Raw genomic sequence first — 72,089 nt, 5'->3', positions numbered from 1 at the left:
AAGTCACCTCTAGCACTCCTAGGGGTGGGTGCGGGAAGGAGTGGTGGATTAAAAAAAATAGAAAATAGTGTCGAATCCATAGTTTTCGAGGTTGCTGAGATGAACAGCGAGCGACACTCTGGATGCCGTTTATGTTAAAGTTCAGCCCCCATCAGCATAAGGGGTGAAAAGAAAATGTCCAAAGATGACCGATATTATGGATGTATGTGTGTAAGGTCCAACATAGCACTCAACCAAACTTGTTTCAAATAATGTTTAATATCTGACAGAAAGAAAAGTGCTGTGGAGACAAGACACCCCTAGCATCCCTAAGGGGAGAGGGTGAACTGTAAACATAATCGGAAACGCCCGATAATAGTGTCGAATCCATAGTTTTCTGGGTCGTTAAGATGAAATGTGACACTCTGGACGCCGTGCAAGTCAAAATTCAGTCCCAATAGAAATGGGGGTTTGAAGGGATGAAAAAGAAAATGTCCAAAATGACTGAAATTACGGATGAATATGTGTATGTTCCAACACAGCTCTCAACCAAAATTAGTACAAGTATGACTTACTGTCTGGAAAAATTACTGTGGGGGTAAGGTACCCCTAGGAATGCGGGATGGAAAGGGGTGAAATAAAAAATAATAGAAAACGACCAATATAAATGTAGAATCCATAGTTATCGGGGTCGCTGATATGAATAGTGAAACTCTGGAAGTCGTTTAAGTCAATGTTCAGCCCCAATCTGCATGGGGGCGAGAAGAGGCGAAAGAAATTATCCAAAATTACCGAGATTACGGATTAATGTGTGTATGTTCCAGCATAACTCTTAACTAAACTTAGTGAACAGATGACTCATTATATGAAGAAAATACTGTAGGGGTAAGACACCACTAGCAGCCCTAGGGGCCTGGGGTGGACAGGGTTGAAGTATACAAATAATAGAAAATGGCCAATATTAATGCATAGTCCATAGTTTACGGGATCGCTGAGATGAATAGTGACACTCTGGATGTCGTTTAAGTCCAAGTTCATCTACCGTCGGCATGGAGGTTGAGAAGGGGTGAAAAAACGAAATGTCCAAAATGACCGAGATTATGGATGTATGTGTGTATGTTCCAGCATAGCTCTCAACCAAACTTGGTACAAGCGACTATCTGGAAAAATAGCGTAGAAGAGCGGTTGATATGTAAAAAATAAGCGAGAACGACCGATAATAGTGCCGAATTCATCATCTAATTCTGCCCAAACATCGACCCACCCAGTATTCATACGTGAGCCAAATTCTATGTTTGTAGCTGTCATATTAGTACCCGAGAGTAATGCACTGTGAGAAAACCTTACCGAAATTTCACCCTATTCAACGTTTTTAACTCAATTTTACCCATCAATATAAGAGAGAGGAGGAAATATCTTAACACCAGCCATTTAGACCGCTCAATGAGGCGTCTTATGGTACAATCTGTTTGTCGATATTGCAACCTTTCCACCCCACGCCATTTGCCGGACAGAACCAAATGACTGCATGATAATCCCTAAAAAAAATCGGGATACCGCCATATAGCACCATACGCCAAAGCGCCTGATGGAAAGGGACCTTTTTAGTCTAGAGTCAAATGCCACCTCATCAGGAAAGAACAAAAAAAATTCAGAATGATGGGTGAGCAAATGCTCTTCCGACCGTGCAAGGGTCTACTGCACCCTTCCGTTCCAAAGAATCAAACCACCGACCTCCCAAGGCCATGGTACGTTCGCGGCAGAAGATCAAAGAAAATAACACATAACTAGCTTAAAGGCATAAATGAACGGAAGGAAACCTGGGATACAATGTTATTCGGCAAAATGACAGGCAGACAAAAATTTAAATACCTATTTATTGAGCCTTGATAAATCAAATTAATTAAAGGTTGATCCTGAATATTTATAGCATATCAATGTTGAATATGCAATGTCCAACGGACTAAATACAAATTGTAAAGTGTCAAAAAAAATTTATTTCTCCTTTACCTCTTTCTTCTTCCCGACATGATGATAAATATTACATCATAATTTGTATAACATACTTTTCAAATACAAAAATTCAGAAATATCCTTATAAATGCGATGGTTATCATTAATAACCTTCTTCACTATCAGAAGAAGCAATTATTTATACAACAAAATAAATTGAAGATAACTTGAAGTGGTCACCTAGCTAAATTAATTATATTACAAAATAAACAAAGAATAAAATGAATGCTAGTCGATATAATCCTCATCAAAATAAAATGACTGATGTCGGGTCCAGAAATCGAACCCACATCCCAATGAATCCAATGACAAAAATTACGAAAATAAAACTCGATTTTTTATCCACATAAAGTGTGAAACACGACTAAAAGAATGTATAAAAAGGAAAATATATACACAATATGAAAATAATCAATAACAATATACACATGCAATTGGCTGTATATATATAAAAAAAATGTGACAACAAAAATCCATGGTTGCCTCAGAACTCGAACCAATGATATCCAAGATAGCATCGACAAACGGGACTAAAAAAACTGCCTTTCTTAATTAATCATATGGTCAACAAATAAATGAAAATACTGGCGTTCCAGTTAGTTAAATATTATTATAAGATCATACATAAAAAAGTCAAAGAACCCTTTAAACAATAATCGGTGTCGCACGGCCTTCATTCTAAATGGAATAGCTCGAACAATACAGCATACGGTAATCCTTTAAAAGGGACAAACCTTCTTCACTCTCCCCTCATCGTAAATCTCTGGACGTCAAAGCCCGGCTAATAATGGCTCGGTGTGGCAGAAATATCCTTTCAACATCTCAAGGTGAAAGCAAATCGTATCCCTTGGAACACATATTTGTTAAATAATCTTATTTCATTATATATTCTCATATCATATTTCCAAAGCTCCACTGGCTTATAAATTCACTGTCCTGCCACTATTATATAATACAATATCAATCCACTGTTCATTGTCTCATATTCACATCCATCAACTCAGAATGACCAGCTTCGATTCCATCCGATTACAGAATACAGCCTAGGTTTTTCCTACATTTTAAAATCAAATCAATAAAATCAAATATGGATTTTAAACATATCCATAACGTTTTTCGCATATATAGAAAGGGAAAATATTTCACATAAAAGGAAAACGCTGATCTCAATAGGAGGGCGTCTGTTCGATGTCTAGGCATGTCACAAGTTACGCATATAATTAATACAGCCATCTACAAATATATCATCATGCGAATTACATGAAAATAAGAGTGCCTTGCTATCCTAATGTTAACAGTCGATAATCCATTTTTTACAAGCATAATCACCATGCATTATCATAATAAGCTTGGATATCGCGTAAATAAATTATACAAAATTACGGCTCGGCTCAGTGCCAAAAACAAATCCACTATCTATTACATTTACCTAATCTAAGCACTCTGACTAACTAATATTTTATCATCACGTCAAATACATGCATTACGTTAATTATATATATATTTAAGCCCATGGAGTAGACTATAAATTCCATGAAATGAACATAAATGAATATGAAGACCACTCACAAGTTCTCTTTCTAATTAAAAAAATACGTGCAATTTACATGTCTAACCTAATTTACGTGATCTGCATAATGAATAACCGCGCATTTATTAAAAAATTATTTCATTTTAGTACTTATCATCATGTCGTAACAATCCAAGGTTCGGGTCCCGGGTAAGACCCTCATCTTCATCTTCTAAGCTTCCATGGTGTTGACGTTGGTCACGGGTTCATGTCCGTTGCTACTCCCGCTGAGCACGTTCATAATCCAATGGTTATCTTCTACACTTATAACAGTTTTTATGAGATTAAGACTTGTTGCGTCACTTTAACACAAAACATACAATTATTTCACTATAATGAAAATACTCGTTGCATCACTTAAAAAGTTAAAATTATACCGTTCTTGCGATCACATAACTTCAACCTTTTTTTAAATACTATTGTTTGTAGACAATTACAATATTCTCGAAGATATAAACTGTACATTTACAGTCTGAAACACTAAATAGATCAGAACACCATCAAACCGTGGTTCTGCTTTGGATCCTTCGCGTGAAGTGGATACTGTTGTCATCATCTGATTCCTTTTATAAACTTTCCCCCTTCCATGCAAGAGACAATGGATAGTCCCCACTACTTTTTTTTAATTAATAGTTCCACGTGTCGTATGACATCGATAATACACTCAAACGTGTGACTCAGATTCTTAAGTAGTCTGGTTATGTGCGGAACCTGAAATGTTCGGCCATTTATTCAAAATTAATTATCAAAATAATGCCCCAACAATGTCTTCCATGAAGGTGCTGCGTACAAGGGACGCTTAGCTTGTTATATAATGCAACGATTGCGTATTCTTCCACACGTTAATATATTATAAAGAATTAGAATTTTGGCAGATGTCTATAATTAAATCATATAACATCCCGAGGTTTCTCATATTAAATATTATGCATGTCTCGAAATCTCATCATAATAATGCGATTCGCGAGCTGGCAACATCGTGTTCGGCCATTTTTTCAACGGGTGACGGTATCATTATCGATTTTTCTGGCTTGAGATTTTCTTCCCTCTCTCTCTATCTGTGTATCCTTTTAGTTAAGACGGAGTGGTGTTTAGCAGTTTACAAAGGTTGTGTAAGCATGTGCAACCTAATGCAACTTTTTGTAACAAGTACGAGGGAGCTTTACAAAGGTTTTTCACTGCCAAATAATTAATAAATAAATATGTACATGACCGATAAGGTCACATCTGCCTTTCCGTCGGACTCAAGAAATTTGGAAAGGGATACAAACTTCTTGACTGATTTCAATTTATTGAAGAGACTCTCATTTACATATTTAATTGTGGTCTCTTCGGCAGTGTATTGTTCTCAAGAGCTCTCGGTTTTCAACCCTAAACCTTTGGTTATCCCGTTCGAGTATAAAAGCAAGTTGACCCAATATTTCTCGACGTTGTTCTAATTCTTCACAATTTTGACACGATGGGATATCCTCGTCTTCCTGGTTTTCAATCCTTGTCATCTGGACTTCAGCTTCCTCAAGATTCTCATCTTCTTCATCCTGTGGAATGTTGTCATCATCTTCACCTTGATCCTCTCCTTCCTCCTCGGAGTTCTGGCCTGGCTGGTCCAAATTTGCTCTAATGCTTCCTGGTGGATAATATGATTTTTGATTTTATTGTATCAAGTACAGTTTCCTTCAATCTGAGATCACAATCTGAAATATAGGTATTTACTTTAATGTCCCTTATACTACTACTCTGTAGATAGAGTTTGACACTTTAATCTTTCTTCTCTCTCTTCCTGCCAGAATGTCCTAATGATGTCGCTGCTTTTCCTCGTTAGCCTGATATTCAGGGGCACGAGGATTTAACCTGTTCTGGTTAGCTTTATGATTCTGTAAAGCGAGACTTTCGGCTCCTTGGCATTCCGCTGTTTCCGTCAGCCGCCGTATGGGTTGTTCCCATATGTCTTTCCCTTGTCTAGACCCATTTAAGTTTCTAACATATTGCTGAGATTCCCTCTTTCTGTTTTCGAGATCTCCTTGGTAGTACTCTTTCTGCTGCCTGAAATTCTGATCGTTCCGACGTGGCCATCTAGAATAGGGCCGACGATCTCTGTTAATGCCCCTTTGCCTGTACTGCTGTTCGACATATTGTCGTCTAGGTTCTCCCCAAGAACGAAAATTCCATCGGGTGTCCCTAATATTTGGATTACCAACATATCCCTGAGTGGTATTCGTGCCTTGATCTTTGACTACTATTGTACTTTGTTTCTCTTGACAATCCAATGTATTCACCATTTCTGATTGTCTGGCCCTAATTTGATGTCCACTCGATGTTTGGTCGAGGTGTCGTAAGATCTGTTCTGCTTCTACAGCCGTCTTTGCATTCGCAGCAATCAAGATTCGTTGAACATCAGCTGGGAACTGTTTGGTAATGGCCGATAGAAGTTCCACTTCAGCCGGAGGGTTATCCAGCTCCCTCATTTTCACTAATTGCCCAGTGAAAAATTCACAAAATCGTGTCGGGCCCGTCATGGAATAACGACGTGAATACAGCTCCAAACGCAATCCTAAATGCGTTTCCATTCCCCAGTATTTATCGAGAAACATTCTCTTAAAGGTATCGTAGCTATCAAAACAATATTTGAAAGCTTGAAACCATACCAAGGCTTGGTCCTCTAAGAATTTCTCCACGACCCTTAATCTACGTTCCGGAGCTACCTGATGGTCAACCATGTAACCGTCCATCTCAGCCAAAAATTTCTTTGGTGTTACAGTACCTCCTGGTTTGAATCGCTTCGGTTTATCTTCATTCATCCGAATTACATTATAAAACGGTATGGATTCAATCGGCAATGTTGTAGAATTATGCAACTGTGCCGCCGATATCTGATCTGCACTATTATTCACACCCTTGAATAAACCCATTCCTTCTCCTTCTATCTTAAGATCATAAGGATTAACGTATTTTTTATTGGATCTGTTTTTATTCCTAAATCCTGAAAGTCATCCTGTAATTCCAGTTTCACAATCTTTTCTCTCAACTCATGTATAAGGTCGTCATGTATATCTACTTTTATCTTCGTCTTTTGCATCTTATGCGACCATTCCTCGATCCTATCTGACGTCCTATCCTCATTCCTCCGTACCTCCTCTTGGACCGTGACTATTCCATCGAATGCCTGTTTTCTGACCTCAGATATTCGCTTATCCACGTTGGTAACAATTTCCTGTTTCAACGCATTGGTTTGGTTCCGAATGTCGTGCATATCGACCTGAGTCTGATGGACCTCCTTCTTAACATCTTCTATTATTCTATCTGTACGTTCCTGGTGATCTGTCACCGTTTGAATATGAACATCGATTTGTTCCGCCATACTTAATGTCTGAGCCTCAACACGTTCGACGCGCTCAATTACCGTGCCTAACGAGTTTTCTAGCCGTTCCTGTTTTTCGTGCGTATTATCCAGTCGTTTTTCTAACTGTGCTGTGTTCCTTTCACATTGTGTCTGGTACCCCGTTATCTGTCCTACCAGTTTATCATAACGTTCAATTGTTTCCTCCAACCGTACGTTAAAGTTCCCCATCTGTTTATTAATTTCATCTCTCCCTTCCTTACACTCCTTCTGTATTCTCTCCATATGTTCATTAACCTGATCTAATTTCTGATCAATCATGTCCTTAACTGTTTCATTACTCTGATCTATCTTCTGATCAATCACTTTCATATTTTTATTAATGTCCTCTTTCATGTCCTCAACTTTTTCCCTACTCACTTTAATGTCTTCACTATTCTGACCTATCATATTTTTAACTTCCTCTATCAGAGCCCTCATGGCTTCCATATCCATTTTACACAATATTTCAATAAAATGGGCCCCCCTTAACTCGAACCTCGGATTAGGAGAAATCAAATTGAAAATGAATCCAATTCAAGGTCAACTTAATCCAAAATCATAAAATTTTTACAACAATGTGACTTGAATTAATTATATAGCCTGAATACAGCTATCTCAAAATTATTCAACAGTATAATTTATCAAGGGTACTTTTCATCACAATATTTTAAATATGTAGCCTATCATTATTATATTTATTATTATTATTATTATTATTATTATTATTATTATTATTATTACTAATTTTGAATAAGTTAGTATAATAAAAATATCGCAAGTTAAATACCAACACAGGTGGTATATGCCAATAAATTAGGCCATCCTTCCAGTATTGAGGCAGATACACCTAATACACTGGGTAATATCGTCCCAAAACTTTCCACATGAATCCTAACTTACTGCCACTTAACAACAAAGACTAAAGGCCTGAGGTAACCTTTACCTACCGCGAAACACTAACACAAATTTAATAAATGATTCACTATGAGTAATAAGGCCTGTTACAACCAGTACCTCCTGACAAGTACCCATGAATACGATTACCTGAAGGGTATCGATATTCATTTTTCCTCAGATTTGGGAAAACCATTTTATTGTTTCCCGGGATTTAATTAAATCCCTACATGATTTTGGGTACCTCAATTACTATGAATGACTGTCCTGGTTATCGTCACTTAGACTATAACCACGACTATGTTTTCATTTTGCCATAAATATCACATTAATTTTAATCTGTCATTCACTTCTCATACTGATCCAATTATCAGCATCCCATAAATTGAACAACCATCGTGTTCCTTCATATAATAATTGGTCAGTCCTATATTCCTAAATATGGCATTACCATGCCTGACGCCCATTTTCGCAAAAGTTATCATTTGAAATTATCTCTATCGAAAACATCGAAAAATTCCGAAAATGCCGAAAAATTCAAAAATGCCGAAAATGCCGAAAATACCTAACATTGTAAATGCCTAAAAATGCCGAAAATGCCTAAACGCTGGGCGCCAAATGCTACCTTTCCACCCCACGCCATTTGCCGGACAGAACCAAATGACTGCATGATAATCCCTAAAAAAAATCGGGATACCGCCATATAGCACCATACGCCAAAGCGCCTGATGGAAAGGGACCTCTTTAGTCTAGAGTCAAATGCCACCTCATCAGGAAGGAACAAAAAAAATTCAGAATGATGGGTGAGCAAATGCTCTTCCGACCGTGCAAGGGTCTACTGCACCCTTCCGTTCCAAAGAATCAAACCGCCGACCTCCCAAGGCCATGGTACGTTCGCGGCAGAAGATCAAAGAAAATAACACATAACTAGCTTAAAGGCATAAATGAACGGAAGGAAACCTGGGATACAATGTTATTCGGCAAAATGACAGGCAGACAAAAATTTAAATACCTATTTATTGAGCCTTGATAAATCAAATTAATTAAAGGTTGATCCTGAATATTTATAGCATATCAATGTTGAATATGCAATGTCCAACGGACTAAATACAAATTGTAAAGTGTCAAAAAAAATTTATTTCTCCTTTACCTCTTTCTTCCTCCCGACATGATGATAAATATTACATCATAATTTGTATAACATACTTTTCAAATAAAAAAATTTCAGAAATATCCTTATAAATGCGACGGTTATCATTAATAACTTTCTTCACTATCAGAAGAAGCAATTATTTATACAACAAAATAAATTGAAGATAACTTGAAGTGGTCACCTAGCTAAATTAATTATATTACAAAATAAACAAAGAATAAAATGAATGCTAGTCGATATAATCCTCATCAAAATAAAATGACTGATGTCGGGTCCAGAAATCGAACCCACATCCCAATGAATCCAATGACAAAAATTACGAAAATAAAACTCGATTTTTTATCCACATAAAGTGTGAAACACGACTAAAAGAATGTATAAAAAGGAAAATATATACACAATATGAAAATAATCAATAACAATATACACATGCAATTGGCTGTATATATATATAAAAAATGTGACAACAAAAATCCATGGTTGCCTCAGAACTCGAACCAATGATATCCAAGATAGCATCGACAAACGGGACTAAAAAAACTGCCTTTCTTAATTAATCATATGGTCAACAAATAAATGAAAATACTGGCGTTCCAGTTAGTTAAATATTATTATAAGATCATACATAAAAAAGTCAAAGAACCCTTTAAACAATAATCGGTGTCGCACGGCCTTCATTCTAAATGGAATAGCTCGAACAATACAGCATACGGTAATCCTTTAAAAGGGACAAACCTTCTTCACTCTCCCCTCATCGTAAATCTCTGGACGTCAAAGCCCGGCTAATAATGGCTCGGTGTGGCAGAAATATCCTTTCAACATCTCAAGGTGAAAGCAAATCGTTTCCCTTGGAACACATATTTGTTAAATAATCTTATTTCATTATATATTCTCATATCATATTTCCAAAGCTCCACTGGCTTATAAATTCACTGTCCTGCCACAATTATATAATACAATATCAATCCACTGTTCATTGTCTCATATTCACATCCATCAACTCAGAATGACCAGCTTCGATTCCATCCGATTACAGAATACAGCCTAGGTTTTTCCTACATTTTAAAATCAAATCAATAAAATCAAATATGGATTTTAAACATATCCATAACGTTTTTCGCATATATAGAAAGGGAAAATATTTCACATAAAAGGAAAACGCTGATCTCAATAGGAGGGCGTCTGTTCGATGTCTAGGCATGTCACAAGTTACGCATATAATTAATACAGCCATCTACAAATATATCATCATGCGAATTACATGAAAATAAGAGTGCCTTGCTATCCTAATGTTAACAGTCGATAATCCATTTTTTACAAGCATAATCACCATGCATTATCATAATAAGCTTGGATATCGCGTAAATAAATTATACAAAATTACGGCTCGGCTCAGTGCCAAAAACAAATCCACTATCTATTACATTTACCTAATCTAAGCACTCTGACTAACTAATATTTTATCATCACGTCAAATACATGCATTACGTTAATTATATATATATTTAAGCCCATGGAGTAGACTATAAATTCCATGAAATGAACATAAATGAATATGAAGACCACTCACAAGTTCTCTTTCTAATTAAAAAAATACGTGCAATTTACATGTCTAACCTAATTTACGTGATCTGCATAATGAATAACCGCGCATTTATTAAAAAATTATTTCATTTTAGTACTTATCATCATGTCGTAACAATCCAAGGTTCGGGTCCCGGGTAAGACCCTCATCTTCATCTTCTAAGCTTCCATGGTGTTGACGTTGGTCACGGGTTCATGTCCGTTGCTACTCCCGCTGAGCACGTTCATAATCCAATGGTTATCTTCTACACTTATAACAGTTTTTATGAGATTAAGACTTGTTGCGTCACTTTAACACAAAACATACAATTATTTCACTATAATGAAAATACTCGTTGCATCACTTAAAAAGTTACAATTATACCGTTCTTGCGATCACATAACTTCAACCTTTTTTTAAATACTATTGTTTGTAGACAATTACAATATTCTCGAAGATATAAACTGTACATTTACAGTCTGAAACACTAAATAGATCAGAACACCATCAAACCGTGGTTCTGCTTTGGATCCTTCGCGTGAAGTGGATACTGTTGTCATCATCTGATTCCTTTTATAAACTTTCCCCCTTCCATGCAAGAGACAATGGATAGTCCCCACTACTTTTTTTTAATTAATAGTTCCACGTGTCGTATGACATCGGTAATACACTCAAACGTGTGACTCAGATTCTTAAGTAGTCTGGTTATGTGCGGAACCTGAAATGTTCGGCCATTTATTCAAAATTAATTATCAAAATAATGCCCCAACAATGTCTTCCATGAAGGTGCTGCGTACAAGGGACGCTTAGCTTGTTATATAATGCAACGATTGCGTATTCTTCCACACGTTAATATATTATAAAGAATTAGAATTTTGGCAGATGTCTATAATTAAATCATATAACATCCCGAGGTTTCTCATATTAAATATTATGCATGTCTCGAAATCTCATCATAATAATGCGATTCGCGAGCTGGCAACATCGTGTTCGGCCATTTTTTCAACGGGTGACGGTATCATTATCGATTTTTCTGGCTTGAGATTTTCTTCCCTCTCTCTCTATCTGTGTATCCTTTTAGTTAAGACGGAGTGGTGTTTAGCAGTTTACAAAGGTTGTGTAAGCATGTGCAACCTAATGCAACTTTTTGTAACAAGTACGAGGGAGCTTTACAAAGGTTTTTCACTGCCAAATAATTAATAAATAAATATGTACATGACCGATAAGGTCACAATATGATGTATCGTTTAGCAGCAGTTAATCTGTAAATGAAGGTTTGCAATATTGTAAACATACATCAATACTTCGTATGTCGATCTATATATATTCACTGAAATCGATTTGTAGCGATGTAGAGAGGGGGTGTTTGCCATTATACTGTAATTAATATTTTACATCGATAGTGACTCTCAGCAGGAGGGCGTCTGCTGTTGTAATCATTACTCCCCACATCGACTTCGACTGGCAGTAGGAGTGGGATCCTTCTCCAACTCCTTTGTTACTAGCGTTAGTAAGGAGGAACTGCCATTGTAATTAACAATTCCCTTCTCGATTTGGCTTGGCAGAAGTCAAGGGAGCATGCAATTTTGTTCAAACCTCCCCTAACCGATTGTGTTTGGGAGTAGGCATGTGTGCCCGCCATTATAAACAAATTTACCCATCTAAAATGTGACTGGCATTAGGCATAGTGGCTTTGCTATTATAATGCAAACTCACCAACTCGGTGTGACTGTCATTAAGAAAAGGGGTCTGTCATTATAATGATAACAGCACAACTCAATTTCGACTGGCAGTAGGGAAGGTGCCTGCTATTATAATAACAACTCCTAAACTTTAGTCTGTCTGGAAGTAGGAAAAGGGCACCTGCCATTGTAACGAAAACTCCCCAAACTCGACTGTGGCAGCGCATTAGGTAATTGGGCCTCCCATTATAATGAGAATTTACCTACTCGATTGTGAATGGTAGTAGGCAAATGAGCCTGCCGTTATCATCACAACTCCGCAACTCGCACTTTACATTGGAAACAATGTAAGCGAACCTCCCCCTGCTGTTTCTAGATAACGCTAAGTGACATGCAATTTAAAAAATCTTATTCACTGCATGCACAGTGATTTACTAGATAACCGTATCCAATTTAGAATACCGTACCGAAGCACGGGTGCATTTGCTAGTCTCAAACTAAAACTTAAACACATAGCAATAACTCTAAATTTACAAAAGAGCTCGTAAACTATCAGTCAACGTCACAAGTATTCCATGAGAATGCAAAATTTTATAACACGACTGCCGAAGGTTTATTTGGAAGCTATGCGTTGATAAAGTGGATATACATTAGCGTGGATGAAGGTTGAAGACAAAGTAGCATAGTCTGTGTTCTTAAACGCGCTTAATTTGTTAATACAATTGTGAAAGGTTCTTACAAACTGTTTCAAGAGTATAATGTTTGAATTGTGGTAGTAACATACGGCACTCCAAGGAATAAAGAATACCATTTATGTCATATGACACTTCAAAGAATAAAAACACCATTAGTGTTGTCTTTTGTAAATAACTTCCTAGTTCTTTTTCTAAAGGAGGTTTATTGGCGCATCTGGTTACATCTATAAATGTTGTTATTGATCTTTGTAACACTGGTGACTCGGTGATGTGATTTTTAAATTAAAGTACGTATTCTTGTGCATGTGCAAAATTAAACAATAATAATAGATTTCCACCATACAGAATAATGATGTGCCGGCAAGCCACGCGGACACGCGCCAGGTATGTGTACAAACAATGAACAGCAATTCTCACGTGTGGCCGTCAAAATTTCTCCCATCGGCGTAAGGATATTCAAATCTGGCTCGTTCGGATTGAAGCACAGTTTGCCATGGCCTGTACAACGGCAGAACTCACTCAATTTGATAATTCTGTAATCGGATTATTAGAGCTTGATATTGCGGACCAGCTAAGTGACTTTTTAACCAATCCCCTATCCAGCACACCATACAACGAAGATAAGGCGTGTTTAATCGCACAGTTTGAGGAACCTGAGATCCGTAAAGTCACCAAACTCTTGACGGAGCTTGAACTGAGTGATAAAAGACCAAACCAACTTCTGAGAGAAATGCGTGCTCTCACCGGTACTCAAGTTATGGATGATTTTTCGCACAGCATATTTATGCAGAAATTACCAGTAAATTTTCGATCTCTACTGGATTCTTGCACTGGTACATTGGACAATCTCGCAATTTGGGCAGTCCGAATTTTAGATTATTCCAATCCACTTCAGTCTATATCCTTCCTGCAAGGTCGACAACTGAGTGCCGAATCGTTGCGTCGAAGCACAAATAGAGCAAATAACATTGTCAATCAACAGCGTACATTCAACACAACGTAGATCTCGTTCGAAGATCTCGCTCATCATAACGCCAGCAATTTCGACGAAATGACACATTGCTGGTCATTACACATGCAATGAAAAGGCAATTAAATGTGTTCCATCATATTCATATAGCACCTTGATTTCTACTTCATCTGATTCGGGAAATGCACAGGCCCCTCGCTAAAAGCAGCGCACAGCGTAGAGGGCCAAGTGAATTTACACCGTTTATTGATCGCGGATAACTCCTCCGTATATGATTTCTGGTAGGAACAGGAGTGGACATTTCAGTTTTGTCCCTACTGCATCGGACAGAAGACAACTCATAAAACGTGTCCTTTATGCTACGAATGGTACGTGAATACAGACGTATGGCGAACGCCTTGTTAAAATTAATTTAGGCCTTAGACGTCCATTTTTCTGGCCTTTCACCATACCAAATGTTCAACAACCTATTCTTGAAGCTGACTTCTTTAGCAATTTCGGATTGTTGGTAGATATCAAGCACAAGTGACTCATCGAGAGTACCACCACCCTTTCAATCAGTGCAGTAACTATGAAGTGCTCACATTCACAGAGTGTTCATTTGATTGACCCCAGAATACGTATGCATCTCTATTGCAAGAGTATCCAAACTTACTCCATGACAATCCAAAATTCTGTGCAGCAGATATTCAGTTTCGTCACACAATTTCTACTATAGGGCCTCTAATCACAGCAAAATCCAGACGGCTCCCACCTGACAAGCTCTCTTAAGCGAAAATTGAGTTTCAAAAGATGACATATCTGGGCATCTGCAGACCGTCCAAAAGCCCATGGTCAAGACCCCTCCTCCTAGTCCCAAAAAACATTGCTCTTGGCGACCATGTGTTGATTATAAAGCTCTAAATGTTGTTACCGTTCCAGATCGATACCCTATCCCACACTTACAGGAATTCAACAGCCAATTATCAAACAAAACTGTGTCCCCAAAAACTGATCTAATAAGAGCCTTCCACCACATTCAGATTGCTGAGAAAGGCATACCCAAGATTGCTGTCATCACACCGTTCGGCCTCTTCGAATTTCTTAAACTTCCAATTGGATTTCGAAACGCCTCCCAGTCATTTCGAGGGTACATCGATTCCATCCTTCGAGAGTCAGATTTCGTGCATTGCTAGTTCAATGATATTCTAGTGTCTCTGCAAGTGAACCACGAACGCCACATAAAGATACTTTCAAACGCATACATCAGTACTGCATCAATATCAACTTTTGCAAGTGCATTTTTTACGCCTCTGAAATTAACTTTCTTAGGATATCACGTGGCATCTTCTGGTACTAAACCTCTTCCCGATCGCACTGAGTCAATCCTGTCATATCTTCAGCTCAGAAGTTTTTCGGACCTACGGCGATTCCTTCGACTAACGAATTTCTATCGCCGTTCATTACCTAACGCTGCTGTCCGGTTCAATGGATAAATGGTTAGTGTTCTAGCCTTTGGTCACAGAGGTACCGGGTTCGATTTCCGGCATGGTCTGGAATTTTAACCATCATTGGTTAATTTCGCTGGCACGGGGCTGGGTGTATGTGTTGCTTTCATCATAATTTTATCCTCATCACAAAGTGCAGGTCGCCTACGGGAGTCAAATCAAAAGAACTGCACCTGACGAGCCGAACATGTCCTCGAACACTCCCGGCACTAAAAGCTGTACGCCATTTCATTACCTAACGCTGCTGTCACCCAGCGCCCATTTCTTGCCCTGTGCAAAGATGTGAGAAGAAACGATCGCAGAGAAGTTCAATGGATACAAGACGCCGTTGAATCTTTTAACAACCTGAAACAACACGTTGCAAATATCACAATCTTGGCACACCCTACATGTGACGTTGTCTTTGATGTTAATGGCTGAAGCTTCGAATTTCGCCATAGGAGGCTCCTTGCATCAGCTCCGTGATGGGAACCTTGAACCTCTAGGTGTCTTCTCGAAAACTCTCGAAAGCTTATACGACCGGGAGTTAGTGGCTGCGTACTCTGCAATCAAGTATCTCCGCCAGCTGATTGAAGGTAGAACCTTTACTCTTTACACAGACCACAATCCTCTCACACTTGTCTTTCAGCAACGTTCAGGTAAGGCCGAATGCGACAGTTGGATTTCATCCAACAGTTTACTACTGATATATGATACATTCTTATTCATTTTTGCTGTCGCAAAACCTCCACGTTTGTGCCTTCTTTACAGCCCTTCGATGAAGTAGCAGAAACACATGCTTCCAGCGAGGAACTTCAACGCCTGCAACAATCTAAGACCACATCGCTTCAGTTCAAGGCCGTCAGCCTACTATCAGGAAATGAGAGCGTATTGTTGATGTTTCTATAGGTCAGCTTAGACCATTCCTTCCCAGTCAGTTTATCAAAACAGCATTTGACGTCTTGCATAACATGTCTCACCCAGGGATAAATGTATCCGTCAAGCCAACTCAACAACGATAGGTATGGCCATCACTTTCACAAGATGTAAAACTCTAGGCTAAAACATGTGTACCGTTTCAACGCTCGAATGTTACAAGACATACCGCCAGTGCCGTTGATTGTTATAAACCTGTTGATCGTCGTTTTTTCCCATTCATGTTGATATTGTTGGATCACTGTCCCCATCAGAAGGATTTGACTCCCTACTCACCATTATCGACCGTTTCTCTAGTTGGCCAGATGCTACACCACTTCACGATATCACAGGAGAATCAGTGACAAGAGCTCTCCTCCACCCGTGGATAACTCGGTTTGGTATTCCATCCACCATTACTACAGAGAGAGGTAAACAGTTTCACTCTTCACTCTTCAGCAACCTAACTAAACTCCTTGGAATTGACCATATCAAGACAACTGCCTACCATCTTGCTGCAATGGGAAGACTGAGTGCTGGCATCGTCACCTTAAAGCTCCACATCTAGCTCGGCCGTCAACGAGATGGTATTTCGGCTTCCCATAGTTTTACTTGGCCTAAGATCATCAAATCACATCTGGACTCATCCCCAGCCACACTGGTCTGTGGCGAGCCTATTAGGCTACCTGCTGATCTCTTCTAAGGTACCATGAATACCGCAGATCTACCCGCATACGTCCTAAAGCTCAAGCAGCATTTTCAATCCCTGTGACCTACCAACCCAATCATTATTCTGCCAAACGCCCGTTCGTCCATCCTCAGCTCCTTCATTTTCCTCATGTCTTCATCAGATACAATGCAGCTCGTAACTCTTTGCTACATATATACGATGGACCCTTCAAAAATCTAGCACGACAGGACAAACACTTCAGAATTGAAACGCCTCATGGGCAGCAATCTGTGTCAGTCGATCAACTCAAACCTGATTTTTGTTGTTGATGATCTCAGTCAGTCTACAACTCCAGAACCCAGTCAATCGCATCCTGCAGATAACCATTCATCAACTGATCGCAACAACCAAGATAGCCCACACAAGATCTGGGAGAGCTGTCCACTTTAAACCCAGGTACCTGTCCGTTGCCACTGGAGAGGGAACATGTGGCAGTAGCATACGTCACTTCGAGGAATAAAGAATACCATTTATGGCTTACGTCACTTCAAGGAATAAAAATACCATTAGTGTCATCTTTTGTAAATAGAACTTCCTAGTTCTTTTTCTAAAGAAAGTAAGTTTGCTGACGCACCTGGTTACATCTATAAGTATTGTCATTGATTTTTGTAACATAATTAATTAGTAATAAGTGCCATATCAAAGTCAATCCCTTTGCACGAAAAATGGTTCGTTGATTTTTAGTAGTTCAAGAAAACCACTTTGTATATAAATTTTCTGAACATTGTTCCATTGATTTGTTTGAATCAGGGGTTTGAAAGCAAGCAATCTTGTAGATTTCCGAGATTACTAATATCGTGATTATAGCCACGGAATTTCCAGTTTTGCTTGGTAATTAAATGGTAAAAGTTCAGCCTTACGCAAGTTTATAACATAGTAATCATGGCTGACGGTGGGCGAATGGATTGCCATTGATTGAAGGCTAGTCCAATGAAATGTCGTTCCCATAATTCAATACAGGCCGAAATTATGACCAACTTACGCGATGAAAAGACTTAAGAGTAAGGCAATGCAAAAGAATAACCATATGAAACAAATAAGATTAGCAATATCTGGCTATCTTGAAGTATGGCAGTGACATTTCATAGGGCAAATCTTCAGGCGATGGCACAATCCATTCGTGCCACCGCCAGCCACGATTATATAAGAACATGTTGAAATAGTTGAAACGTTTCGATGCAGTAATTACGATTCTAAACACTACAAACCATACAAAGAAAGTATTTTTCTAGCACTGGCATACCAACCACTAATAATTAAACTTGTAACATTAATAACGCATCCATCGCACGATGCCATGTCAATAGAATTAGATATGTTTTCTGTATCAACAATGGACAGATGCACTGCTGCCTAGATGTGGAGGCGCTATGTACGAAGAAAGATGTAGTAGGCTTTGCTGCTATCAATCGTATCATTTCCTGACCAGTAACCCACACAGAATGCCGTTGTGTAGTAATGTGAAAAGAAAGGTGATTGTGGTCCAGGGCTAAGTACCGTAACATGTGAAAAGAAACGTAATTGTAGTCCAGGGCTAAGTACCTTAATATTGAAGAGAAAGGTAATTGTGGTCCATGGCTAAGTACCCTAACATGTGGAAAGAAAGGTAATTGTGGTCCAGGGCTCAGTACTACAACCAATCCAGATCAATGGTCTTATCCATGCCCTACCCTAACTGGGGGCTTACCCCACCAGACCCCCTTTGCTAACCTAAGTACAGTGGTTGGCAGCTTTGTGCTTCGTCATCGGCGAGTCGTCTGCGAGAAATAAACATAGGACAGTCATACCGCGCGTAGATATTACCGATGCAAGCGGTAACCATGGTACTAATGCTGCGTGAGATGGACTGAACTTTTAATAATTAAATTACGCGCACTTGACTTTTCAACTTAAAAATCTTCCATATATTGGCCGGGATTCCAACTGTAGTAATTTTAGTGAGATGCTAACGAGGACGTAACCTACAATAGGCCTATATATTTTCTCTGTTGTTGTTGTTGTTGTTGTTGTTGTTGTTACTATTAGATACGGAAGAGTATACATATATGTAACAATTGCTGTTTTTTTATTTGCCCATAAGCTAATTTATAAAGTGCAGTGGTAGTAGAAAAACTGCGTACATTTCGAATTTGAATCTAAGAAGATATTAAAAAACTAAGCACATTAAACAAGATTCCCACGCGTACAAATTTGCATAAAGTGACGATAGCGACGATTTTCTTAGACTCTAAACAGTTGTCAGAAAATGTGTTTGTTTTTTCAGTTACTCTGATACTGCACTTCATATATAAATATATACCAAACCTGTTGTACGGATATAGTTTCATTTCGACAACACACTAATGTCTTGTAGCTATTACATCGAGATAGCTCTCACCTAATGGCCACATCGTGTTTCTGCTTATATTTAAATATAACGCAGTGGTCGGAGAACACATGTACCGTGCAGTTGACAAATGTTCACGACTGTAAACAGCCTATCGTTGATCATCATTTACGTTACGTGGATGGAAGGCCCCAGTTTATGAAAGAATCTCGTGTCCTCCGATTCTCTCAGAAGACATATTCCTGAACTAAAATGTATCAAAGGAAGATCTTCGAAAAAATATTTAAAAATTAAAAGTATCTGCATTAGCCATCGCGTATGCCACCGGGTACATGCATTTTTCAAAGTTGTTCAGAATGGCGAGAAGGCGCAGAATAACAGGATGGTAAATGTTCTGTAAATGCATAGAACAATGCCGCGTTGATTTCAGATGTTTTCCCAATTATGTTAAGTACCCTCTCATCTTGTCAGTTGTGCTAACGAGACTTACAGTGTGTTGGAAACACAACTCGAACATATGATTAGGCTTATAGTGTTTAGAAGAAAATTATGGGAGTAAATATCTTGAAATACACTGAATACATTAGATCAACCTGCAGTCAATAAATAAATAAATAAATAAATAAATAAATAAATAAATAAATAAATAAATAAATAAATAAATAAATAAATAAATAAATAAATAAATAAATAAATAAATAAATAAATAAATAAATAAATAAATAAATAAATAAATAAATAAATAAATAAATAAATAAATTATCACTGATCAGCATTTAGGGCTGTCATCCAGGTGGCAGATTCCCTATTAGTTGTTTATCTAGCCTTTTCTTGAATGCTTTCAAAGAACTTGGAAATTTGTCGAACGTCTCCAATGGTAAATTATTCCAGTCCCTAATTCCACTTGAAAATGAAAACCTACAAACTGTTTTCCAGTCAATGACTGGGTCAGGGATGGAATGAATGAAGCCCCCAACTTGCGGCGAGGATAGGAATTGTGCCGGCTGCCGAGGCCTGTCGCACTCCCCTGGAGCAATGATTAATGACTGACAGATGAAATGAAATGATAGTGGCGAGTGTTGCTGGAATGATAGATGACAGGGAAAACCGCAGTACCCGGAGAAAAAACTGTCCCGCCTCTGCTTTGTCCAGCACAAATCTCACATGGAGTGGCCGGGATTTGAAGCACAGTATCCAGCGGAGAGAGGCCGCCTGAGCCACGGAGGGTTTTCCTAATTCATCTTCTTATAAATTAATATTTGCCTCTATTTGTCCTCTTGAAGTACCACTTTATCTTCATACTAGCTGTAATACCCGGCGTTGCCCGGATAGTTTCTGAATATTTACCTTTAAGATTTGCATTACCAGTTAGTTATGTGTGATGTGAATTTTTATAGAATTCCTCTTTGAATTGCAGATTAATATGTTATGATCTATTACGTAGTTTTAAAATTATTTAGATGTGTTTGATTTTGAGTTTTAGATTATTTAATTTTCGAGTAAAACTTCGTCCTTATGGAAGCTCGAATTGACTGGGAAGTATTTGATCCTGTCAAAAATTAATAAGTGATAACTATATGTATTTAGCCGTCGCACTATAGATACGATGTACAGGATTTCAACTGTCAATGAGACTGTCCCCCTCCCGCCCTCCACCACTAAGAGATATAAAATCTGGATTGTCACCAATCATCTCAGTGACCCAGAAAACTGTAGATTCGACACTGTTTTCGATTATTTTTATATCTCACTCCCCCCTCACTCACACCCCCAAAGGGGGCTGAACATGAATTTTAAAAAATTCGGAGTGTCACTAATTATTTCAGCTACCACGAAAACTATGGATTCGATAATATTCTAGATTATTTTTATACCACCCCCCTCGCCCCCTGCCCATAAGGGTGCTAGGGGTGTCTTACCCTCACGCGGTTTGTCTCCTGATACTAATTGATAAGTGTACCAAGTTTGGTGAAATTGCTCCAGTCGTTTAGGAGGAGATGTGTCATTTACACACCCACACACCCACGCACACACATACATCAATTTTTATATATAGTAAGAAGAAGAAGATAATATGTTTATATGTAGTTTTTCTATTAATTTTATATCTCACCCCCTTCGCTCCCCACTTGGACTTGCAAAAAATCCGGAGTAATACTATTCATCTCAGAGACCCTGAAATCTATGGATTCGAAACTGTTTTTAATTATTTCTATATCTCACCCCCCTCCTTTGCTCCCCACCTAAAAGGGGGCTGTACTTTAAAAAATTCTAGAGTATTACTTTTCAACTCAGCGACCCCGAAAACTATGAATTCGACACTATTCTCGATTATTATTGTAACTACCCCCCCCCCTTGACCCACTCCTTTAAGGGCGCTAGGGATGGCTTACCACCCACAGTGATCGTCTCCCGATAGTAAGTAATACGTGTACCAAGTTTGGTTGAAATTGCTCCAGTGGTTTAGGAGGAGATGTGTCATTTACACACACACTTCCATTTCTATATATAGTAAGATTTTTATACTCGTACTTCACCCCCTTTTCATCCCCGCCCAAAGGAGTCCTATGAGTGCCTTACACAACAGTATATTTTTTTCAGATATTAAGTTTTATTTGTACCAATTTTGGTTGGCAGCTATGCCCAAACGTACATACATAATCTCACTGCTCTAGAATCCTGGAGCTGACGTTGTCATGGTTACGGCAGTTCATTTCTTTATCCGATTCCTAGAGCAGGGGTAGTGTGGTGCCAATATCTTGGTTTTAGGGCCTTATGGTTTTAAGGCCCTGGAGGAGAAGTGGGAAACCACGGAAAACCACTTCCAGGATGGCTGAGGTGGGAATCGAACCCACCTCTGCTCAGTTGACCTCCAGAGGTTGAGTGGACTCCGTTCCAGCCCTCGTACTTTTCAAATTTCGTGGTAGAGCCGGGAATCGAACCCGGGCCTCCGGAGGTGACAGCTGATCACACTAATCACTACACCACACAGTTTTGTTCTTTGCGTCAAGAGGATTAAATTGAGCTTTGTCTCGTCCTTATACGACAAATTCGATATTTTGCCTATAATAGTATAAAACCGTTGTGGTTTTCCTAAAAAACCCCGTCTTTTCAAAGATTTTAAAATGATATGCATATCGAAACCTTCCCCGGGGTGAGTATACTCTAAATATGAAGTTTGGTTGAGATCTATCCAGCCATTTCGACGTGATGGTGGAACAAACAAACAAACAGACACGAACAACTTTATTTATAAAAAGATTATGATCTTTCCTACCTTTAAAAACTCCACTCAAGCTTATTCGTCTACTAATGTCATCCCACTCCATCTCTCCACTGACAGCTCGGCACATACCGCTTAGTCGAGCAGCTCGTTCCCTTCCTGCCAAGTGTTCCCAACCCAAAGTTTGCAACACTTTCGTAACGTTACTCCTTTGTCTCAAACCACCCAGAACAAATCGCGCTGCCTTTCTTTGGATCTTTTCCATTTCTCGTATCAAGTTAGTCCTGGTGAGGGTCCCATACAGTGGAATCATACTCTGACTGGGATCTTACATGAGAGTACGCCATCTCCTGTACTGTATGTATGAATGAATAGAATACTCTTCTCTTACAGTCACGGATGGCAACCAACACGGGACAGAATATTCATTTATTGTAATCATAAATGCAGTTAGTTTCTCACAATACACACTATTAAATATATTGCAACTAAGAAAAAAAATTATTTACTTTCATAATAATGCACAGCCGCCTCTGTGGTGTAGTGATTAGTGTGATCAGCTGTCACCCCCGGAGGCCCGGGTTCGATTCCCGGCTCTACCACGAAATTTGAAAAGTACGAGGGCTGGAACGGAGTCCACTCAACCTCTGGAGGTCAACTGAGCAGAGGTGGGTTCGATTCCCACCTCAGCCATCCTGGAAGTGGTTTTCCGTGGTTTCCCACTTCTCCTCCAGGCAAATGTCGGGATGGTACCTAACTTAAGGCCACGGCCACTTCCTTCCGTCTTCCTTGTCTATCCTTTCCAATTTTCCCATCTCCCGCAAGGCCCCTGTTCAGCATAGCAGGTGAGGCTGCCTGGGCGAGGTACTGGTCATCCTCCCCAGTTGTATCCCCCGACCCAGAGTCTGAAGTTCCAGGACACTGCCCTTTGAGGCGGTAGAAGTGGGATCCCTCGCTGAGTCCGAGGGAAAAACCGACCCTGGACGGTAAGCAGATTAAGAAGAAGTAGAAGAAGAAGAAGAAGAAGAAGAGGAAGATATTTGTGTAATGTCTTGAAGAAGCATATGCAGAAATATAAGCAATGGTAAAAACATGGCAATAACATCTAAGAAAAGAACGAAGGATTTCAAATTTATGCCCTAGAAATTGGCAATAAGGAGGGTCGAGAGCAGCCGAAGAAGAAGAAGAAGAAGAAGAAGAAGAAGAAGTATGTACACATAAAGAAATGGTGGTAATAAGATGCGAAGAAACAGAAAAGGAAGAGATAAGGTCTTGGGAGCAGTTGAAATGATGATTGATTTTGGCTAGGGGAACCTGTTAGGAGAGAATGTATACCAATAATAACTCCGTAGTGTATGGGTAGCACGCCTGCCTCTAAGCCGGAGATCCAGATTTCGATTCCTGGCCAGTGCAAATATTTTAATTCTCGACTGAGGGATGGGACGGGGTTCAATCAGCCCCGTGCGACGAATTGAGGAGCTACCTAATAAGAGAGGCAGCAGACCGGTTCGCGGATGTCAAAGCATTAGGATAAGGATGTCGTTACGCTAACCACGTGACCTTCTAATCTGCTGGCCACCTGGTTGAGCAACCGTTTTCTAGGCACCCAAGGGCTTTAAAGACATATGTGCGTCAGGGATGTGATTGTTTGTTTGTATAGCTCAATAATGTACCATTATATTGAGCTGCGAGAATGGATATTTAACGCAGTAAAAATTTTGCAGTAGGACGCCGCTTGTGAGGGCGTGATGCTATATAGAGAGCGGGAAGCGAGAAGGTGATTTCCCGAGGCAAGGCGTGGTCATGTGTGACGAAGAAAGAATATGTGAGGAAGAGAGAAAGAGAGATGGGATTTTGTCTGGGGGAGAGACCTACCATCTTAACAGAGATTTTTAGCGGGAGCAGACAGGCCCACCACATTACGGAAATTGGGTCGTAATTCCCGTAATTGAAGGTTTCTCAGGAAAATAAAAAGATGGAAATGATTGCTAGAATTTTACGAAGCTGTAGATACCTCTAGGTTTATTAACATATGATTAGATCAATAAATATGTACCAAGCAGAACCACCGTGGGAAGCTCTGTAGTGGCCACATTCCAGACTCAAGTTGTTTCTCGGGACTTTCCCTGACGTCCTTTGGTGTGTTGCCTCATATAAAAGCTGAGTGATATGGGGGGAGATCATCCAGTTGACTATCATATTGCTGCCAGCACGCGTCGCACGTCTGCCTAGATTGCGCCAGAAACCTTTTGTTCAGAACAAAGACAGTGTGTAATTATTACAGTGCGATAACTTTGATCCAGTGGATAGGTGACTTACAGAGTTACAGGTGGTGGATTTGTAAGTGGCGCGATGTTCAGATACCTATCAATGAGATCGCGTGTGCTTAATGGTATCAGTAACAAAAGAACGCCGTGCTTGTAGACTCGGATAAATAGCGGTAGGGGCGAAGCTCCCGAGGTGCCGAGGAAGTGTGGACAATAGGCTAAGGAGGTCTATATTTATCCTCTGATAGACTGTTGAATCCAAGTTAAGCGGGCATAAAAACACAATAACCGAGTGGATAGTCTCTAGAGCAGAAAATAGTTTGTGGCACAGTGCACAAGTTAGCGAGTATGCAGTTATACGAGAAGGGAGGACGAGGAGTGTGTATTGCAAAGTGTTAGCGCTGTGTGCTAGCTCAACCTAAATAAATGTCCAGAATGTGGCGTAGTGTTTAAAGTGAATATTTCATTGTAGTAAGAAGTCGAGATATTCCGAGGGGAGTAAGGTGCAAGAACTTCAGAACGTGGCTTCGAAGACGCTACCTTGAACGAGGCATCCCTCAAGAAGAAGACAGCACCATGGGCCAGCGGGGCAGGAAGACCGGACTCCAAGAAACGACCCTGGCTGAGACCTCTACCGTGATGGGCTAAATCATGCTAGCCTACCCGGAGGGAGAGAGGAGGAGATCAAATGAGATAAGTGGACCATGAATTACTAGACATAGGGTAGAGTTAAGGTATCACGCAGAGATAGTAGAATTAAACGTGTAAATATTAATATAGGATTTGATTGTGGCCCATCAGGTTGTGTATTAAGATTGTTTTGATATATCTAGGGTAAGAGTAGTTAGATTTGTTTTTTTGTATCTTTATGTAAAGCAGACAATGAGGTAATATTTGTTATCGCGGCAAGAGGTAGTGTGCCTAGTGATACATATTTGTTTGGGTACGATAGACCGGATATTTTCTTTTGGGTCGGTCGTGAAATACATTTTACTTGTAGGATCAGGATCACTATGTGTAATTCCCATTATATTCCAGGGGAAGGGCAGACATACCTGCGTAATGTAAGGTATGCATGCTGATGGTATTTATTCAGTTAAGGGGCTCTATTTACGTGCCTTAGACGGGCGTAAACTATAGCGGAGGCGCAGGTTTTAACGCTATTCGACTCTGTGCTACTCTGCCAAACGTTGGGTTTGAACCTCTGGCCCCCAAGGTTACTGTTGACACGCCGCATATTGACGGTGATGGTTTGATGTGATAGTATGGTAGAACACGTTATGTGATTTAACTGCGACCCGTGTGGGTGATTAAATGAAGTCAGGTGCGTATGTGAAATGTGTCTTTCCTCACTTATTTTGTGGCCATTTGCTGCTATGTGTAGAAGCTTGAAAGTCCCTTTGTGAAAGAATGTAGGGTAAGACGTCTAGCGGTAGTTTGTTTACAAGTTCTTTTTTGATGTGGGAGGGGGCTCCAGACCTGACTGCAGGTCAATGTTCGCCTGCTCTGTATTGGGGTGAGCTCGGCCATTTTTAAATCGCTCTGGAGGTCGGTCATTCTCCTTTGACAGAGAAACTTTTTGCAAGCACAGTGCGTCATTCATTCTAACCATCGTACCTCTTTTTCTTTTCTTGTTTGATTCGCATTCTTAGGGTTGCGTATTTTACTAATGTGATCTTGGCACTATGCTACTGTTATGATTGCCCTGTTGACAAAGATCTGCCTGGTGGACGTGGGTTCACGTCCGTGTAAATATGAAATTGAGGGCGCTAGAGTAGGTTATCTGAGATTATTTTTATTACTTATTGTACTGCTATTTTTGTGTATATAAATATCCCGGTATGGGAGGAAACTTTCATAATAGTGATAATCTCTGCGGGTATCCTTGATTCTACCATTATATCATTTTATGTCCCAGACATAGGGATGCAGTTTCCATGTGGGAGAACACATCCGGTTTTTTCTTGGTTCACAGATCGACAAACTTCAGCATAACGTCATCATCCAGATTGTATTTTCTTTGTTTTCCTTTTAATGTGTGGATGTGAGCCTTTGGCGCACTTATTTTGGCACTACAGGTGCAATCCTTGTAATTAACTTGTGTTGTGAATACAAACTTATGCTCAAAATTCTGATCACAGCGAAAGTGTTCCTCATTTCGTAGTTTAATGTAGTATATGAGTTCCCCATGATCCTCTCGTCATAAGAACCCAATTATCGACCATTTCTGCCGACTGCAGCTGAGCTGGTGCCCGTATGCAAGAACAGAAGAGCAGGTAGGTATCATCCTGCAGTATTAATGTGCCCTGTAGGGTACAATAATAATAATAATAATAATAATAATAATAATAATAATAATAATAATAATAATAATAATGATTATGTTTAGTTGCTTTTTCATTGCACGGACACAGGCAGGTCTAACGGCGAAGATGCGATACAACAGGGCTAGAGCTAGGAAGGACGCGTCAATGGCCTTAATTAAATGAAATCACTTCTCAATTAATTAATGGGAGACTACGGAAAACCACCTTTAAGTCTACCGACAATGGGGTTCAAACACACTATCACCCGAATGCAAGCCCACAGTTACGTAACAAATACCACGTAGCCAACTACTTCATCATCACATGTCCTCACTGGCGTGTTCAGTAAAAATCAGCAAATGGTTACGCAGTAGAGTTTCGGTTTCTCCAACATCTGACAGAGTAAAAAAAAAAAAAAAAAAAATGAAATGAAATGGCGTATGGCTTTTAGTGCCGGGAGTGTCCGAGGACATGTTCGGCTCGCCAGATGCAGGTCTTTTGATTTGGGCCGTAGGTGACCTGCGCGTCGTGATGAGATGAAATAATGATGAAGACGACATATACACCCAGCCCCCGTGCCAGCGAAATTAACCAGTGAAGGTTAAAATTCCCGACCCTGCCGGGAATCGAACCCGGGACCCCTGTGACCAAAGGCCAGCACGCTAACCATTTAGCCATGGAGCCGGACTCTGACAGAGTAAACGAAACGTCAAAATCGACACACCGGCAACCTAAGTGAAATCAAATCCAAATGAAGTCAACAGGTCCGTGTTACAAGGTGGCCTTCTTTGTAATTTATTCAGGGTATGTGGAAAGAGAACAGTTGTGGCCATTGGTAATGATTCACTCCAACTCCATCTGGAGCTAAAAGATAATTCTAAAATTTAAGAATGGCAGACCGGCTCCGGAGTACTTGTCATACTGCTTGTCTTGCTTGATCAGTGACGTCTCGCCGTCTCTCCAGAGAAGGGGAGGGTGATACATGGTCGTGTGATTAAACGACAAATAGGTTTAGTAAAAACAGCATGGAATTCGGGGAATGAAGAATGCACGTAATGGTATCCATATAAGGCTCAGTCGGTTAACACATGGCCATATAGATCGTAGATGTGATTCCACTGAGGTCGATGGCTGTAGGCTAATAGTGATGACATTTGAATGCAAGGTCTCATGCCAATAGATTCTGAAACAAGTTAGGATGATCGAAAGTGGAATTCTAGATCACTTCTCTTCTCAGTCACGTAGCATGAGGCCGAGTGATCACTGTAACAGAACTTCAAAACAGTCTTGAGCTGTGATCAAACCCAGCCCATTAGGGCGAGAAACGGCTATCTACCCTCTGAAGATCTAGACCAGGGACTCTTAACCTATGGCTCACCGTAGCTTCCCGGAAAGAAAAGAAATAATTGAAATACTTCAAATTCACAAATCTTTTAAAACTTCATTTTACTGACAACAACAAATAGGCTATATGATAACGCCGTGAATTGAAGGATACAGGTAGCACTAAAACAGGGAGGAAAGGGAACGTGTTTGCTAGAAGAGATCACGATTACATTTTATAATTGCTCATTCCGGTAGAGTTCAAATACGCCAGCCTCATGTCGATAGATTTACAAGAACTCCTGCGGGACAGAATTCGACAGTCTTCGACTACTGTGAAAGTAGTTTTTGACGCAGAATGCTTGGCCCGGTGAGTGTTACAAAAGTGTTGAAATTGAAATAATGTCTGGACAACATGTGCCATGATTGTCTTCAATGTCTCATTCTAAATAGAAAAGACCAATGCATCTAAAAATTTAGGTCTGACCCCAGTATAACGGCATCGAGTATCCACAGAGTGGGCATTGAGATCAAAATTGTTTCTTATAAGTCTTTCAATCAATCAGTCAATACTGATCTGCGTTTAGGGCAGTGGCCCAGGTGGCAGATTTCCTATCTGTTGTTTTCCTAGCCTTTTCCTAAATGATTTCAAAGAAATTGGAAATTTATTGAACGTCTCCCTTCGTAAGTTATTCCAATCCCTAACTCCCCTTCCTATAAATGAACATTTGCCCCAGTTTGTCCTCTTGAATTCCAACTTTATCTTCATATTGTGATCTTTCCTACTTTTATAAACGTCACCCAAACTTATTCGTCTACTAATGTCATTCCACGCCATCTCTCCGCTGACAGCTCGGAACATACCACTTAGTCGAGCAGCTCTTCTTCTTTCTCTCAATTCCTCACCCAAACTTTGCAACATTTTTGTAACGCTACTCTTTTGTCGGAAATCACCCAGAACAAATCGAGCTGATTTTCTTTGGATCTTTCCAGTTCTTGAATCAGGTAATCCTGGTGAGGGTCCCATACATTGGAACCATACTCTAGTTGGGGTCTTACCAGAGACTTATGCGCCCTCTCCTTTACATCCTTACTACAACCTCTAAACACCCTCATAACCATGTGCAGAGATCTGTACCCTTTACTTACAATCCCATTTATGTGATTACCCCAATGAAGATATTTCCTTATATTAACACCTAGATACTTACTGGATACTGGACAGACAGATCGGTAGATGCCTGGATTTAAGTATATTTCTTTGGAGAATTGGCAGTTTCACGGCTTCCAGTTTCCAGGTAGGCTATTTGTAGTAGAGAGTATCAGTCTCTTGGTTCCATCCTGAAACATACTTTTCCCCCCCTAAATCCTTCGGAACCGGGCGAGTTGGCCGTGCGCGTAGAGGCGCGCGGCTGTGAGCTTGCATCCGGGAGATAGTAGGTTCGAATCCCACTATCGGCAGCCCTGAAGATGGTTTTCCGTGGTTTCCCATTTTCACACCAGGCAAATGCTGGGGCTGTACCTTAATTAAGGCCACGGCCGCTTCCTTCCAACTCCCAGGCCTTTCCTATCCCATCGTCGCCATAAGACCTATCTGTGTCGGTGCGACGTAAAGCCCCTAGCAAAAAAAAAAAAAAAAAATCCTTCGGAGTTAAGCTTCTTAGCTGCAGCTATCGCAAGTCCAACAAACCTTTGATAACAGTTGCTTCTTAGCAATGAACCTGATTCATTTAATATAACGTATACATTTGTTAACATGTCGAAACACAAAATATAACACTTAGAACATTAAAATGTACATGTAAAAAAGTCACACAAAACACTCTCCCCGCTTATCAGAGCTGTGCGACGTTAAACCACTAGAAAAATATATTTCTTTTATAAAAAGCTTAATTAGCGTGAATTGCGAATTATTTATGTGAAAAGTAGATGCAGCCTATACATAGCTACAATAAATAATCATTCATTATTTATTATAGTCTACTGTGAATACATGATATGGCTACGTGCATTTGCTGGCGAAAGCTAATGTTTACAGTGCACTATGTCTTTTGGTATGGGCTAGAACAAATTTGTTACTTTCATTGACCTCCCTCAGTCTCATCCTTGACTTTGGCAATATGAAAGTGACTGAGGTATGAACGATGCTAATAAATTAATAATACTATTCCTTATGCAGGCCCTGAGGTTCACTCAGCCTACACCAAAAATGAGAACCAGGTTAATTCCTGGGGGTAAAGGCGGCCGGGCGTAGAGCTAACCACTCTACTCCATCAGGTGCCGAAGTTAACAATGGTGGAAACCTTTACCTTCCACTCCTCCAAGGGCCTTCATGGCCAGTACGGAGGTGACTTTGCTTTGCTTTGCTTATTCCTTATGCAGCCAGTCCCTTTTGTGAATGCTATGAAAATGTCTCTCATAGGGCCACTTGGTGCGCGAATTTCAGTGTGGGTTTGGCAAACTGATATGTAATAGCAACGTCTGGCCCGAGGAGGAAAGCAACGGAAAACTACCTCGCTCCCCATTTCCCTAGAACGCCTTTTCAGTGATGCCTAGGCCATCTATGATCGCTGATGGTGTAGCTAGCTGATGAAGATCCAACCAGCCTCCGGGGTGAATACTTAACTAACATTTAGAAAGGTCTCTTCCCCTGTCCCTTTCACCCTATGTGGTCATGGCATACATACATTTGCGCGAATATTAAACCGAACAGATAATTCTGTTGAGCTGAGAGATTTGTTCTCTCATGTTTCTTCTTAACATACGTCATCTGGGAATTAAATTTCAAGAACGTTATCTTGTTTGAATTTCGCTGCAATTTTGCGCTTATCACAGTATAAGTATATTTCACTTTAAATTGACCTTATCGCTGTAATATAAAAAAAGAAATATCACTATTTCCTTATCCAGAATCATATGATTGGTTCAGGTTGACACTTTTCACGACCCACATTAATAGACAGGATATCTGTGTGAAAAAAAAAAGAATGTTTCGCGAAGCTCTGTGTCCTTAGAGAGAAACGACCACGACTGCGACTGTTCTAACAAGTCTTCGCGAAACGAAAAATATCCCTGAAGTTTTCCCTTTCTCGTGGCAAAAATTCCAAAAAAAAACATGTCTGTCTTAAAAATGCTTCCAAATATTTTTGGTCGTATTTATGATTGATAGGAAACTAGACCAGAGACGAATCTGGGCAGACATTGAATTTCGTTGACATCAATGATTTACTTTCTCAAAGAGAGTTTTCTGAGAATGTTTTACTCTTTTTCCTCCTGAGTCAGTTTTGTACGAGAGTTAAACAGTACAGTTACTGAGGCCAGGAATCTGTCATGTTCCGTAGTGACTAGAACATGTTAGCTGGCAACTCACATCATCACAGAAGCCTGTCCTGTGTTGGTATATTCATGAGATCATCTACAGAACACGGGCTGCTGGATATAATTTGCGTAACCCGATAGTTTAGCACAGCCATTGTTCCCAGGTGTTACTTTTCTTGTCCTTTGCACGCTCCATTAGGTTTCTATTGCCCGCAAGATCACTCAGTGTTTTGGCTCACTGCACCAATCGTACTATCTGCGTCTCACGAGAAGTCGCGGCAGCTTATAGGTAGAGCCCTTCGCGGATGCAGATATCCGCGAAGTTAGTGTCTTGGCGGATGAAAACTGTATTGCAGTGTGGTTAATTTTGCTAATAATTTCTGAATAATGAAGTTTATTGATTTTCACTCAGGTAAACTCTTATTTTTGTTTGTGGTTAGGCGACCCTTGAGCTTAGTATGGGAGAATGGTGATATACAGGGTGTTTCTATATTCCCATTACAGACTTTAGGGGCTTGCAATGGGGATCAAGACGGTTAAGTTTAGCATAGGAACTTGTGTCCGGAAACGTACCGTCATCCCGCTACCCGTAGGAAACCACAACAGTATTATACCGTACCCAGGGGTAAATTCCCTCTAGGACGATGCCTCCATTCCTGTAAGAACATCCGACTAACTCAGGGTTGGGCAGAGTGTGGGTTGGTTGTAGGTTGGGTCAGGATAAAAGTCGAAGTTCTACTCTAAAATATCTATCAATGACAGGAAATGGAGGTATAACACGAATGAGAAACAATCATAGGGGGTAAGATGGATTTATTAATAAATATCCCCGATCATATCACGAGAAAACAAGTAAATCAAGAAAAATAATTTGTAAAAAAATGAACTCAAAATATTAGAAATAAGTCGAAATTAGAACGTTACTTGAATGATAATACCAAATTTGACATCAAAATCAAGTTCAACAAAGAACACTTATATACATCAAGACTGAGCTTCTTCTTATAGTCCAATGTTTATATTGTATGGCAACAAGTGTACGCAAACACTGACATGAGGTATTTCCGTATAGAGTTTCACATTATCGCATCCCAACGATACGGTTTCAAAAGTTAAGTTAATTCCGAGAGTCGCCGAAATTATAGTTAAATAAAAGTTACATTATAAAGAAAAGTTACGACGAAAAGAAAATAATTAAGACGCAATGGACGCTATGTAAGTTATGCAAAATACTAGGGGCATATCCTATACTATATTTACAACAATTCAAATAATCAAACTAAACACATATATATACATCGGATATCGAGTAAAATCTTAAATGCTACACAGATTCTAATGTGAAACCCGGTTCACTGCAAAAAATCTAGACAGAACTAGATAAACCATCAATACTTCAGCACTCGGGCTGTTCCCTTTTAAAACAACGAGACAAGGTATACAATCACAAATAACAATGTAAAACATCATCCTGTAAGGGAAAGACATATAAATAACCCTTGATATCATGAAGAAAGCAATGGGCAACATTGCCTCCTTCTGCTGCGTTTGAGCGCTCAACAGCGCGGTCATCCGTCATGTACTTCCGGGTAGATTACAGCTGAAAAGAAATGTTGAACTTCACTATGCTAAAGATTGGATTTTGTCTCCCGAGGCCGCCACAAGGAAATACCGTCTCCTTCACACCTACAGATAAACACAGGCCAGGAATCAGCTTGCCATGAGATAACGCCTTTCATCGGCTACACGGAAACTCACGTATATTCATTCCTTCTTAGCATGCTTGGGCCATTTAACAACATCAGACTCAATAGTCTGGAATTAACACTGTCCATTCTGATCACAATATACACTCAGAAGACACTAGGCAGGCACACACATCTGCACAATACTCTTTATCTCGTCAGGCATACAATCAGCCTGCACCAATACATTATAATTCAGCATGCAATCTTTATCTCATTATTTCTCATGAATCTCATTGGCCTTCCACTTTATGAGACGCAGTTCGTGTCCTTTGCAGACCATCAGGCAAACAGAATCCAACTTAACTTCCAACTTCTGTAAAACCATGCATCATGCAGAATAGCTATACCTGTCTCTCTGAATAACCGAAATAAAATGAACTAATACGTGTTTAACGTTGTATAAAGATGAACCTGTCAATCTAGCCCTTCTAGCATATATTTAAGGAAAACTCGGAATATCCTACGCTAAGTAGCATGCACAAATAAACAACTGATCCTATCAATCCCTCATTTTCCCAAACATCTAATCATAAAGCAAAATGAAAATAAAATAAACATGCATTACTCTCGTATCCGAAACTATCATAGTAACAAAATTAAACAAACACATGCCGTCAGGCTTACTTTACATGAAAATAAAAATTCTATCTACACTGCCCTAGTACCTTAACATAATTTACATATCATGCCATAAATAACACATGCGCCTTAACTGAATCGACGACTCTCGAGATACCAGGATAGCAGCTTACATCCTTGCTAATTTAGTGATCTACTCCATGTCAATCACAGTATTAGCATGTGGGAATGCACTTCCTTCCTCTGCAGGCGTATCCATCATCTTGCTGGAAAATACTCCACTGGAACACAGAAGACTATGGTTGACAATATCTTCGCTGCTTAATGCTACGAGCCGAAATACCCTTTCTCTTTACAAGATCAGCTAAACACACTGATATATTTTTAATACACACTTCACTTAAAGGGTAAAAATACAATTTGAAAAGCAGCACACGGTTCGTTACGGAAGTTCCTCACGAAACGCGTCCGTCGCGAAGTAGTGAAACAATAGCACGTTTCCACTACACTTGTTACACAGCGGCACTAAACACCGTCTTTATCGATTGAAAGTAAACTCTGCCAAAATTATACTATTCCATTTACTCAAGAACAGTAAAATCTTCCAACTGCACAATTTAAAGTATCATTGAGAACCAGTTACTGTTACTGGAATAACACCACGTTACCCACGATCACCAATCAGAGTTTGTGCTTCCGCACTATCCAAGCATTTAACACAGAGTGACGCTATCCAGAGCTAAGGTTACTGAGGAGGCTTCGGTGACGCCATATTAATACTGGGGTTCCCGGGTGTCTGAACCAACCACCAATCAGAAAATTCGTCGTATATGATGACACAATATTATTTGTGATATATTCACAAAACACAGCTCAAACACTAGCAAATCGCTTCCACCAATTTTTATATTACTATTCCAAATATATCTGACTTCTGAAACTGTGGAAAACCGATTACCTACAGAAACTGACTTTAGCAACTGAGCACGTTGGTCATTCTGGAATTAAGATTTGGCGCGGTGTAGCCTCCATGTTTCCCAAGTCCTTAATTTCCCATTGGCTGAAATATCTTGCTTGGTCAGCATCTACTACACGTGTCGATCCTTGCCAGCGCTTGGTTACGCCATCCTTTCTCACGGTCATACGGAAATATGAAGCAATGTCCAGCGACTCACTGTCTTGCTCAACATCCGGTATCAACTATCTTGGGATACGATGCTTTAACATGTTAGACTGTAACTTTTATGAATAAATTTTACATATTGGGTCAAATAATACTCTAATTATTATTATGGGCCGGTAGGATACGGCTCAGTATACGTTCAAATCTCCCGCATTGTCGTCGCCACTGACTGGAGTACGTAGGTCAGTGAACGATCACGTGATGTCTCATACCCGTACAGGTCTGTTGACATTCCATGTCATTCAGATGAGTGTGTGATCCGCACGGAGACGTGTTGTAGCTGCCCTTGTGCTTGTGATCTTACAGCAGTAATTCTTTACTACGTACAAAGCAGTAAGCAGTACGTATAGTACTATACTTACAGTACTGCACCAAAGATTTGCGCAATAGTCGTGGTGGCCCGATTACTTGGCCCGCACGTTCACCCGACTTGACACCGCTAGAATACTAATTGTGGGGTTACGGTACATGAAAACTTGATTCACGAGACCACTCTGGAATTCGAGGAAGACCTACTGACGCGGGTTATGGCTGCAGCGTATGTTGAAGGACCAGGTATTCGTGATCGTGTGTACGAGAACATGTTTCGTAGGTACCGTCCTTGTCTGTGTTGACATCGCTGGTCGTTACATCGAGCCCCGCCTATAATAATTGGACCCAGACAAGCAACGGGAGTCGGACAGAGCACCGAAAATGCGGGAGCTGTGAAAGTGTGCTGTGGTGGTTTTTTGCGGGTAGCGGGAAGACGGTACGTTTCCGGACACAAGTTCCTATGATAAACGTAACCGTCTTGGTCCCCACTGCAAGCCCTCCAAGTGTGTAATGGGAATATAGAAACGCCCTGTATAAATAGTCTTGAGACCAAAAAGCCGTAAATCTGACCTAAGCCTAACTGGCTCCTGGCCGCAATCAATCAATCAATCAATCAATCAATCAATCAATCAATCAATCAATCAATCAATCAATCAATCAATCAATCACTACTGATCTGCATTTAGGGCAGTCGCCCAGGTGGCAGATTCCCTATCTGTTGTTTTCCCGGCCTTTTCTTAAATGATTGCAAAGAAATTGGAAAATTATTGAACATTTCCCTTGGTAAGTTATTTCAATCTCTAACTCCCCTTCCTATAAACGAATATTTGCCCCAATTTGTCCTCTTGAATTCCAACTTTATCTTTATATGGTGATCTTTCCTACTTTTAAAGACACCACTCAAACTTATTCGTCTACTGATGTCCTCCCACGCCATCTCTCCTCTGACAGCTCAGAACATACCATTTAATCGAGCAGCTCGTCTCCTTTCTCCCAAATCTTCCCAGCCCAAACTTTGCAACATTTTTGTAACGCTGCTCTTTTGTCGGAAATCATCCAGAACAAATCGAGCTGCTTTTCTTTGGATTTTTTCCAGTTCTTGAATCAGGTAATCCTGGTGAGGGTCCCATACACTGGAACCATACTCTAGTTGGGGTCTTACCAGAGACTTATATGCCCTCTCGTTTACATCCTTACTACAACCCCTAAATACCCTCATAACCATGTGCAGAGATCTGTACCCTTTATTAACAATCATATTTATGTAATTTCCTTATATTAACACCCAGATACTTACAATGATCCCCAAAAGGAACTTTCACCCCATCAACGCAGTAATTAAAACTGAGAGGACTTTTCCTATTTTTGAAACTCACAACCGACTTTTAACCCCGTTTTTCATCATACCCTTGTGCACCGTCATCTCACAACACTATGGAGGTCACCCTGCAGCCGCTCACAATCTTGTAACTTATTTATTACTCTGTACAGAATAACATCATCTGCAAAAAGCGTTATCTCTGATTCCACTTCTTTACACATATCATTAATAAATATAAGAAAACATAAAGGTCCAATAATACTCCATTGAGAAATTCCCCTCTTAATTATTACAGTTCTTTTCACCGTACGATGTAAGTAACATATTAGTAGGCCTACCTGAATTCAAGAATTGCTCTATAAGGAAGAAAAGAAGAGAGGCACAGTTACACAACAGGAAGAGTAAACAAGCTGTTTAAAATGTATTCTGATACCTACGAAATCCGAGACAAGTATCCCCTCAACAGAACAGAATACCGGAAAGAAGGAACAAAAGTCAATACGTCGGTAGTTGTCGCAGAGAACTCCCTCATAAACCTGTGACTGTAGAGGTGCCAGGTATCAGGCCTATTGTATTATCTTAACAGAGCTATCCGTTTCAGTACCTTGCGTGGTGTAATATACTGTAGTTAAATATTTACTATATCCGTGGATAACCATTCGTGGATGCGGATAACCATACGCGGATGCGGATGTGGGTGCGGATGAAGGAAGTGTGGATGCGGATGATATTTTTATATCCGCGCAGGGCTCTACTTATAGGTACGGCACCAGTACCGTAACAGATACTACACTAAGCTACAAACATTAGTCCTGAGAAACAGTGCGAGCTCTCTGAAAGAGATGCGTGTTCATATTCAAACTACAGTACAGTGCATACAGTAAATGTGCAACTGAAGCACAATTGCACTACCAATTGAAACTTCACAGCAGCACACAAGAATCACCGTGGACGGAGCCGATGTTTCATGTCGGCCCTTGAGACTTGAGACAGGCGCATGCGCAGGAGCCATGCTTACACTCCGCACCCCTTACCCTGCATGCACGCGACTTCTCGTCCGACGACCATAGTATCTTTGTACGTAGAACAAAATGATATTTATTCTTTCGGTACTTTTTTTCTCGACGGAGCGAGTGGCTGCGCGGTTTGAGTCACGTAGCCATCAGCTTGCATTCGGGAGATAGTGGGTTTGAACCCCACTGTCGGCAGCTCTGAAGAGAGTTTTCCGTGGTTTCACATTTTCACACCAGCCAAATGCTGGTGCTATCTGTATCGGTGCAACGTAAAGCACATTGTAAAACAGCGTTGCTTTTCACTTGGACTTACAACTCACCATCCCACCTCCGCCTTCAACACAAAGATTATGCTGTGTTTTTAATATCCCTTCAGCTGCTACCGGTTTTTTAACGGACGTGGAACTCCACAATTTCACCCTGAAAATTAGCTTGTGAGTAAATCACCTGACACGCGTTTCTAATATTTAACCACACTTAAACGCCAATAGACTGGATCGGCACTGTGCGAGTTAGCTGCGTGATGTAGGCTGTGGAGCTATACGCTTTCATTCAGCAGATGGTGGGTTTGAACCTCATCATCAGCAGCCCTGAAGATGGTTTTCCGTGATTTTCCATGTCTACGCAGGCAAATCCTAGTTGCGACTTGATTTTTTTTTTGCTAGGGGCTTTACGTCGCACCGACACAGATAGGTCTTATGACGACGATGGGATAGGAAAGGCCTAGGAGTTGGAAGGAAGCGGCCGTGGCCTTAATTAAGGTACAGCCCCAGCATTTGCCTGATGTGAAAATGGGAAACCACGGATGCGACTTGATTAAGGACATGGACGCTTCCTTCCCAGTCCTAGTCTGAGTTACTGTGACATTAAGCCACAGTATAAGTAAGACTGGGTGGAGATTTGATGTCTTAACCTTCACTAATGAAGTTCGTTCTCTAACCCTGTAGAACGCATATCTTTGTCCCGGAGCGGTTGGCCCTTATTCAAATCATGACTCTGCCACGAATTTAAAACTTGTTTGAAAGGCTGAAGGGAACGATGAGCAATGTTGAAACTCTAGTCACGTGAGATCTCCGAAGTTAAGCAAAATAGGGCATGGGCAGTACTTCGATGGGTAGAGCAGAAGAAAACTGGCAGCCCTACCTCAAGATACCTGTTCTTGGCCTCCTGGCTTAGCTAGTGGTACTGATTGGGTCACCAACATCCAGGTTTGGATAAAGCAGGGTATTTTTTTTTTCGGAGGTCTGAAACGAGATGCTCTTAGTTTCTAGTGGGTAAAATCCCACTTTCAACTATCCTGAAAGTATTTTTCCGTGGTATCCCCACTGCAAATCAACTAACAAGCGGAGGTCACAACTACGGAGTCCCCCCGATTTTTCAAACTTTATGAGGTTGATCTATGTACAAAATAAACAGATTCTTGTCTGAGGGTTTGTACAATTGGCCCTTATTTAACGAGAAAACAGCCATTTAAATTGTACAGCCTGTATATCTGTTGGCAACTTGTATGCGCATATTGCTAGCACCGCGGACCTAATAGTTAGTGTCCGTCTCGAGTTTTACTTTTTTATTTTGTCTGCTTTTTTCCTTTGTTCATATGGACTACATAGGAAACGCACAGATTAAATATAAGTCGTAACATAAACTCATTTACTAACGTCGCATCTTGCCATTTATGGCTTGAAAAATCTTCGTCTTTTCTATTATCCTTATAACTACTGCTGCAATTATGATAAGAGATGGAGGAAGAGTGAAACTGTTTGTATTCTACAAACAAACAAAAAATAGTACATTTTTAAAAAGATTTACGTACAATGTTAATTGCAGCTACGGCGGATTTGGAGGGTCAGTTGCGCCAGCTGTAGTAGGATCTTCGTCAGGACGTTTTGTCATATACAGTATGTCACTTTCTTAGTCATACAGTTTCATACTGTAAAGAGAGCAGTCCGCCTCTGTGGTGTAGTGGTTAGCGTGATTAGCTGCAACCCCCGGAGGTCCGGGTTCGATTCCCGGCTCTGCCACGAAATTTGAAAAGTGGTATGAGGGCTGGAACGGGGTCCACTCAGCCTCGGGAGGTCAACTGAGTAGAGGTGGGTTCGATTCCCACCTCAACCATCCTGGAAGTGGTTTTCCGTGGTTTCCCACTTCTCCTCCAGGCAAATGCCGTTATGGTACCTCACTTAAGGCTACGGCCGCTTCCTTCCCTCTTCCTTGCCTATCCCATCCAATCTTCGCATCTCCACAAGGCCCCTGTTCAGTATAGTTGGTGAGGCCGCCTGGGCGAGGTACTGGCCATTTTCCCCAGTTGTATCCCCCGACCCAAAGTCTGAAACTCCAGGACACTGCCCTTGAGGCGGTAGAGGGAAAAACCGACCCTGGAAGGTAAAATTAAGAAGAAGAAGAAGAGCAGATATCTTGGACATTGAGATGGATGTTATAATAATGGTCTTTTAAGAAATTTATTTCTGGTAGATTTCTTTACAATGACATACAAAAATAATATTTATAACATCATGCAGTATAGTACAAAATACTCGAGAATATAACAAAACATGGCCTTCTCCTACGTCACATTGTTATTGATACAGACGTCCGTTCTTCAACTAAACGTATGAATGAAATGGACCATAGCACCAATCCTGGTACTTTGTGGAGTAACCCTTGGCTTTAATGACAGCTTGACTTCAACTAAACATATGAATGAAATGGACCATAGCACCAATCCTAGTACTTTGTGGAGTAACCCTTGGCTTTAATGACAGCTTGACTTCAACTAAACATGAATGAAATGGACCATAGCACCAATCCTAGTACTTTGTGGAGTAACCCTTGGCTTTAATGACAGCTTGACTTCAACTAAACATGAATGAAATGGACCATAGCACCAATCCTAGTACTTTGTGGAGTAACCCTTGGCTTTAATGACAGCTTGACACCTACGCTGCATGGAATTTACTAGCCTCGCACACGTTTCATGGCTGATACTGTACCATTCTTGGGTCACCACTCATTTTAACTCATCTTTGGATGAAACCTTTCTACTGTGAGCCCTAGACTTCAAAAACGCCCATAAAGGTTCAATAGGGTGTAAGTCAGCAGACTGGGGAGGTGTTTCTAATTGTTTTGGAATGTTCCAAATTAACCACTCCTTGTTCAGAGCAACGGTATTTTGGGGGTCATTATCCTGTTGAAACATGTAGTTCGGTAGCATTCCCAATTTTTCATCACTTTAACATTGTTCTTCAACATATTATTGTACACTACTTTGTCCATCGTGCCTTCAATAAATTGAATATTTCCTACACCTTGTGGCGACAATAAACCCCCACATCATAACCGATCAACCTCCGTGTTTCACCGTGGGAATGGTATTGGCCACATCGTCGTCCGTATTGGTCTTCCTATCCAATCATACAGCAAAAACAACCAAAACAGACCCGAAGCTCAAACCAGGTTCCTCTTCCAACACCACATTTCAAAACCAAATCTCAACCTCGCACACCACACCCATCCTTGACGATACTCTGTTACAACTGCCTCAAACTGCACCATGCCGCCAGGTGCAAAAACGCTACTCGTTGCAACAGGTGTGGTGGCCCTCACCACCACTCCAAATGCAAGGTACCACGGGACCAGGCGACCTGCGCGAATTGCCACGGCAATCACGCAGCATCGTTCCCTGGTTGCCCATATTTTAAGAAGGCAATTAAACAGAAACTGCACAAAACTACACCACATAAACCACAGACATCAACCTACATTCAATCCCAGCCTCTTCTCACCACCCCCACCCCTCCCCCCACTGCGCCTAGTAATCATCTCCTAACTCTCATCCTCAGCTTATTCCAATATCAACTCCAGTCACATTCAGGGCCCCCTCGGTGGATTGATTAGCCGAGACCCTGAAGAACCTAATCAAGCCCCCACCGCCAAGAAAACCAAGACCCGCCAAGTACGTCCTCACTGCATCTGCCTTCACACGCCTTAAAAAACACCTAATAAGATGAAGCACTGGTTCTCGGAGACGAGGCGGTGCACATACTATATGCTGTCTATTAACGATGCTTTCTCACAAACATCCGGCATTCATTAAATTCATTAAATAAGCGTCGCAATTTTTCGCGATGCAGCCGTTGCAATTCTCACGCAATATCAGGCGTGGTCAGCTACCACAGGAAATATCCTGCAGTACTACCACATCGCACACACTAAAATTACTGTGCTAGTCATGTTACTGAATGTCATGCCACCTCCTGGCTACACTTCGCATGATATTTAATGAACACAAAAGTTTTTCACATCATACTGAAATCAAACACACACATACGTCCAAACATACTATACTTAAAAATATAAATTAATAAAACACATATACATGACCGACAGAGGAGCGCCAGGAGCGCACCGGTATCGGTACCCCACATACCACCCATCTCTTCGGAGATGGGTGCACATACAGATCACCAGGGCCGTATTGGTCTTTCTCCACACCCTGCGTGCACCATCGGAACCAAACAGGTCGATTTTAGTTTCATCGGACCAGATGATATTATTCCAAAACTCCTGGTCCTTGTTTACGTGTTCTTATGCAAAGAGCAGTCTTGCAGTACGGTTCTTCTTACTAACATACGGCCTCTTCCTTCGTACACGGCCATGGTAACCGTGTCGATGTAAAACTCACCGGACCGTCTGAGTGCACATTTTCTTCCCAGTAGCAGCTTCCGGCTCTGTCCGCAGCTTTGTAGCTTTTATGAGAGGGTTGGATTTCACTCGCCTCACAAGTCTTTCTGCTTGTGGATATAGTTCCTTTTGTTTGCTTTTTCTTGGTACATTCTTCACTGACTCTTGGTACTTAAACTTATTCACGACACATTGAACAGTGGCATGACTTTTCTTCACCATGAGTCCTATTTTTCGAAAGGAGTACCCTCTAAGTGCTAGATTGACAATTGTGTGTTTCAGCTCATAATCAAGCTCTTTACCCTTGGCCATTTCTACCAGCACTCTCACAAGTTTAAGACGAACACAACCAGCAACACCTCGTCTCGCACCACACCTACTTATGCATTCACCGTTCAATCGAGATCTATATACACAGGTCAGGACACGCACAAGTAGCCGCCATATTGGGACTAAATCTGGGCGTTCCCCACAGTATTTCCGTGTTGGATACAGGCGAGTTTCGAATTTTAAAATGGATTTAAGATCAAAAAAGCTGTTAAAATTAGTTTTTTGTCTTTGATTACATGCATGTATGTTCAGTCCTCAGCCCTAAGGCTGGTTGGATCTTCAACAGGTCTGCCATCAGCTGTCATAGATGGCCTAGGCATCACTGAAGAACTGTACTAGGGAAACGAGGAGTGAGGTAGTTTCCCGTTGCTTTCCTCACCGAGCCAGAAGTTGCTATTACATATCAGTCTGCCAAGCCCACTGAAATGCATGCATCAACCGACCCTATGAGCAGCAACATTTTCACACCATTCATAGCAGGGACTGGCTGCATAAGGTATGGCATTACTAGAATCGCTCATACCTCAGTCACTTCCAAATTGTCAAAGTCAAGGATAAGACTGAGACAGGTGAATGAAAGTAAGAAAATTGCTCTAGCCTATACTAGAAGACATAGTGCACTGTAAACACTAGACGATTCTTCACCTAGTTTAATATTCTCTCACTCAGTTCGCCAGGAGTATTAGCCGACTTCCACGCAGACGTTACGAGTTCGCGCATCGCGTTTTCTACTTGTGCTTTTCTTCTGCATTTTTAATCTTCTATCTTCGTATTCGACTAGAAAAAGACAGTTTAATTTAATCAGATCTGCAAAAAAAGAAGGAAAAGGAAGAAGAAAAGTCCGCATCATGAAGTGAATACAGGTAGAGAACATCTATATATATAAAATTAGCTGATGTACCCGTGCTTCGCTACGGGATTCTCAGAAAGACCGACTTTGCGGGGCTTTCCTAACTGAAGTCAACATAGGTCATTACAAAAACATCAGTAGAAATGTAGCGATTAAAAGCAATATTATCATATAAAATACTCGATCAAATGAAAAACCTCACATTTTGTCACTTTTAACGAACAGTACTACGGTACCGATGTAACAGTCCAGAGTTTCACAGCTGGAATGACCAGGATGAACCAGTGTGTTACGTTTACGTACCAGTAGTATCAGAAAATGTATGTATCAGAGGAATGGCACACCAAAGAAGAAAGTTATCCACCTCCAGAGTTACTTCCCGCCAATATTCAGGCATGCTGTTACACTCGGTACGCCCGGGCGAGTTGGGCGCGCAGCTGTGAGCTTGCATCCGGGAGATAATAGATTCGAACCCCATTGTCAGCAGCCCTGAAGATGGTATTCCGTGGTTTCCCATTTTCACACCAGGCAAATGCTGTTATGTACCTTAAGTAAGGCCAAGGCCGCATCCTTCACACTCCTAGCCCTTCCCTCTCCCATCGTCGCCGTAAGACCTATCTGTGTCGGTGCAATGTAAAGCAAAATTTTAAAAATACTGGTTACGCAGCAGTAATCCTAACTATCATAGATGAGTGGTAACAGAAGACACAAAGCACATCACAACAAACAATGGTCAATGTAATCTTATTGTTGATCAGTTTTATGAGCATTCTGTATTGTAAGCCTTCACATTTAGTTTTCTTTCGACTCCGTGATATTAGGGCGTCTTATAAAATTATTTATAGCGTAAACTGTAGTTCCTTATTCTTCGACTTTACATACCGATTTTCATTAAATTCTGTTTACCCATTTTCTCGTGACTCGGCGGTGGTACGGGCTCAGTAACAAAAATCCAAATCCTTGAATATCTCTGTGATCTTAGCCGGTACGGTAACAATGCATAAGACATAAATGATCGGAAATTTAATGCCATGTGACTTTAGTTATGTAGTATTTATCGATACGACCACTAAAAACAAAAAAAATTGTGAGAAATTTTAGGCCTTGCCGTAAACTACCATTTGTCTCAGCGTGAATACAATCATTTAGAGTCCAGATTGTAGCGACTTATTTCGCTACTTTCCCTACCGATTTTCATTAAGATACGACCAGTAATAAGACAAATATCTGAGAGTTAAATTTTAGGCTTTCCCCTAAACTACCATTTCACTCAGCATGAATACAATTATTTGTGGCCTAGATTATATCGACCATTATACCGACTTTGCATACCGATTTTCATTAACATAGACCAATAATAACATAAATATTTGAAAAATAAACTTTATGCCTTCCCCTAAACTACCATTTTACTGAGCGTAAATACAATTATTTATGGCCTACATTATAGCGACTTATTTCCCGAATTTGCATACCGGTTTTCATAAAATTCTCTTCAGCCGTTTTCTAGTGATGCGTGTACAGACAGACAGACAGACAGACAGACAGACAGACAGACAGACAGACAGACAGACAGACAGACAGACAGACAGACAGACAGAAATTACGGAAAAGTAAAAAATTGCATTTCCTTGTTACTGTGGACATGATCGATACAGAAATACCATTCTTTTCAAATTCTGAGCAATGTACAGACAAAACTCTTATTTTATATCTATAGATAAGAGTTTTGTCTGTACATTACTCAGAATTTAAAAAGGATGGTATTTGTGTACCATCCGTGTCCACAGTAACAAGGAAATGCATTTTTTACTTTTTCGTAATGTCTGTCTGTCTGTCTGTCTGTCTGTCTGTCTGTCTGTCTGTCTGTCTGTCTGTCTGTCTGTCTGTCTGTCTGTCTGTCTGTCTGTCTGTCTGTCTGTACACGCATCACGAGAAAACGGCTGAAGAGAATTTAATGAAAATCGGTATACAAAGTCGGGGACTAAGTCACTACAATCTAGGATGCAAATAATTTTTTTCACGCTGACTGAAATTGTAGTTTAGGGGAAGGCCTAAAATTTAATTCTCAAATATTTATGTTACTATAGGTCGTATTTTAATGAAAATTGGTACGAAAAGTCGGAGAATAAGTTGCTATAATCTACGCGATACATCATTTTATTCACACTGAGTGAAATGGTAGTTTAGGGGAAGGCCTAAAATATATTTCTCAAATATTTATGTTATTAATGGTTGTAGCTTAACGAAAATCGGTAAGCGAAGTCGGGGAATAAGTCGCTACAATCTGAGCCGTCTACACCGACTAGAAAGTGTATTTAAGTTGTGAAATGATGATAAAAAGATGAATTTAGAAGAAATATGCAGTGGCTGACTTTCAGCTACCAATCTAAACACCATCGTTAAAGTGTGTAGCTGCCGACGTTTATCAGACATCAGACATGAAATAGCCTGATAATGTGGGGTGATATGAACATCGTACCCGATATTGTAAATAAATCGCAGGTAGGAATTCGGTGCTCGTTGAAATTTAAGTTTCTATTCTCTCGTCATGTCAACTAAAACAACGTCACAATAATCAAGAATAGGGAGAATGAGTGTCTGTATGAGTTTGGCCTGTAGCTCAAATGGAAATACATCCCTCTGCCGTTTAAGAGGGTGAAGAGCTCCAGAAATCTTTTTACGTATTTCTTTCGTGTGATCAGACCAATCAACTGTTTCATTCATCATTACGCCGAGATTTGTAAGCGTTTTACTGTAGGGAATAATGTTACCATTCAGTAGGATAGGCGGGATTGCGACATTGTTTGAGCAGCTCCGTAATTTTCGTGATCCAATTATGATTGCCTGAGATTTTGTGCAGTTTAGTACCAGAGAGTTTCCTTGGGCATATACACTGACTCGTCGGAGGTCATTGTTAATATCTTGTCTTGCAGTGTCGATGTATTTGTACCGAGCTCGATATCTGCAGTCGCTTAAGTGCGGCCAGTATCCAGTAATCGGGAAATAGTGGGTTCGTGCTCCACTGTCGTCAGCCCTGAAGATGGTTTTCCGTGGTTTCCCATTTTCACACCAGGCAAATGTTGGGGCTGTACCTTAATTAAGGCCACGGCAGCTTCCTTCCAACTCCTTGGTTTTTTGTTTGCTAGGGGCTTTACGTCGCACCGACACAGATAGGTCTTATGGCGACAATGGGATAGGAAAGGCCTAGGAGTTGGAAGGAAGCGGCCGTGGCCTTAATTAAGGTACATCCCCAGCATTTGCCTGGTGTGAAAATGGGAAACCACGGAAAACCATCTTCAGGGCTGCCGATAGTGGGATTCGAACGTACTATCTCCCGGATGCAAGCTCACAGCCGCGCGCCTCTACGCGCACGGCCAACTCGCCCGGTCCTTCCAACTCCTAGGCCTTTCCTATCCCATCGTCGCCATAAGACCTATCTGTGTCGGTGCAACGTAGAGCAAATAGCAAAAGATATATTTGAAGATCGTCAGCATAGAGGTGGTGTGTGTTCTTTCCTGTCACAGATGGTATGTCATTGATATAAATACAGAAAATTAGGGGCCCTGGAATGCTTCCCTGCGGGGCAACACTAAGTTTCATTTTCCATTTAGAGGCTTTGTCGTTTACTATTACACACTGTTGGCGGTTACTCAAATAAGAACTAAAAACCTTAAGCGCAGCCAGGTCGAAATTTAGCAGTTCCATTTTATCATAGTCGGAATTACTATACTGTCAAAGGCGCTACTGAAGTCAAGAAGGATAAGTACCTATAGTGAGCAGTCGTTTGTACATAGCGATTCTAATGTCTTCAGTAACCTTCAAAAGTGCTGTCGCGCTACTGTGACCCTTCTTAAATCGAGATTGCAAAGGGTCCAAAAGAGCTTTTTTATTTATGTATTCCAGAATTGCTCGTATAGTAAACGTTCAAAGGCTTTAGAAAGCGCAGGGAGTATGGACATAGGACGATAGAGTGTGATTGTGGGTCTAAACTCTTAGGTACCGGTATAATATTGGCTGTTTTTCAGAAAGGAGGGAAAGTTCCGTTTAGTAAACAATAGTTCAGTATGTGCGTCAGTATAGGCAGGACAGCACCCATAATGTTATGTATAAAAGTAATAGGAGTATCGTCTACACCTGTAGTCTTTGATGTAACCGAGTACAAAGCCTTTTTAACCTGATTTTCTGTGACACTGTGAAATGTGAATGGTGGATTGGCTGGAGGGGAGGGCAGTGAGTCGGTGCAGTTAACTGGGGTAGGTTGAATATTTATTCTACTAAAGTTCGGGGGGTTGTCTGTCTCTTTGGACGTTTTCCTATTCCCAGAGCTCTAAGTTGGTCCCATGCGCGATTAAAATTTAAGTTGTTAGCTAAATTTCGGAAATAAATACATTTTTTATTTCTGATTAACTGCTTTGTGCGATTTCTTAAGATGCTGTAAGATTCGAAGTCTGCGTCATCTAGGGTTTGTTTATAATGACGAAATAACGAGTCACGGTGGGCATCCATTCTCTTGGCTTCATCATCTAGCCATGGACAAAAAGGGCTAGAAACCTGTATTTGACGTGTGTGTGTATTTTTTTGCCGCATTATTTGTATAAAATGTCACTTCTTTACTGCTTATCGCATGACCATTATTATAAGAACATTACCGTATTTATTCTAAACCAGAATATTGCATCTTTACTCAAACTGTTTATTCTTTCAATCATTTCACTTGTTTTTTTTAAGTTGCTTTACGTCGCACTGACACAGATAGATCTTATTGCGACGATGGGACGGGAAAGGGCTAGGAGTGGGAAGGAAGCGGCCGTGGCCTTAATTAGGGTACAGTCCCAGCATTTACCTGGTGTGAAAATGGGAAACCACGGAAAACCATCTTCAGGGCTGCCGACAGTGGGGTTCGAACCTGCTATCTCCCGAATACTGGATAATGGCCGCACTTAAGCGACTGCAGCTATCGAGCTCAGTATATTTCACTTGTACTCGGAATATATGAAATGCTGCAGTTATGTTGGGATGGGAGTAACAGAGGCTCCCCCCCCCTTTTTTTTGCTAGTTGCTTTCCACGTCGCACCGACACAGATAGGTCTTATGGCGACGATGGGAGATGAAAGGCCTAGGAATGGGAAGGAAGCGGCCGTGGCCTTAATTAAAGTACAGACCCAGCATTTGCCTGGTGTGCAAATGGGAAACCACGGAAAACCCTCTTCAGGGCTGCCGACAGTGGGGTTCGAACCCACTATCTCCCGATTACTGGATACTGGCCGCACTTAAGTGACTGCAGCTATCGAGCTCAGTGGTACCCCTTTTATTAAGCATTGTATATATAATGTATATTAATATTAGCTTCCGGAGTCCGACTCATTGGCTGAATGATCAGTATTGAGGCCTTCGGTTCGGAGGGTGCCGGGTTCGATTCCCGGCCGGTTCGGGGATTTTAATCGCGTCTGATTAATTCTTCTGGCTCGGGGTCTGGGTGTTTGTCCCAACACTTTCCTCTTCATATTCAGACAAAACACTATACTACCAACCACCAAAGAAAGACACAACAGTGATCACATCCCTCCATATAGGGTTGGCGTCGGGAAGCACATCCGGCCGTAAAACAGGACCAAATCCACATGTGCGACACAGTTCGCACCCGCGACCCCACAGGTGTGGGAAAAACGCGGAAGAAGAAGAAGAAGAAGAAGAAGATTACTTTCAGCTCTCGGAATTCGCACGAATCCGCCACTCTTACTGGATCCAAGGACACTCATTTCCTTTTCTTAGATATTCTATACCACCTAAATTCGGGAAGTTTGGACACCTATCAAAATAAAATTCTGGATGAATGCCCTCCCCCCCCCCCCCCCTCCAAACTGAAATCCTGGTTACGCTACTGGGTGGAGCGATCCTACAGGGAGTATTATAGGACCTTCATGCTTTCTTATACAGTGTATATGTTAAGGCCGGTCTCCACTGATTAACATTTAACAACATGTTAAATGTTAAAAGTGTTAAATGTTAACTGGTGACACCATCAACATGTTAAACGTTAAATGTTGAATACTGTTTTATTTAACATTGTGTCCCACACTCAATAAACATGTTAAACTTGACTTCCTTTTTCTATATACAGGTAGTTCATTATATCAATTTGTGGTAATAAGCCTACATTTAGGCGGTGTCTAGTATTTTCAAACAAGGACAATTGACTCAGATGAAGAGGATTACCGGGCAAGTTGGCCGTGCGGTTAGGGACATGCGGCTGTGAGCTTGCATCTGGGAGATAGTGGGTTCGAATCCCACTGTCGGCAGCCCTGAAGAATGTTTTCCATGGTTTCCCATTTCCACACCAGGCAAATGCTGGGCCTGTACCTTAATTAAGGCCACGGTCGCTTCCTTCCAAATCCTAGGCCTTTCCTATCCCATCGTCGCCTTTGTTATTGCCACTATTGCTTTGTTATGATTTAGAAATGCAGTTTTATTAGGCACATTTCCTCCCCTCATCCTGTTCATCGCTTCAAAAGCAAACCACTATAAAGTATAAACTTCGTCCGCTGCCGCCCCTGACTTTTCTGAACTTTGTACAATTTTCGACCGTACCGTACTGTGAGCGAAGGGACGCTAGTATTTTTGTCGATGCACTCGCGGGAACAGTTTTAGATAATTTCGAGTTCCTGAAAACTGTAGGCTTTCTTCGCTTTATCTCTGAATTCCTTTGATGAGACATCCCACAACAAGACCTTTCTATTACCATCATTAATTAAGTCCAGAGTAATCCCCTTGCTCCACTCCATTTCTGACTATAAATTTTAGTACCGGTATAGTGCAGAGAGAATGACATACGTGCGCGTACTGTATTTGTAGCTTATAACAAAGAGAATGAGTATTGCGGAGTGTTGTAACTATAATCCTACTTCACGAGAAGTACGTCGTTTGCGTCGTTTAGGCTATCTGTTCGAATGGAAACAGCACGGAAGTTGCCGAATCTGTGCCGACATCTCTCGAACAACGAATTGACATGTTTTCCACTTGGAGCGGAAAACACGCCAACGTGAAGTGTTAACCTCATCATTCTCAGTTAACATCCAAAGTCAATTGGAAGACACAATCACAATATACATGTCAATTGCAACATGTTAATCAGTGGAGACCGACCTTTACAGGGAAAGTCGTTTGTCCAGTGTTACGGAGATATCCGTGGTAGTTATGCGTGAAAGAAGGTGCGGGCGTGAACGGGTCTCAAACTACGGAATCAAAGTTAATGTAAAATTTAACAAGGTTATATTTTCTTTTCAAAAACAAACAAATAACAAGCAGGGCAGGTACAAAGTAGCAAATCAAAAGGGTAGTTACAATATGTACAGAATTTGGGCTTCGCGCCCTGACTTTACACTGCTTGGGCAATCAGCTCAGTTTTACCCCAAACACAAGTTTCAACAGAGGGGCAGAAAACCCCATTCATGCCTAGGAGCCCTTGCTCCAAATTGCACTGAAAAGCCTCCACGAGGCGTACAACACCCAATTTTCAAAAGAGCCACTCGCTCTCAAATTTAAGCCTCTCCCAGGCCACACCAAACTCCACCTTCAAGTTGTCCTCAACGGACATAAACACAGGGGTAAAATACCCAATCTACTGAGGTCTATTAAATGAAAAGCAGGTTAATTAAATGACCTCTAAAATAACAATTTGAGAGGAGGCGAACTTGCACTCCTAATACACTTTGATTAAGACCTACTTGGCACTAGGCCGTTAATACAAGGGCTAATCCCATACTAAAGAGGTGACTTAAGAAGAGAACAATTTGTTTTACGTTATCGAAGAATAGGTTGAGAAAAATAAGTTCACCTCAAAACAATATGAGTGGGAGCTCGAGAGGGTTAGCACTCTCTATCCCAGTATGTAGCTTTAAAAGAGAATAAATGAAAAGAGTAGTTATATTTAGGAAACGGTTACATGGTGGAAAGCTTAGAACCCGCCCCAAGAGTTAAACTGCTGAGCTAGCAAAGAAAGAAGTTATTAATCGGCCATTACCTTGTTGTTGACCGCTGCCGAGGAAAGAGGCGCTTCCCGCCTCCTGCTATGTACTTAATACACTGAAAGATGGAACAGAAGTGGCCCGGAGACCCTAAAATCAGCAGTTTATATCCTCTCGCAGAAGTTTCTAGGCATTAGGGGAATGAAAACACCCTCCCGCACATTCTTTATTGGCTAGGGTACAGAAACATATCCAAGTAGGGGGAAGATACATCGGATTGGTCGAGAAAAAACTCAAAGAAATTCGGGATTGGATAAATCTAAAACAAGGGGAAAAAGAGGGGTATACAGCCAACTTAAACAATAACAGAAGGAAATTTAGCAAAGAACAAACATTTGAAATAAAAATTTCTCCAACAAAATAGTTCTTTGACTGCGCACTAGGTTGCACTATTGTTGATCTTCAGTAGTGTCCTCTAGAAGAGGAAGTTCACACTTCTTACTTCAAGCGAAACAAAAACACATCAAAAATGACACAGTTCAAAAACTCAAAGTTTTCCATGTGGTGACATCTTCAGAGAAAGAAGAGAATTAATAGCGTAGATAAAGTTCAGACTTCCTCCAACAGAGGAGTTTCAACTGGCGCACATTTTGAATTAGCGGTGTGGAGGTGTACCGCCCGGTACAGACCTCCCCCCCCAAAAGTTCCTCCCGGGGTGACACATGAAATGGTTTGAAAACAAGGTCCAAGTTTTGATGTAGATATGGAGATTAATTGCCAAAAAAAATTTATAAGATTTTCTTAGTTTGGTTTGATTTAGTTTCAAAATTTTGTTGTTGCAGATGAAGTATAGTTTTTAAGTTTGTAGAAGTAGAATTCTGAAGATAACCTTTTAATACTAAAAGTGATGAAAAATTTTGCAATGTCCACCAAATATTGCTGTTGAATTCCCAAGTGTAGTCATTGCTTATCGTAACTGTCCATGTAATTGATGTTGATGAAGTTGGATGGCCAGACCGGCCGTTGCAGCTTGCGTCCAAAGGAGGCCGCTCGGACCCCTCAAGTACCCTGAGATACCGCTCACACGCACTATGAGGGGAGCAGTGGTGTTGAAACACGCCGCGCCCGCGGTGAAGGAATACAGGCTGCGGGTAAGTAGCAGGTCGTGCGCCGCACATCAGCCTTGGCCGGGAGGAGAGCTCCGGCTCGCCGTGCACATGTCGTCCTCGCTGGGGCCGAGGGGACCCGTCCTCGAACCCAGTCGCGGCACAGCGCCGCGCGGCTGCGGGGGCACTGAAACATTAAAGCTAGGTGGCAGAATATTGTTGGACCATCATCATTTTTTTGAGGGCACAGTCTTGGTGAAAAGGTTGAGGGGTCAGCGGCGTGCAGTTGTCCATGGCATTCAATGCAATCAAGCCACAGTGTATATTGGAGCAGGAGACGGGAGCGTGGTAATGGCCGAGGCAAGGACAGAATGGCAGTTTAACAAATCGGGGGAGGTTTCACACAAATGCTTACATATAAAACAAAATATTATAGAAGGGGCAGAAAGCCTTAAAAGTGAAACTAAAAAAAATATATATATATATATAACCTTCATATTTCTTTCAAAATAATATGAAGCAAGTTAACACAGAAATTACACCGGTTTCACCTGGGACAGGTGAACTCTAAATATCCTCTCGGTGGCTGGATTACTTAACAATAAGGTAACCGGCGTAAGGAAATCCAGAATAATGCATGGCCCATGGAATCTGGGGGCAAGCTTGCCCGCGGGAACAAAGTTCTTGACCATCACCTGGTCACCTACCTTCAAAGTGGTGGGTCTCCGTCCACGATCATACCTTTCCCTAACCTTTTCATGAGATACCTTAAGATTGGCTTTAGCCTTCTTCCAAAGATCTTTAATGTTATCCGGATCTATTGTCTCGGGTAGAATGTCACTCAGAGACCAGAGGTTAGAGAGCGGCGAGTTGGGAACAAATTTGAACATTAAAGAGGCTGGAGTGAATTTATGTGATTCATGAACCGCCGAATTCAAAGCAAAAGCTAACCAATGCAGGGACGTGTCCCACCTGGAATGATCTTCATGATGATAGGCAATAAGTGCGGACCTGAGATTACGATTAACCCGTTCAGCCAGAGATGGTTGAGGGTAATAAGCGGAAGTAGTTACATGAGAGATGGATAAATCAAAACAGAATTTACGAAAAAGATTTGATGTAAACGCCTTAGCGTTATCAGACACAATATATTGGCACGGACCAAAAGAAGCAAAAATAGAATTTAGGCAAGTAATGGTGGACTGAGCGGTAGCCAGCTTAGTCGGAAATAACCAAGAAAATCTGGTAAAACCATCTACGCATACAAAGATGAACTTGTTAGCATTACCCTTTGACTGGGGGAAGGGTCCTACATAATCAATGTACAGGCGTTCCATGGGGCGCGACGCTTGATGGGAAGACAAAAGGCCTACCTTGGTGGACATGGTTGGTTTACTAATCAAACAGGATTTACAAGCCTTTACTAGTTCACGGATTTCACCGTCCATACCTTTCCAAATGAACCTTTCACGAATCTTTTCACGAGTTTTAAAGTTTCCAAGATGCCCCCCTAATGGTGTCTCATGATAGTACTTGAAGATCATAGGCACAAGAACAGCTGGAACGACAACCTTCATCATCTTGTCATGCCTCGAAGGGCAACATAAAACACCATTCCGCAGAACATAAGGGACAACATGTTCCCCAGAAGAAAGGGTTTCCATTATCGGAGCCAGCGTCGGATCTTCACGTTGGTATTTCTCGATATCCCTAAAGAGCATGGGGGCATCCGTTAAGATGGTATTAACATCAAATAGTGTGGACTCGGGAGGTGATGAACGGTCGACCGGTTCATGGATCTCAACGTCGTTTGAAAACATACGACTGAGTCCATCAGCAACAACATTTTCGGTACCTCTGATATGCCTGACATCGAATTGGAAGGCAGAAATACGGATGGCCCAACGGGCTATACGACCAGTACGACGCGGCCTACCTAAGACCCAGCTTAAGGCTTGATTATCTGTCTCCAGGTCGAATTTAACATGTTCCAGATAGAGACGGAACTTCTCTAAGGCGAATAAGACTGCCAAACCTTCGAGCTCATAGATGGAATACTTGGCTTCTTGAGCCGACAAAGTCCTAGATGCATAGGCGATGGGTCGCCTCCCTAGTTCAGTCTCTTGAAGAAGGACTGCCGCTACTGCTGACGACGACGCGTCGGTTTGGACGATGAATTTCTTCGAGAAATCAGGCATAGCAAGTACAGGGGCATTACAAAGTGCTAATTTAAGGTCTTCAAAAGCGGCTTGTTGAGAAGGTCCCCACTCAAATTTGATGCCTTTCCTACGAAGAAGGTTTAAGGGTGCCGCTCTATTAGCGAAGTTAGGAATAAACTTCCTGAAGAAATTCACCATACCAATGAACCTGGCGATGCCTTTAATGTCCTTGGGAGGTTTAAAATCACGGATGGCCTGTGTTCTAGAATGATCGACAGCTACACCATCAGGTGACACAATATGCCCTAGGAAAGACATAGAGGGCTTAGCGAAGGCAACCTTGGACAACTTAACAGTTAACCCAGCCTTACGAAGGCGATCGAGAACTTCTCGCAGATGATCTAGATGCTCTTCAAAAGTCTCTGAAAATACGACGACATCATCCAAGTAGTGATATAAGTACTCAAATTTGATGTCGGAGGAGACCCTATCTAGTAGCCTAGTGAGTACAGCTGCTCCCGTGGGGAGCCCGAAAGGCACGCGGTTGTATTCATATAAATTCCAGTCCGTGGCAAACGCTGTAAGGTGTTTAGACTCTTCGGCAAGGGGAATTTGATTGTAGGCCTGATTCAAGTCCAAGATAGTAAAGAACTTGGCCTTACGAAACCATGAAAAACAAGAATGAAGGTCAGGAAGGGGCACAGATTGCAACACCACCTTCCGATTGAGAGCCCTATAATCAATGACAGGCCTGAAGCCTCCTTGGGGTTTCGGAACTAGAAAAATAGGCGAAGAATACGCCGACTTAGAGGGCCTAATAATACAATCCTTCAACATCTGATCGATAATTTCTTTCAGAGCCTTCATTTTAGGTGGAGATAGCCTATACGGTGGAAAACGGACAGGAATCGAATCCGTGACCTCAATTTTGTATTCGATCAGGTCAGTAACACCAAGAGTATCAGAGAACACCTCGGGAAACGACTGACACAATTTGCGAATACTATCAGCCTGCTCCTCAGGTAGATGTCTAAGGTCTAACAACATCTCATCCTGGGTAGGCGAAATAGAAGAACAATATGCAGAATTACACTTTAATAAAGGGATGTTACAATTAGAGGCAAATTTGAAAGTGCAAGACCTACTCTGAAGATCGAGCACAAGACCAGTGTGAGAAATAAAGTCCGCTCCCAATATAATGGGGCAAGACAAGAGCTTGGCCACAAACAATTTAACTTTCCATGTGAATTTAAAAATACGAATTTTGATATATAAGGAACCGAGAATTTCTAATGGGGATGAATTAGCCGAAACATATTGAACAGGAGATGAGACATAGTCAGGTAGTTTACAAACAGATTTCAATTTAGAATACCATTCAGCCGAAATAATCGAACAAACACTGCCTGAATCTAAGAGAGCTGTTATAGGCTCGTTATTTAACTCGATCTTAAGAAAAGGAACCGGTGCGGGGGAATCCGCCGCAATCCTAAGACACTCTTTGGGACCTTCAAAAGATAAATTTGAAAATTGCTCGTTCCCTGAATTTACAACCTGTTTACCAGGGGCTGAGTCTCGGGAAGATGGATTAGTCGACTCAGCCGAAGCCACTAGTCACTTTTTATTATTGGCATAGGTAGAATTTGCACCAGAAGTTGAGCAGGAGGGGGTGCTATTCGAGTTTGGGCAATTCTTGGCGATATGTGAGAAAGCCCCACATTTAAAACAGCCTTGTGCTGAACCAGCTCCATTATTTGCCCTACTAGTTTTGACCAATGGACATTTATTGCGAAGATGGTCAGGCGACCCGCAAGCATAACATTTACGGGGTGTGACTGGTCGGCGAGGTGGAGGCCGAGTATTACTAAACGAAGGAGGGGGTTCTTTTGCCACACGCAAAGAATCAGCGTACCTAACTCCTTCCGCTGAGACGGCCAACGCTTCAAGTTCAGAGAAAGTTTGCGGGCACGCCGCGAAACACAAATATGACCTATAAGATGGTGAAATGCCTTCTACAATAGCCTGTACAATCTGGTCCTCAGGGAAGTGCAGAGCAAACACCCTAGTATAAAACTTAATGTCCTGTATGAAATCAGCCAAGTTCTCATCCAAGCGCTGTACACGATAATAGTACTTCTGAATAAGGGAGGACCTGGCCCTAGCCGGGATGAAGTTAGCTAGCAAGTGGGCATGGAAATCCACAATAGATGATTGCTCGGCAATGGCTCTTACGATTTTATCTGAGAGAATACCAATAGCATACGGATAGATAATTTGCAAAATTTGACATGGAGAAAGAGAAAACACAAGTGCATGATCCTGAAATTCAACCAGAAATCTTAAAAATGAAATTACTTCACTGGTGGTATTAACCGAAAACTTAGAGATACCTCTGAGCAACATTGCCAATGGATGAGGCAAGCTGCTAAACCCGGGTGACATAGTAGGTAAAGGTTTCAAAGGCAAGGAAGTTAATTCCGAACGGATGTTACTCAACGATGCACGGCGTTCAGATTCGTTGTCCAATGGGGCAGAGATAGTTTGAGCAGCAACGGTTATCCTATTAACTTCTCCCTTATGAGGCTCTTCCTCGCTACCTACATTCACTGTGGTGGGTAGATCGCTTTTGGGAGGAACCTCCCCTGTTAACAATTGAGTGACCTTGCTAGATAATTCAGACATATTTTCAAGCAGCGTACTAGCTTCCTTCTTCTGAACGTCATTCAACTTTAGAGACAATAGATCGTTAACTCTATTTGAAAAATGAAACAGCCTAGCTTGCACACGCTTAATTTGATTAGGAGAAGGATCATTTTCATCAAAAAAACTAACTACAGAAGCTAGCCCAGTAATATTCTCCGTGATCGTGGAAAGAGAGTCGTCAATTTCTTTCTCTCCCAAATTGGGGATGGAAATGGGCAAATCTAGGGACTCTCTAAGCTTGTTTGTGTCTACTGCAACCGTGCCTCCAGATTGTACATTTCTAATAGTCAATTCATAGATCAACTCCTCCTTGCGCAAATAGTTAAGATGGAGAACATCGCGAGGGCCGGGCATGGTGACAGAACAATTTTGAAAAACTCAAAAAAATTCCAGCAACTGGGAAAATAGTTAGAGTTCGGAACAAACAATGTTTAGCCGTCAAAAGGGGCTAAATTGAGACCCATTCAACCACGCTCTGCTACCACTTGTTACGGAGATATCCGTGGTAGTTATGCGTGAAAGAAGGTGCGGGCGTGAACGGGTCTCAAACTACGGAATCAAAGTTAATGTAAAATTTAACAAGGTTATATTTTCTTTTCAAAAACAAAGAAATAACAAGCATGGCAGGTACAAAGTAGCAAATCAAAAGGGTAGTTACAATATTTACAGAATTTGGGCTTCGCGCCCTGACTTTACACTGCTTGGGCAATCAGCTCAGTTTTACCCCAAACACAAGTTTCAACAGAGGGGCAGAAAACCCCATTCATGCCTAGGAGCCCTTGCTCCAAATTGCACTGAAAAGCCTCCACGAGGCGTACAACACCCAATTTTCAAAAGAGCCACTCGCTCTCAAATTTAAGCCTCTCCCAGGCCACACCAAACTCCACCTTCAAGTTGTCCTCAACGGACATAAACACAGGGGTAAAATACCCAATCTACTGAGGTCTATTAAATGAAAAGCAGGTTAATTAAATGACCTCTAAAATAACAATTTGAGAGGAGGCGAACTTGCACTCCTAATACACTTTGATTAAGACCTACTTGGCACTAGGCCGTTAATACAAGGGCTAATCCCATACTAAAGAGGTGACTTAAGAAGAGAACAATTTGTTTTACGTTATCGAAGAATAGGTTGAGAAAAATAAGTTCACCTCAAAACAATATGAGTGGGAGCTCGAGAGGGTTAGCACTCTCTATCCCAGTATGTAGCTTTAAAAGAGAATAAATGAAAAGAGTAGTTATATTTAGGAAACGGTTACATGGTGGAAAGCTTAGAACCCGCCCCGAGAGTTAAACTGCTGAGCTAGCAAAGAAAGAAGTTATTAATCGGCCATTACCTTGTTGTTGACCGCTGCCGAGGAAAGAGGCGCTTCCCGCCTCCTGCTATGTACTTAATACACTAAAAGATGGAACAGAAGTGGCCCGGAGACCCTAAAATCAGCAGTTTATATCCTCTCGCAGAAGTTTCTAGGCATTAGGGGAATGAAAACACCCTCCCGCACATTCTTTATTGGCTAGGGTACAGAAACATATCCAAGTAGGGGGAAGATACATCGGATTGGTCGAGAAAAAACTCAAAGAAATTCGGGATTGGATAAATCTAAAACAAGGGGAAAAAGAGGGGTATACAGCCAACTTAAACAATAACAGAAGGAAATTTAGCAAAGAACAAACATTTGAAATAAAAATTTCTCCAACAAAATAGTTCTTTGACTGCGCACTAGGTTGCACTATTGTTGATCTTCAGTAGTGTCCTCTAGAAGAGGAAGTTCACACTTCTTACTTCAAGCGAAACAAAAACACATCAAAAATGACACAGTTCAAAAACTCAAAGTTTTCCATGTGGTGACATCTTCAGAGAGAGAAGAGAATTAATAGCGTAGATAAAGTTCAGACTTCCTCCAACAGAGGAGTTTCAACTGGCGCACATTTTGAATTAGCGGTGTGGAGGTGTACCGCCCGGTACATCCAGTAAGAGTCGACTTTACCTAGGGAGAGTCAACTCTTACTGGTCTTTTGAGTAAAAGTTTACTAGGGCCTAAGCGTTCCTGCTTCAGTTTTTCACGAAACAGTTCTGCCGTGGGGACTGATATAATTATTCATTATTTAAACGTAAATGAATCTTTTGTCACTATTGCACAACAATAATGAGCCGAGTAATGACGACTGGCGAACAGAGAAAAATTCCAATAATAGAAGTACGAGTCCAAACAATAGGAATGTTTTAATAATCATAAACAAAGGTTCGGCGCGCGCAGTTACGTTTTCAGAGCACCGGGTGAGTTGGCCGTGCAGTTAGGGACGCACAGCTGTAAGCTTGCATTCGGGAGATAGTGGGTTCGGACCCCACTGTCGGCAGCCCTGAAGATGGTTTTCCGTGGTTTCCCATTTTCACACCGGGCAAATGCTGGGGCTGTACCTTAATTAAGGCCACGACCGCTTCCCATTCCTAGGCCTTTCCTATCCCATCGTCACCATGAAATAAAATGGCGTAAGGCTTTTAGTGCCGGAAGTGTCGGAGGACAAGTTCGGCTTGCCAGATGCAGGTCTTTTTATTTGACTCCCATTGGCGACCTGCGCGTCTTGATGAGGATGAAATGATGATGAAGACGGCACATACACCCAGCCCCAGTGAAATTAACCAATTAAGGTTAACATTCCTGATCCTGCTGGGAATCGAACCCGGGACCCCCTGTGACCAAAGGCCAGCACGCTAACCATTTAGCCATGGAGCCGGACATCGTCGCCATAAGACCTATCTCTGTCGGTGCGACGTAATTCAAAATAGTATCCAACATTTTCAGAGCAGCATGTGCAAATCAAGTTTTACTAAACCGCAGCAGGCATAGTTAGCTCTTCCTAGGGAAAAATTGATCTGTTTGTTTTCAATCAACTGTTACTGAAACTTTTAGTACGAGTTGAATCTGCCTAGGGAGAGTCAACTCTTACTAAGTATCGACTTCCCTGTAAGATATAAATGATATGAGTGCAGAACTGGAATCGAAGATGAGACTTTTTGCAGATGATGTTACACTGGATAGAGTAGTAAATGCGTTACAGGATTATGAGCGGCTGCAAAAAAGACCTCGGCATTGTTGTAAGATGACAGCAGACAATGTATGTTGGTAAACAGGGTGAAAAGTCAGGTTGTAACTCTCACCAATCATCTCGGGTTTTTTTTTAAATATTTTTTTATTACTATATTGACGGAGTGGAAGTACTCACGGAGATCACAGTAAATACTTAGATGTTAATATAAGGAAATATCTTTCACTGGAATAATCACAAAGTTGTAAATAAATATCACAAATTCCTTCATACGGTTACGACTAGAGCCCACACGTGACACTATCCTCCACCACAATAACACGCAGTTACCTACAAATGGCAGATGCCGCCCATCCTCATCGGAGGGTCTGCCTCACAAGGGCTGCACTCTGCTAGAAAAAGCCAAACGAAATAATTATATATATATACTAGAGCCCGGAATTTTATGTAATATCACTGTGTGAAATATGTACATAAACATTTAGCAAATACCAGTGAAATATGTAATTTAATATCCATACCATATGTAATAGTAGTCTACTAATGCACTAAGTGGCCTTCAGTTCAAAGGACCCCATGTTCGATTACTGGCCGGGTCGGTGATTTTGGCCCCCGCGCCTGGTTAATTCCTCTAGCTCGGGATCTGGGTGTTCGTGTTCTCCTCAATACACACCTTCATTACATTCAGCACATCACACTGCCAAACACCACGGAAACACACAGTAGTGAATATATCTGTCTGCATGCGGTTGGCATCACGAAAGGTAACCGGCCGTAAAACTGGGCTTAATTCACGTGTAGTGCAGACCTGAAGTAAATCGGGGAAAAGGTCACGGGGAAATGTATATGGTAAGGTAGCTACGCAATCCAAGCACTAGAATTATGATTAATAATAATGTTATTGGCTTTACGTCCCACTAACTACTTTTACGGTTTTCGGAGACGCCGATGTGCCGGAATTTGGTCCCGCAGGAGTTCTTTTTACGTGCCAGTAAATCTACCGACACGAGGCTGACGTATTTCAGCACCTACAAATACCAGCGGACTGAGCCAGGATCGAACCTGCCAAGTTGGGGTCAGAAGGCCAGCGCCTCAACCGTCTGTGCCACTCAGCCCGGCAGAATTACAGTATGATTAGGGACCAGGGGATGTGAAGTGAGATGAAGACCTGGCATTCTGCAGCAGTAAGTGTGGAAAATCCTATAATAAGACACACTCAGTATTGTTGGTAACAGCAGCCGTACCGCGATAATAGTTCTTTTTTTGCTAGTTGCTTTACGTCGCACCGACACAGATAGGTCTTATGGCGACGATGGGAGAGGAAAGGGCTAGGAGTGGGAAGGAAGCGGCCGTGGCCTTAATTAAGGTACAGCCTCAGCATTTGCCTGGTGTGAAAATGGGAAACCACGGAAAACCATTTTCAGGGCTGCCGACAGTGGGGCTCGAACCTACTATCTCCCGAATACTGGATACTGACCGCACTTAAGCGACTGCAGCTATCGAGCTCGGTCGATAATAGTTCATCCTTCGCAATCCAGTAATGGAGTGTATTGTACTGCGCTCGATTGTGGCGAGTCTGTTAATTCTTGTTGGAATATTAAAGCAACTAGCTGGCACAAACTCTGCAACTTCCTTATTACGATAAGGTTCCTGAAGATACCACATTCCTCAGCTCATGTATCATGATAACACACGGCGTCTTCCGCCCATTACCGTCCTTATCTCAGGGGTGTCTTTCATAACCGCCAACTAAAGTCAAACTCCTTCAAACACTATACTAGCCTAAATAATCGTGATATTGTAATGTATATCCAGAAGCCCCTCCTCTCCACCCCCAGCATTCAGCTGTTGGTAACCATCGGGCCAAGGTTGACAGAATCGTGAGACACGGTTTTCAGATCTTGTACATTAAAAGAAGCGTTCTGACAAATAGGACTGGAGAGAGGAGCATTGCACGATGTTGCCACATTCCTGCAATCCTTTCTCCCCTTCGCTTCCGACTCACTTGTTCGTTGGTTCAGACCGCTGTGTTCTGTTGTACGTAACTCAGAACTGAGACGTTTGGCAACTCCAAGCAACACGAGCCGGCCAGCAGGCAACCGCAGTGCATCCGCTGTTTCCACTACAGCCACACTCCCTACTCCCTTCTCCCCACTCAGGTAGGAAGTAAACGGATCTCCCCCTAAGAATTGTCAGAACGCATCTTTCAATATTCCGACTATAGTTTGTTTCAGACTAAAATTCTCTTCGTAAGAGTCAAATTCTCAGGCAATTGTTGGCATTACACCCATGGGGATGCGTGATGAGAACATGTAAGCTTGGTTATTATGCAAACGCTGTTAAAATACGAAAACTGTGAAAAAAGACTTATTCTCGAATTTCACATAGTACTTGAAAAGTCGCATAATATACAAATATACGTATACAAATCGTAGCAGGTGTTTCCTCCTTAACCGGGCGAGTTGGCCGTGCGCTTAGGGGCGCGCAGCTGAGAGCTTGCATCCGGGAGACAGTGGGTTTGAACCCCACTGTCGGCAGCCCTGAAGATGGTTTTCCGTGGTTTCCCATTTTAACACCAGGCAAATGCTGGGGCTGTACCTTAATTAAGAACACGGCTGCCTCCTTCCCATTCCTAGACCTTTCCTGTCCCATCGTCGCTATAAGACTTATATGTGTCGGTGCGACGTAAAGCAAATAGCAAAAAGTAAAAGTTTCCTCCTTAAATTCGATTTTTGTTTCATTTCAGGGGAAATTAGCTTTGGGTCTTGGTTCGTATAAACTTGCAATAAACGTAGACTTGGTTTTATGAGGCGACCGTGCTTGATATCTTCCAGTTTACTAAGTATTTGTTGTGTCATAAGGATAGACTTTCGTGAGTATGCACTATGATTTGAATGATTTGCGTTCATACTGCGAACATGTTTTACCATTGTAAACCCGTATTGAAATTTAAAAAATTGAAAGAAGGTAGTCTCCAATATGCCGGCCCCGTGGTGTACCGTGGTGTGCCTGCCTCTTACTCGGAGGCCCCGGGCTCGATTCCCGGCCAGGTCAGGGATATTTACCTGGATGTGAGAGCTGGTTCGAGGTCCACTCAGCCTACGTGATTAGAATTGAGGAGCTATCTGACGGTGAGATAGCGGCCCCGGTCTAGAAAGCCAAGAATAACGGCCGAGAGGATTCGTCGTGCTGACCACACGACATCTCGTAATCTGCAGGCTTTCGGGCTGAGCAGCGGTCGCTTGGTAGGCCAAGGCCCTTCAAGGGCTATAGTGCCATAGGGTTAGTTTTAGTCGCCAATATCCGGTGTAATGGGAGAAATGAAATGGCGTATGGCTTTTAGTGCCGGGAGTGTCCGAGGACAAGTTCGGCTCGCCAGGTGCAGGTCTTTCGATTTGACACCCGTAGGCGACCTGCGCGTCGTGATGAGGATGACATGATGATGAAGACGACACATACATCCAGCCCTCGAGTCAGCGAAATTAACCAATGATGGTTAAAATCCCCGACCCTGCCGGGTATCGAACCCGGGACCCCTGTGACCAGAGGCTAGATCTCGCTGGCTTTCTCAAAGTATGACCTATCCATTTCCATTTCCTCCTCTTGATTTCCACTGCGCCTGGAATTTGATTTGTTGTTCTCCATAGCTCGTCATTGGATATAATTTCAGGCCATCTGATGTTTATGATGCGTCGTAAGCAACGGTTTATAAATGTCTGCAAGAGATTAGTGATAGTTCGTAAAACCTTCCAAGTTTCACAAGCATATAGGACTGATTTAACATTTGTATTGAAAATTTTTATTTTCGTTTTCCTTGAAATGTTGTTATTCTTCCATACTGTACACAGCTGCATGAAGGCTCCATTTGCTTTCCTTATTCTGGCTCTCACATCCTCTTCCGCCCCTCCTTCTCTTGTCACTACACTTCCCAAGTAGTTAAATGTCTTCAATATCTTCTCCTGCCGCAAGCAATCTTTCATCAATTTTAGCATTTACTCTCATTTCCTTGGTCTTAACAACATTTATATTGAGTCCTGCAGCCTCTGCTTCCTTCTGTAATCCTTCTAACTTGTGCTTCATGTCACTAATTCTTGAAGACAAAAGACAAATATCATCTGCAAATTCTAAATCATCCATTCTTTCCCCCATTCCCCATTGTATTCCTCTTTTCCTTCTACCCACCATTTTTCTCAAGACATTATCGAGCACCGCTATAAAAAAGAATGTTGGTGAAAGAATGCATCTCTGGCGATTTTCACTTGTGACATTCGCATAATCTGTGAGCTTTCCCTCATGTACTACTTTGCATCTGTACCCTTTATATATTTTACTGTAATATCACCTGCTAAAAATTTTACATTTTCGTTTATTCAGACCTGACATCTTCGAAGGAAATTTGTGTTTCCAAACCTGAACGTTATTCATAATGAAATGAAATGGCGTATGGCTTTTAGTGCCGGGAGTGTCCGAGGACATGTTCGGTTCGCCGGGTGCAGGCCTTTTGATTTGATTCCCGTAGACGACCTGCGCGTCCTGATGAGACTGAATTGATGACGAAGACAACAAAAATTCCCGACCCTGTCGGGAATTGAACCTGGGATTCCTGTGATCAAAGGCCAGCACATTAACTACTTAGCCATGGAGCCGGACGTTATCAATGAATATATGTTAATTATGCAAACTTTTAACAAGCATATGTGGCTCCTGAGCTATAAAAATTTGTATTTTACTAAATTTAAACTAGCCAAAGATGTACTTTTCCTATGGTTACCTGAAGTCCAGAAAATCGCAGTGATGCCCTACAATCTAACCTTCTGTCCGGCGTCCGCGGGGAATTTCTCAGAATTCCTCAGCATCAATCAATCAATCAATCAATCAATCAATCAATCAATCAATCAATCAATCAATCAATCAATCAATCAATACTGATCTGCATTTAGGGCAGTCGCCCAGATGGCAGATTCCCTATCTGTTGTTTTCCTAGCCTTTTCCTAAATGATTTCAAAGAAATTGGAAATTTATTGAACGTCTCCCTTGGTAAGTTATTCCAGTCCCTAACTCCCCTTCCTATAAATGAATATTTGCCCCAGTTTGTCCTCTTGAATTCCAACTTTATCTTCATATTGTGATCTTTCCTACTTTTATAAACACCACTCAAATTTATTCGTCTACTAATGTCATTCCACGACATCTCTCCGCCGACAGCTCGAAACATACCACTTAGACCAGCAGCTCTTCTTCTTTCTCTCAATTCTTCCCAGCCCAAACTTTGCAACATTTTTGTAACGCTACTCTTTTGTCGGAAATCACCCAGAACAAATCGAGCTGCTTTTCTTTGAATGTTTTCCAGTTCTTGAATCAGGTAATCCTGGTGAGGGTCCCATACAGTGGAACCATACTCTAGTGGGGGTCTTACCAGAGACTTATATGCCCTCTCGTTTACGTCCTTACTACAACCCCTAAACACCCTCATAACCATGTGCAGAGATCTGTACCCTTTATTTACAATCCCATTTATGTGATTACCCCAATGAAGATCTTTCCTTATATTAACACCTAGATACTTACAATGATCCCTAAAAGGAACTTTCACCCCAACAACGCAGTAATTAAAACTGAGAGGACTTTTCCTATTTGTGAAACTCACAACCTGACTTTTAACCCCGTTTATCAACATACCATTGCCTGCTGTCCATCTCACAACATTTTCGAGGTCACGTTGCAGTTGCTCACAATCTTGTAACTTATTTATTACTTTATAGAGAATAACATCATCCGCAAAAAGCCTTACCTCTGATTCCACTCCTTTACTCATATCGTTTATATATATATATAAGAAAACATAAAGGTCCGATAATACTGCCTTGAAGAATTCCCCTCCTAATTATTACAGGGTCAGATAAAGCTTCACCTACTCTAATTCTCTGAGATCTATTTTCTAGAAATATAGCAACCCATTCAGTCACTCTTTTGTCTATTCCAATTGCACTCATTTTTGCCAGCAGTCTCCCATGACCCACCCTATCAAATGCTTTAGACAGGTCAATCGCGATACAGTCCATTTGACCTCCTGAATCCAAGATATCTGCTATATCTTGCTGGAATCCTACCAGTTGACAAACATGTCTAATATAATCAGAAAGAAAGCCTTCCCAAAGCTTACATACAATGCATGTCAAACTTACTGGCCTATAATTTTCAGCTTTATGTCTATCACCCTTTCCTTTTTACACAGGGGCAACTATAGCAACTCTCCATTCATCTGGTATAGTTCCTCCGACCAAACAATAATCAAATAAGTACTTCAGATATGGTACTATATCCCAACCCATTGTCTTTAGTTTAACCCCCAGAAATCTTATCAATTCCAGACGCTTTTCTAGTTTTCAACTTTTGTATCTTATTGTAGATGCCATTGTTATCATATGTGAATTTTAATACTTCTTTAGCCTGAGTCTCCTCCTGTATCGCGACATTATCATAGAGTTAGCAAATCATACACTACAGCCTCCTCCGGGCTGGCGTCAGGAAGAGCATCCGACTGTAAAACTAGGCTTAATCCACATTAGTGCCGACCCCAAATGGTTCGACAAACGACACGTAATAATAATAATACTAATAATAGTAATGTGTATGATTTCCGAATGTCCAGTATTTTTAGAGCATTAAGTCCTACATTCCGCTAAAAGCACCTGGTATCTCTAACCCACCGCCCCTCGCGCTTAAATTAGAGAGACTCCTGTCAGCGGAGTATTTATAATGAGAGAACTTCCTTCAGAGCAAAATTTCGCCACCTCGGCGTAGCCTATATTCTATTACTGGTTTAATGGACAGTTAAACGCGGCATTTTACGTGTCCACCACTTTTTACCACTCGACATTTCCCTATGTACAGAGATCAGAAGATATTACAAATAACTATTCTGTTCCAGAGTTGCGTCCAGAAACTTCGTTGCCGTGACTCATCCGCCTATCAACCCCGCAGCTAAAAGGAGTTCCAAACATTCCCGCTGCTCATTGACGGAAATACCACAGCCGAAGGAGTGCGAGTCGCGCCTACTAGAGAGCTTTTAAAATAAACACGAGAATACTTACCGAACGTTCCAGACCTCAGCCATCAGCTCATTGAACGTACATGGCGGAGACCATTAATCTCATGCGCACATTCCCCCTATGGGTGCGAGGGTTGGATAACACCCACGGTATCCCCTACCTGCCGTAAGAGGCGACAAAAAGGGGCCCCAGGGCCTCTTAACTTGGGAGCGTGGGTTGGCGACCACGGGGCCCTCAGATGAGTCCTGGCATTGCTTCCACTTACTTGTACCAGGCTCCTCACTGTGTCTATCCTATCCGACCTCCCTTGGTCAAGTCTTGTTCTTTTCCGACCCCGACGGTATTAGGTTTCCGAGGCCTAGGGAGTCTTTCATTTTCACCCCCTTCGTGACCCTTGTCTTCCTTTGGCCGATATTTTCATTTTTCGAAGCGTCGGATTCCTTCCATTTTTTCTCTCTGATTAATGTTATATAACCGAGCTCGATAGCTGCAGTCGTTTAAGTGCGGCCAGTATCCAGTAATCGGGAGATAGCGGGTTCGAGCCCCACTGTCGGCAGCCCTGAAGATGGTTTTCCGTGGTTTCCCATTTTCACACCAGGCAAATGCGGGGGCTGTACCTTAATTAAGGCCACGACAGCATCCTTCCACTTCCTATGCCTTGCCTATCCCATCGTCGCCATAAGACATATCTGTGTCGGTGCGACGTAAAACAAATAGCAAATGTTATATAGAGGATGGTTGCCTAGTTGTACTTCCTCTTAAAACAATAATCACCACCATCACTTAGTTAAGAATGCATGTACCAAGTCCTATTTAATTTTACTCCATACGGAATTTTGGGTCTTCTCTAAAATTCCGTTTGGCTGGCTCAATACGTTTCTCAAATCAACGTTTTGTAGTACTACTAACTTTCTAATACTGTACTTAATACATCCAATATTCCGCAAACTGCTCGCAGGACGATATTGTGTCGGAGACGAAATCTATCCAACCATCCATTACTTGTGGAGAAATTAACAACACCTCGATCAGAATCAAATTTGAGAGCCTTTTCCCGCAACGTTGGTTAAGTTTACCTTAGCGCGGGTTTGACTGAACCATTCAAAATACATTGTTCACTTCTTCAGATACTAAAACAAAGGCTACCTACATTTATATGGCTACGACCGTCATTTCTTTAGGATAATTACATGGCCTCTAAAATACCAATGTGAGAGGAGGCGAACTGCACTCCTAATACATTTTGTTTTAAAACCTAATCTGGCTCTAGGCCACAAATGCAAGGGCTAATCCCATACTAAAGAGGTGACTTTAGAAAGAAACAATTTACATTACGTTAAAGAAGAATTGGTTGTGAAAATAAGTTCACCTCAAAACAATATGAGTGGGAGCTCGAGAGGGTTAAGCACTCTCTATCCCAATATGTAGCTTACGAGAGAATAGATACAAAGAGTCTTTACATTTTAGGGAAAAGTTACATGGTGGAAAAACTTCGGACCCGCCCCGAGAGTTAAACTGCTGAGCTAGCAAGAAAAGAAGTTATTATACGGCCATTACCTGGTTGTTGAACTGTTGCCCGAAGAAAGAGGCGCTTCCCGCCCCCTGCTAGGTACTTTACCCACTGAAGGATGGTACAGAAGTGGCGCCGAGACCCTAAAATCAGCAGTTTATATACTCTCGCGGAAAGTTCGAGGCGTTTCAGGAAAGAAAACACCCGCCCACAATCATTTATTGGTTAGGATTAAGCAGCATATCCAATTTGAAGAAGAAACACCTTATTGGTCATAAATTAATTAAAGAAATTCGGGATTGGCTAATTTCAAAACAAGGGGAAAGAAAGGGTTATACAGCCAACTTAAACAATAACAGAAAGAAATTTAACAAGGAACAAACTTTTGAAATAAAAATTTCTCCAAAAAACAGTTCTTTCACTTCGCACTAGGGTGCACCATTGTAGTTCTTCAGTAGTGTCCTCTAGAAGAGAAAGTTCACACTTCTTACTACAAGCAAAACAAAAATACGTCGAAAACGACCCAGTTCAGAAACTTCAAAATTTCCAAGTAGTGACCTCTTCTGGGTAACTTGAAAATTAATACATTAGATAAAGTTCGGAATTCCTCCAGCAGAGGATTTTCAACTGGCGCAAAATTTGAATTAGCGGCGTGGAGGTGTACCGCCCAGTACAATAATAATAATAATAATAATAATAATAATAATAATAATAATAATAATAATAATAATAATAATAATAATAATAATAATCAAGATAACTATTCGGAATTGCTAGGCGGGCAATAATTCCATTGTGGAGATTTATCTCCCGTATGCAGTTATCAGACTGTGCCTCTTCTGTGCTTCTGATAAGTTCACCTGAATGGTTTTCCATTCTCCTGCACTAAGGCGAATGCCGGGACAGTTCGTAGTATAGGCCACGGCCGCCTACCCCCTCACCTTCTCCGCACATCTCCTTCACCGTAACAAATCTCCCGGCCTGAGAAACGGCGTAACCGTCTAAGAGGCCCGCCTCCCCCTTCAGGGGAGGAATGAAAACGTTTAGTAGTAGTAGTACACCTGCATACACCCCAGCGTCAGTGGGTAGGGTCTGACACATCCCACTCTGATAAGTCTAGTGTCAGACATAGACGAAACGCTGGTTAATAGAGCAAACGCCTGAAAAGCCTTACATCTGATCTGTTTTTGACATGCTCTATTGGTGGAAAAAATATCGAATTTCCTCCATGGGAACTTAGAATTTCCATTCAGAATTGCTAGGCGGGCAATAATTCAATTGTGGAGATTTATCTCCCGTATGCAGTTATCAGATTGTGCCTCTTATAATGGGCTTCTGATAAGTTCACCTGCATACACCCCAGCGTCGTGGGTAGGGCCTGACACATCCCACTCTGATGAGTCTAGTGTCAGACCTAAGACGAAACGCTGGTTAATTGAGCAAACGCCTATAAAGCCTTATTATAAGTGTGATAAAGTCAAATAATAATAATAATAATCACGTTAGGAGTAAATTGAGATAATAATAATAATAATCATAATAATAAATAATGCATAAGCGAGATTTGTAGTTTATATCGAAATCCAGTGAAGCAAGATACATTTTAGCGTTTTGGAAATTTAATTTTTGTGACACCGTGTATTTGTGATATAGAAGTACGACATGCTATTTTGCTCCTGAGGTCTGGAAAAATTTCGAGAAGCTAGTGTGAGATCATTATGAAGTTGTTTGGTTATGGGATCGCTTGAACTCAAAAGTTTTCAAGCAAGAAGAAAACGGATTGTAATGAAAAATGAAATATTATGATAATAATTATGGAGAAAGTTTAAAGCAGAGAAAGCCTATATTTTATGAGTGATATATAATAAGCAGAATGCCGAGGACAAAAGGTCCTGTAGTTCGATGGAGAGGAATTTTTGTGACAGGGTGTATATGCTGATGTGTAATATTTCTGAGACAGGCTGTATAAGAGGAGCGATGTCCTGTAGCGATCTAGAACGATTGAAAAATGTAAGGGTTGTCAGATCCAAGTGAGTGCGTTGTAACGCATATTTTAAGTTCAAGTTGATGTTCTCCCATGATTATTATTTCATGCAAGACCGTAGGTAGCGTCAGTTAAGTAGTCAAAGTGACGATTCTATCTGATACCAACGAAGTACATTTTGTGATAGCTGACCTACAAACAAAATACATTCTCATACACGGTCTAGATAATACTTACTTATTGTAAATTGATTTTTTTCTGTATCTTTACGAGATGAAAACATCATTCATCACTTGGAGGAAGAAGGGACAAAACTCACCACACAATGGCAGTGACTCAGCACTTGAGTAAAATTTGTATTCAGAAAGAGCTCCAAGTGTCGCGGTATTATTCTCCATATAGCGCTAGATTTCTGAAAGAGATACGTATTACATTCGTGCATTTAAATATGCATTGGCGTATTAGGAACGGAAAGCAACGTCGTTCACTAGAGCGAGTTATTAATACAGCAGTTTATAAATAGATTTTGTCCGAATATCATTTTTACTAGAGCCTCCGTGGCTCAGACGGTAGCGCGTCGGCCTCTGTGGTTCAAATCCCGGTCACTCCATGTGAGATTTGTGCTGGACAAAGCGGAGGCGGGGCAGGTTTTTCTCCATTTACTCCGGTTTTCGGCATGCAATATTGAATACATCCCTACACATCCGTTAGCATCGGGAAGAGCATCTGGCCGCAAAACATTAGAAACGGAAGATGGGTCTACAAGACAGA

The sequence above is a fragment of the Anabrus simplex genome, chromosome 1 (genome assembly GCF_040414725.1).
Source record: "Anabrus simplex isolate iqAnaSimp1 chromosome 1, ASM4041472v1, whole genome shotgun sequence".
NCBI classification, from domain to species: Eukaryota; Metazoa; Arthropoda; class Insecta; order Orthoptera; family Tettigoniidae; genus Anabrus; species Anabrus simplex.
The sequence above is the reverse complement of the archived record's forward strand: the minus strand, read 5'-3'. Positions refer to the sequence as shown.